The sequence below is a fragment of the Plecotus auritus genome, assembly GCF_963455305.1.
Source record: "Plecotus auritus genome assembly, chromosome: 7".
In the NCBI taxonomy this organism is placed as follows: domain Eukaryota; kingdom Metazoa; phylum Chordata; class Mammalia; order Chiroptera; family Vespertilionidae; genus Plecotus; species Plecotus auritus.
The window spans coordinates 56,970,893-57,042,981 of NC_137774.1; the positions used below are offsets into that span (position 1 = coordinate 56,970,893).

The 72,089-nt window shown below is 44.0% G+C and overlaps 2 pseudogenes across 2 annotated transcripts; both read right to left on the reverse strand.

Moving 5' to 3' along the window:
• Positions 1-3,665: 3,665 nt before the first annotated feature.
• LOC308252634 (protein SPT2 homolog) lies at positions 3,666-4,219 on the reverse strand (annotated as a pseudogene). The gene has a single exon. The product of its transcript is annotated as a protein SPT2 homolog (transcript).
• Positions 4,220-4,309: 90 nt separating this feature from the next.
• Positions 4,310-13,861, reverse strand: LOC308252635 (protein SPT2 homolog; annotated as a pseudogene). The gene is made up of 2 exons: positions 13,344-13,861; positions 4,310-5,087 (listed from the first exon to the last, which is right to left on the reverse strand). The product of its transcript is annotated as a protein SPT2 homolog (transcript).
• Between the last annotated feature and the right edge of the window lie 58,228 nt (positions 13,862-72,089).

The window sequence follows — 72,089 nt, forward strand, 5'->3', positions numbered from 1 at the left end:
GCAGCAAAATCTCAGACATATGCCAAAAGAACTTTTTCACTGATACTGCCCCTAGGGCAATGGAAGCCAAAGAGAAAATAAACAAATGGGACTACATCAAAATAAAAAGCTTTTACACAGCAAAAGAAACCATCAACAAAACAACAAGAAAGCCCACTGTATGGGAGAACATATTTGCAAATGTTATCACTGATAAAGGTTTAATCTCCAACATCTACAGGCAGCTTATACAACTTAATAAAAGGAAGATAAATGATCCAATAAAAAAATGGGAAACGGACCTAAATAGAATCTTTTCGAAAGAAGACAGAAGGAAGACCAAGAGACACAAGAAAACATGCTCAAAGTCACTAATTATCCGAGAGATGCAAATCAAAACGACAATGCGACACCATCTCACACCTGTCAAAATGGCTATCATCAACAAATCAACAAATGACAAGTGTTGGCAAGGATGCGCAGAAAAAGGAACCCTCGTGCACTGCTGGTGGGAATGCAGACTGGTGCCACCACTGTGGAGAACAGTATGGAGTTTCCTGGAAAAACTGAAAATGGAACTCCCATTTGACCCAGTGATCCCACTCCTAGGAATATATACTAAGAAACTAGAAACACCAATCAGAAAGGATATATGCACCCCTATGTTCATAGCAGCACAATGTACAATAGCTAAGATTGGGAAACAGCCTAGGTGCCCATCAGCAGATGACTGGATCAGAAAACTATGGTACATCTACACAATAGAATACTATGCTGCCATAAAAAAAAAGGAATTACTACCATTTGTAGGCACCTGGATGGAATTAGAGAACATTATGCTAAGTGAAATAAGCCAGTCAATGAAAGAAAAATACCACATGATCTCACTCATTTGGGGATAATGAAAAACATTATAAACTGATGAACAAAAAGATCGATACAGAGGCAGTAAAGCATCAAACAGACTGTCAAATTACAGCGGTAAGGTTAAGGAGAGGTGGGGGAAATAAGAGATCAACTGAAGGACTTATATGCATTCATATAAGAGTAACCAACCGATGCAAAACATTGGGAGGTGAGGGCATGTATGGGAGTGGGGTGGGGCGGGCAATGGTAAGATATGTACACATATAATACCTTAATAAAAAAAGGTTAAAAAAATAAATAAAATACTGTGGTACATCTACACAATGGAATACTACACTGCTGTGAAAAGGAAGGATCTCCTACCACTCGCAACAGCATGGATGGTCCTGGAGAGAAAGATAAATATCACATGTTCTCACTCATTTGTGAAATATAATAAACAACATAAACTGATGAACAAAAAATAGATCCAGAGCCTTAGAAGCATCGAACAGACCATCCAACCTCAGAGGGAAGGCAGGGAGGGTGGGAGGGTGAGGTAAGAGAACAATCAAAGGACTTGTATGTATGCATATAAGCATAACCAATGAACACAGACAATAGGGAGTGAGGGCATGTGCTGGGGGGTGGGAGCAGTCAGGGAGAGGCCAATTGGGGAAATGGAGACAAATGTAATACTTTAAACAATAAAAATTTTATAAAATTAAAAAAAACTCCTGGTAAAGTTCTCTTCTTACACCAGTTTTTTTTCCAACTAAATCTTTTAGAAAGGAATGTTATTTCTTAACAATGAGCTTAAAATCAGTACGTCCAATGCAAAATTTTGGTACTCTTTGAAACTTTATTTATTTATTTATTATTTATTTTCTCTTGATACACATGAATTTAGTTTTGTGGGTTTTTTTTGCCATTAATTGCTAAGGAATTTTAAGATAAAAATACAAAGTCATTAACATCAAGAGACACAAAGGCACTTTGGATTCCAAAATATCTTTATAATGGGGGAGTAAGGGGAGCCTCACGTGTCACTTGCTTATTTTTTAAACTATTACTCTTTCAATTCTAATCTTTGAATAAAATATTTTTTCTACAATATAAAATGACTTTTTAGAGCAAAACAAGCACAGTAACATTGTCTATTTTACAATAAATCTGAAAGGAAAATTTGGAAAAGAATATTCTTACACCATATAGCATAACTTGTTTTTTAACTTGAATTTTTTTGTTAATTGCCTAATCACCTAAATTAGTGAATAAGAATGCTCAGCATCCAATCCATGAATATAGAATACAATATAATTTATTCTACTTTTTACTTCAAAGTCACAGAGATGACATCCATATAATTATAAAGCCTACTCTACATTTTCAAGTTCTCAATCCAAATATATAGATTAGAACAGATCACTTTATTGCTGACAATATTCATGGAAGGGTCAGATTCCTTATAAAAAGACAAAATAAGTTTGATTGGGAGCCGGCCATTGCCCTACTCACCCATCAACAGAATTATGGAAGTCAAGAGGCAATATTTTTTCCTTTTTAAAATAGCAAAGGAACAAAAGAAGATTGGCTGGCTGTTGAGTGGGCCCCACATTAGAGTGCATAGCTCATCAGGATTGAGGCTGGCATCTGTGAGCAGTTAACTTCCTAAGAGCACTCACTGGGCATTATGTCATCTGCACTACAGCTCTCACCCTAGAAATTATTTGAAAATACTTTATGCTCAAAATATACACTGAGTGTGCCGAAACCGGTTTGGCTCAGTGGATAGAGCGTCGGCCTGTGGACTGAAGGGTCCCGGGTTCGATTCGGGTCAGGGGCATGTATCTTGGCTGCGGGCACATCCCCAGTTGGGGGTGTGCAGGAGGCAGCTGATCAATGTTTCTCTCTCATCGATGTTTCCAGCTTTCTATCCCTCTCCCTTCCTCTCTGTAAAAAATATCAATAAAATATATTAAAAAATATATATATACACTGAGTGGCCAGATTATTATGATCTCTGAATGCATCATAATCGGGCCACTCAGTGTATATACTATATAATAAAAAGCTAATATGCAAATTGTTCCCTCGACCAGCAGGCAGGCCGGCCAACCGCCCATGTCCCCTCCCCCTGGCCAGGCTGGCTGGAGAGTATTATGCATTCAGAGATCATAATAATCTGGCCACTCAGTGTATAGTATCCATTCCTTGTCCTTGAGGATCCAAGTATCTATACTAATAAAAGCCTAAGTGGCCCTCGCACGTGACGTTGCCACAAGATGGCTGCCACAAGATGGCCACCACAAGATGGCCAAGTGCACAGAGGAGGTGGGGCGCAGCAGCCACTTCGTGTGGTGAGGCCTGGGGGTCGAGCATCTCCTTCGCCTCACGCAGAGGAGGTGGGTCCCGGCGGAGAAGGCAAGTTGCGGCAGGGGAGGGCAGTTGGGGGCGATCAGGCCACCAGGGGAGCAGTTAGGTGTCAATCAGGCCAGCAGGGGAGTGGTTAGGGGGTGATCAGGCTGGCAGGCAGAAACAGTTAGGGGCAATCAGGCAGGCAGGCAGGCAGGCAAGCGGTTATGAGCCAGCAGTCCTGGATTGTGAGAGGGATGTCCAACTGCCAGCATAGGCCCGATCCCGCACATCCCCCAAGGGGTCCCAGATTGGAGAGAGTGCAGGCCGGGCTGAGGGACACCCTCCCCCCACCCCTATGCATGAGTTTCGTGCACTGGGCCACTAGTAAATCTAAAATTATAATGGGCTTCTTCAGTCCAAAGGCAGGACTTCTTTGCAGTAGAGTGTCTCCAGTGTTTCACAAAAATAAATAAAAGCAGCAGCTAACGTCTTTTCAGCTTCTTGACCTCTCCGAATTTTGTTGCTTCTTCCTCCGATCTCATTTCCTCCAAGTCCTCTTGCATACCTGGTCTTAAACTCTTTGCTTCTTTATCTTTGTATTTTTTTCGGTCATAGCCAAAGAATGTGCTTAGATATTTCTTCCTGAGATTCTCCTTCATCTTTGATAAAAATCTTCCATTTTGGAGTCATAGTTCTCATCTTCCTCCTCTACATATTCTCACTGTCTTTTGTAACCACCAGGGAAGGGAAACCCTTGAGAACGTTGGGTAGATCTATAGCCAGCTAAAGAAGGCTTCACTCCATTCATCTGTCCATTGGTGGGCTGGGTAATGATATTCTTAGAAGATATTGTTTCTGAGACAAAAGTGCATTTGGGCTTATGGGGGGATCTAAGCTACTAACTATTCACCCAGGTCCCAAGCTGCTCACTGGTCTTCTAGGGCCTGAACTGCTGACAGTCTGTCTAGCTGAAACTGCCACTTACTGATCACCCAGAGCCACTGACTAACCGCCTGGGGGGCACTGAGCCACTCATTGGTCGTCAGTTATGTGGATTGTGCACAGGCCACCCAGAGTCACCAGAACTGACCACTGACTTCCTAGAACCACCTGGGCCACTGATAGGTCATCCAGAGCCACCTATACTGCTGACTGTCCTTCCAGGAGGATTTAAGTCACTGGCTGGCCTCTTGGTCCCACTGATTTATCGAGTGCTCAGGTCCTGAGCTAGAGCTGCCATTCTGGTGCCTGGGCATGGAGCCAGAACTAACCATAGGCCAAAGACTCCCTGTGATGGGCTGCCCAGGAACTGGGCTGGAGCTGCTGCCTGACTGCCTGACACCTGGACTCTTAGCCTTATTTGGGGAGACCACAGGTCCAGGTCTGGAATGGCTGGGATGGAGAGGAGATTTTTTTGGCTGTGTGCTAAGTAACAGATTTCTGAGTCCCTTTAGCAGGAGTCTTTGGAACACTTGGTGAAAAGGTGCTCAAGTGGGTCTTTCCAGCCCCATTGTAAACAGGCCTGTCATGGTCCTTCCGAAGTGAGGCTTGGGAGCAGTTGCTAGATCCTACTTTGGTTCTCTCTCCTGGCATGGATTTGGATGAAAACAAACCTAAATGTTTCTTATCTGTGCTGGGTCTGGATTTCTTCTCAGCATGAGGAAGGGGAGTACCTTTGGGAGAAGGATGCTTGTCCCTGGAAACTCTGCAAGTTTTTGTGCCCATACTTTCTGTATGAGAAGGCACCATTTTGGTCAGAGGTAGTCCTGCATCTGCTTCAGGCTTCTTTTTCATATGTCTTCATTCAAGAAGTTTTCACTCTCTAAGTTCTTGTGCAATCATAGGTCACTTTTCTGTGTGTGTGTGTGTGTGTTTTTCACTACCTTGATTTCCACTGGTTCATACTGTTGGAAGCTAGCTATTGTCTTCCCTATCAGAAAAGTGTAAACAAGGAACGCAGAAGGATCATGAACCTTGAGCTCTGGCAAGGGCTAAAGCTATGCACTGATTGTTTAGTCGAGACAATGGTGGCTCAAGCAATTTCCTGGCCAAATGGTCTCAAAGTAAAGTTTTACTAATATTTACTGACCTTTAAGATAGTCTTTCTGTTACCAGAATTGCCTGCCTGACTAAGGGCAATATGTGTATCTAAAATTGAATGAAAGCCTGGCAGGGCCTGGGCACCAGTTCAGTCCTTGCCCTTGCATTGGACTCTCCACCTGGCCCCCCATTATTATTTCTTGTCTTGTCTCATCATTTGACCACGGCCCTTCTCCAGATCCCGAACCCCGAGCGATGTGGGACGTGGACTCTCACATCTGGCACCTCGAATGATGGATATCTGGAGAAGAAGATTTGCCTGGAGCAGAAAAACAAAGTTTCACCAGCAAGGTGGGGAAAAAGAATTCACCGGATAGGTGGGGAAATTCTCAGCGTGCAAAGCCCACAGCCAGCTGCAGAAGTTGAGATCTGTAAGTAAAGTGGGAACGTCTTTTTTTTTAGCCAGGCTAATGGGGCAGAATTTGTCAAAAGGGGAGAAACTTTATTGTAGACTTTTGGTTTGCATGCTTAAGGATAAAGGAATTAAAGTGTCAGAAGGTATTCTCTTACAGTTTTTGCATGTTATTATAGAACATAATCTCTGGTTTCCTGAAGAAGGTACATTAGATGTTGAATGTTGGGAAAGAGTTAGTCATAACTTGAAAAAACCTCAGCAGCAGGGGAAAAATTTGCCTCCAAATTGTCTCTCCTTGTGGAACATGGTATTGCATTTGCTAGAGCCTTTTAGATAAACAAAAGAGGATAAACCTCCTCCCCTTGCACCTTCTGCTCCTAAAGAGGAGCAAAAAGAAAAATTGGAGGAATCGCCTTCATGGCCCCCTCCATCTCCATGTCCTAATCCTGAAACATTTAATTCACCATTAATAGAATCACCTATGCAAAGAGCAATCCGAGAAGGATTAAAGCACATGACGGTGGAGGATCAACTTGCTTTTCCTATTATACAAGTAGCTGACCTACAGCTCCCGAATCATATAATAAGACATCATGAAAAATTTGACTTTAAAATGATAAAGTCCTTGCATGTAAGCATAGTCCAGAATGGTCCTATAGCTCTTTTACCAGAGAAATTATGACTAATATTTCTGAAGCATTCTTAGCTCCTTATGATTGGTATTCTCTGGCTCACGCAACTCTGGATGGAGGAGATTATTTACTATGGAAGGGAGAAATTTTGGAGAAATGTCAGGAGCAAGCCCATGCAAACTGTGGGCTGAATGCTCAAATAACTTATGAAATACTGACAGGACTGGGACAATATTATGGCATACAAAATCAGCTAAATTATGTGCAACAGGCATATGAGCAAATTAGACTTTGTGGAAGAAGAGCTTGGTGGGCTTTACCATCAAAAGGGGATCCTGGCCGAAACCGGTTTGGCTCAGTGGATAGAGCGTCAGCCTGCGGACTGAAAGCAGTCCCATGTTCGATTCCGGTCAAGGGCATGTACCTTGGTTGTGGGCACGTCCCCAGTAGGGGGTGTGCAGGAGGCAGCTGATTGATGTTTCTCTTTCATCGATGTTTCTAACTCTCTATTCCCCTCCCTTCCTCTCTGTAAAAAATCAATAAAATATTTTTTTTTTTTAAAAATCACATTTAAAAAAATAAAGGGGGGGGACCCTGAGGGAGCTTTTAGTAAATGTATGCAGGGCCTACAGAGTCATTTTCTGACTTTGTGGCTTGCCTCACTCAAGCAGTGAGATGCCAGATTCAACATGAAACAGCAGGAGACATGTTAATTCAGCAATTAACTTATGAAAATGCCAATGCTGATTGTAAGAAATGCCTGACGCCTCTGAGAAAAAAATAGTACCATTACAGAAATGCTTCGAGCATGTCAGAATGTGGGGTCAGGCACTTTTCAAGCAAACTTACTTGCTGCCGCTGTAACAGTGGGGAATAAAAGGTGTTATAATTGTGGAAGAACAGGACATTTTAAAAAGAAAGTAAGCAACCAAGAAGGACACAAGGTGGCGATCTAGGGAAAGGCGTGAGCATTCTGCCTCCCAATTCAGTCAACACAGATTAAACCTCTCTGTGTCCTAGAAGTCAGAAGGGAAACCATTGGGTTGGTTAATGTAGATAGAAATTTCATAAAAATGGGCAGCCATTAGATCAAGACATAGGGAATGGCCAACCACAGGGAAACGGCCCCCCAGCCCCGTCATCAATAGGGGAAATTTGCCCTGCAAGGCCCACAGTGGACTCCCTCAGCTGAGCCATTCCAGGGAGCCCAGGCCTAGTTCTTAACAGTACTATAGCGGTCACTTTGACCCCCAATATGGCTCAGCAAGCTGTTCCTACAGGAATCTGGGGACCTGTGCCACCAAGAACTTTAGGATTAATCTTAGGGAGAAGTGGAAAAACTCTGAAAGGACTAACTGTTCTGCCTGGAGTCATAGATTCAGACTATGAGGGAGAAATTAAGGTAATATTAGAATGTAATCATATTATGCAAATTACTTCAGGACAAAGAATTGCTCAGATACTACTTCTACCTTTTATTCAGCAAGGCGAAGCTATAAATAGGAAAAGAGAAACACAAGGATTTGGAAGCTCAGATATCTATTGGATACATGAAATTAGCAAAACCCATCCTATGATTAATTTAAGAATAGAGAGAAAACGATTTAAAGGTTTAGTAGGCACTAGAGCGATGTCAGCATTATCAGCAAAGAATTCTGGCCTCTAAGTTGGTCCATGGTAGAAGCTATAAGCTCTATCATGGGGATCAGAGTTCCTGATAATACACAACACAGTGCTGCAGTGTTAAGTTGGCAAGATGAAGGACAGGCAGGATGGTTTCAGCCTTACATAGTCTCTGGGATTGCAGTCAACTTATGGGGCCGGATGTTTTAGAAGGTTTACAAGCTTTTATTATTACCGGCAAATGACAGCAGTTAATAAATCAGATGGGATATCAGACTGGTCAAAGCTTAGGAAAAAATAATCAGGGAATTAAAGAGCCCATCCAAGCCAAAGGAAACCCAGGAAGACAAGGATTAGGATATCAACATTTTTTAAAAATATATTTTATTGATATTTTACAGAGAGGAAGGGAGAGGGATAGAGAGCCAGAAACACCGACGAGAGAGAAACATCGATCAGCTGCCTCCTGCACACCTCCCACCGGGGATGTGCCCACAACCAAGGCACGTGTCCCTGACCGGAATCGAACCTGGGACCCTTCAGTCCACAGGCCTATGCTCTATCCACTGAGCCAAACCGGTTTCGGCAGGATATCAACCTTTTGAGGAGTGGTCACTGCTCAATCTCCTCACTCTCATGCAGATCCTATACAATGGAAAGATGATAGACCTATATGGGTGGATCAGTGGCCATTAACCAAGGAGAAATTAGGTCATATTCATGAATTAATACAGGAACAAATAGAGGCTGGCCACATAGAGCCTTCCAATAGTCCGTGGAATACACCCTATATTTACTATACCTAAGGAGGCGGCAGGAAAATGGCAATTGTTACATGATCTTAGAGCGGTTAACACTACTATGCATACCATGGAAGCTTTACAGCCTGGACTCCCAGCGCCTTCGCAAATCCCTCTAGATTGGTCTCTTATAGTAGTAGATCTTAAGGATTGTTTCTTCACCATTCCCTTGGCACCTCAAGATAAACAGAGATTTGCATTTTCAGTGCCAGCTATTAATAATATAGAACCCATGAAAAGATATCAATGGAAAGTTTTGCCTCAAGGAATGGCCAATGGCCCCACCTAGTGTCAAAAATATGTAGCTCAAGCTGTTCAGCCTTTAAGGCACAAATATTCCCGATGTTACATTATTCATTACATGGATGACTTGCTCTTAGCAAGTCCATGGGAAGAGCAGACTTTGGCAATGTAAAAATTGCTCCAGAAAAGGTACAGAAAGAAATGCCTTTCAAATATCTGGGAACCATAATTGAAAACCAATGTAGTAGGCCTCAAAAGGTGGAAATAAGATCGCCTTAAAACTTTAAATGACTTCCAAAAATTATTAGGGTACATTAATCGTAATGTAAATATCTGTGTTTTCTGATGGTCTTAGGTGACCCTGCTAGCGGTTCTCAACCTGTGGGTCGTGACCCACAGGTTGAGAACTGCTGCTGTAGAGCCTACGACCATTGGAAAACACAGATATTTACATTGTGATTCACTAACAGTAGCAAAATTACAGTTAAGAAGTAGCAACAAAAATAATTTTATGGTTGGGGTCACCACAACATGAGGAACTATATTAAAGGGTCACGGCATTAGGAAGGTTGAGAACCACTGACTAGGGCATCAATCCTCTAAAACTGCGGTTACATATATAGAACTTATGGCTCAGTTGATATCTCAACTTAGAAAGCACTGCAGGCAGCTTAGAGAAGAACCCCAATGCATTTACCTTCCCCTCACTGGGAAGCAATTAGAAATATTATTTCAAACTGATTTGAATTGGCAAATTGGACTAAGTGGATATTCAGGGGAACTTAGTTGTCACCTATTAAAAGACAAATTACTACAGTTTTTATATTATACGCCCTTATTATACCAAAAAAATACTAGGCAGGAACCTATTCCTGGAGCATTAACTGTTTTTACTGATGGATCATCGAATGGTAAAGCTGCCTATCATACAATGAACTCAGACCGACTCAGACTGATCAGTCATACTTCTGTACAAAGAATTGAATTAGAGGCTATTAAGGCTACATTGCAGGATTTCCAAGAGCTTCTTAATATTATCTCTGGCTCTTCTTATGCTGTGGGCCTAGTGAATGGAATTGAAACTGCTCTGTTAAAATGGCTCAGTGACCAAAGTTTATTTTTTACTATTTAAACAAGTTCAGCAGATTGTACAACAGAGACAATATCCTTTTTATATCACTCACATCAGAGCTCACAGTGTATTACCTGGCCGGCTAACAAAAGGAAATGCACATGCCGATCAATTGGTTGCTTTATTAAAATAGGCCTCAGAATCTCATCAGCTTTTACATCAGCCTGCCAAAATGTTGTTCAAACAATTCTGGATCACTCAACAGCAGGCAAAACAGATTATCAGAGAATGTCCCACTTGCATGTTACATCTGCCTCAAGGGCCTAATACAGGAATTAACCCTCGAGGGTTGATAAGGGAACATATCTGACAAATGGATGTAACACATTATACTCCTTTTGGACACCTTGGGGCATTGCATGTCTCTGTATATACCTTTTCAAAGGGCCTATGGGCTACTGCATCTACAGGGGAAATGGCAAAACAGGTTATTAATCATTGCCTAGCTGCTTTTGCCATCACGGCAATTCCAAAAATTATTAAAACTGACAATGGACCTGCTTACACAAGCTGTCACTTCCAGCAATTTTGTAAAAAGTGAAAAATTCAGCACATTACAGGAATACCATATAATTCGCAGGGACAGGCAATTATAGAACACCAGCATCATAGGCTAAAATTCCAACTTGAAAAACAGAAAAGGGGGAATATGGAGAAATCGCCTGTAGGTAGACTACACTAAGCCTTAAATACTTTAAATTTTTTCACTTGTGATGCCAATGGCACGACACCCATGGAAATAAACTGGTGTCAGAATAAGCCAAAGGAAAATGGTCTGGTTAAAGGGAAAGATCCCGAGTCTGGTTTATGGAAGGGCCCCAATCCCCTGTTAACATTTGGTCAAGGGTACGCTTGTATATTTCCAGAAAATTTCTCGAAGCCCATGTGGATTCCCACAAGAAATATTACATGGATCCGAGGGAGGAACTGGCCAGGTTAATGAGGACCTTGCACCTGGAGCCACGCCTTACAGCTGCAGACAATTGACTGCCCCAGCCCAGATAGCAGCAGCCCCAAGCAACCCACTGAAGATAAGGAGTGGGAAGAGGATGAGACAAATAGCCCAGAGGTCACCTGGGGGATGGTGAAGAAGATGGTCCAGAAAGCTGAGTGAATTTGTGAGGAGACCAGAACCCCAAGAACGCCTGAGAATGTCTTTCTGCCCTGCGGGCAGTCATCAGCTGTGCGGTAATGCTACCGGGGCAAATGGGGAAGTATTTTGGACTTATGTTCCTGACCCTCCATAGGTAAGACCCCTTATGTGGGCTGATCCCCTGCCTAATGTAGTCACCAATAACACCAAACACTTTGGTCACCCAGGAGGACCACGGGTGGGGCAAGGAAGTATATGGACAAAGTATAATTACATGGGTGTCGCCACCTAGCTTCCCTTTTGTATGACACAGAACCAAACCACAGCTCCTTTGTGTGTAAAATTAAAAAGAGGCTTCTGGCTAACATGGACACCAAAGGAGGGGGAAGCAAAAGCCCAAATACATCTACTATCACTACTTGCTCTGGGGAGAGGTGCAGAAAATGTAACTTTACTAAGACACGCCCCCCCCCCACTAAGCCGTTATGTAAGAAGTCTTATGAATGGCACCCCACCGAGGAAGAAATTAATTGGCAAGACTGTTATAGTGACCACCCCACCAGCAGCAAACTTAATAACAGCCTTTCCTTTGTGGACTGGAGCCCCTATGGGTTTGCATATAGTAACAATCGCACCCTAAAATGGAAGGAGAACACATCCTATCTATATGTTAAAGCTAATCACTCCATTTCATGGCATGGAGGAGGATTTGTTGGATCTCAATTTCAACATGACAACTGGCCCCTACAAAATACGCAATGGAAATTAGCTGCTGCACTTGCACCTATTAAATAGTATAGTTTTAACTATAGCTCAGATAATTCCATTCGTACCTTATGGGGAACTCCCAATAAGACAGTATTTGCCACTGCCTGTGTATTTGATCCGTTTGTACTCCTCTCAGGCCCCATCCAGATGCACCTTAATATTACAAGCCAGACTGCACACTATCCCATTGTATTAATTTTACATTCCAAAAGGATTCCCTCATGATTTTAAAACAACCGGCTTTCGCTTAGTTTCCTACTAACCTAACCCAGCCTTGGGAATCTCATCAAACCTACTGTTACATGATCTGGTAAAAATCTTAAAAAGACAAAAAAGATTTCCTGGAATGTTAATTGCAGAACTCTTTGCCCTCGTAATGTTACTTACTTCTGTGGGCATTGCTGCTTCATCCATGGTACAAACTGTTCAAACTTCTCAGTTTGCACAACCATTTAAGAAAAATGTAACTAAGACCTATCTATACAAAAAAGAATTGATAGCCAGTTTGAGATAGAATATCAGCATTAAAGTCTACAGTCTTGTGGATGGGTGATAAAATCCACAGCTTAGAGCAAAGAATATCTTTGTAGTGTCATTATAATTTTTCCCCAGATTTGTGTTATACCCCCCCCCCACCCCTGTTCCCTATTGGGAATCAATAAAAAATCACTTTCTTGGTGCTTGGGGTAAAGGTAACACAACCCTTGATATTTTAGAATTACAACAGCATATTGTACAACTATCCCAGGCAAACTTACAAATGAATACCTTAGATGCCTGGCAGCAATTTAAAAAAGACATGAAAGAATTTAATCTCTTCCACTGGATCTCCTTACATTTGCCTCTCAGCATAACCACTATTGCTTGTCTCATTTTTATTCTTATGTTTATTTCTAGTCTGCAGATGTGGAATGAAGAGTCTTAAAAGGACTTGAACCCTTCAGGTAGCATTCAGTTTTCAACATTTATTAAGAAGAAGAGAAGGGGGAGATGTTGAAAGCTACCCATTGCCTTCCCTATCAGAAAAGTGTAAACAAGGAACGCAGAAGGCTCATGAACCTTGAGCTCTGGCAAGGGCCAAAGCTATGCACTGATTGTTTATTCGAGACAATGGTGGCCCAAGCAATTTCCTGACCAAATAGTCTCAAAGTAAATCTTTACTAATATTTACTGACCTTTAAGATAGTCTGTCCGTTACCAGAATTGCCTGCCTAAGGGCAATATGTGTATCTAAAATTGAATAAAAGGCTAGCAGGGCCTGGGTACCAGTGAAGTCCTTGCCCTTGCATTGGACTCTCCGCCTGGCCCCCATTATTTCCACATTATTATTTCTTGTCTTGTCTCATCATTTGTCCACAGCCCTTCTCCAGATCCCAAACCCAGAACCATACGGGACATGGACTCTCACATCATACTGCTTTTTCTCAGCCAGCCTGAGTAGGTCAGTGAAGCTCATGATGGTGGGGCACTTTAAGGGGGACCTTTAGTTTACTTTCAACTTTGGGAGGAGGTTCTTGCTCTGATGCTGCTTGATTTTATTCTAAGAATGCTTCCTCTTCTTCTATTTCATACTCTTGGTCTGTTCCCTGACTAGTGGCTTTCCATTGCTTGTCTTTTCTTTGACTTTTCCTCAACAGGAATCCCATTTAACCATGGAAATTGTCCTTTGTCCTCTTGGCCATAGCTCTTGCTTTCTTCTCATGTTTTAGCTCAATTCACCTTTTCACTACTTCTTCTTTTCTCCTTTTTTTCTCTAAGGCTTTTTGTCCGAGCTCCTCCACTTTTCTTCTGAGAAAAGCTTGTATGCTGCTGATTGGACACCTTAACTTTGGGGTCTTTTTTGGGAGGACCCACTGCCAAACTATACCTTTTTGGTATGCTGTTGGTTCCTTGTCCTTTAGAAGCTATCATGAGAATTTCCCTGAAATCCATGTTGACCGAACTGGATAAAATGGGCCAGCTCTCGGAGAGGAATGAAAGCGCATCTTACCCAGTGGCCAGCTGCAGCCAAATGAACTGGCTGGCTGCCTCTTTCCTACCTCTACTCAGCATGACCAATTCCGGCGCTGTCCATGGCGGTCTGCCTGCCCCCTTCCTCAAGCAGCCTATATCCTTACAAGTCCAATGCTGCGCTCCCACCTTTGAAACTTTAAATAAAAGTTTTACATCCACAAGATAAATTAGTAGATTGTTCCACATTCATTGACATAATCATTCAGTTGAGAATAAGTTACTTTAGTTTAATTGTTAAATCTCATTTCAGCCTGGCTGGTGTGGCTCAGTGGATTGAGTATTCTCTCAGGCACCAAGAGGTTGCTGGTTTGATTCCTGGTCAGGGCACATGCCAGGGTTGTGGGTTCAATCCCCAGAAGGGGGCATGCAGGAGGCTGCCGATTGAAGTGATATCTCTATCTCATCAATGTTTCAGTCTCTCTCTCCCTTTCCCTTCCTCTCTCTCTGAAAATCAGTATTACCATATATTTTTTAAAATCAGAAATGGTGATAGACATGTACTCCCAAAATGTCTGAATACTTGCTTATATGGTGAAGAAACAAAAGTTCATATTGATTTTTTTTACTAACTATCATTAATCTTACTCACTTAATATCTTTTTTATTTATTTCAGAGAGGAAGAGAGAGATAACATGCATATAAATACATATCCTTTAAAACAGTACATGAAATATATAATTGAAGAAAATGTACAATGGCAACAAAACATAAGATGCCTAGGAATGATCTTAACAAAAATGTGCACAATGTATATAAATAAAATTTTTAAATGCTACCCAATAACTGACACTTGAACAACTGGACAGTAACATCGTATTCTTGGGTAAAAAAATAAAATAAAGCCATAATGATGTCAATCTCCCAATGTTGATTATAAATTTATTATGATTTGATTAAAATATCAGCAAGATTTTTAAGACCAAAACAAGCTCATTTAAGTTCACATGTTAAAATGAAAAATGTAAAAGAAAATTCTGGCCTGGACAGCATGGCTCAGTGGTTGACCCATGAATAAGGAGGTTAAAGTTTGATTCCTGGTTAGGTCACATGTCCTGATTGCAGGCTTGATCTCCCTAGTGGGGAGCATGCAGGAGACAGCTGATCGAGGATTCTCTCTCATCACTGATGTTTCTCTGTCTCCCTCTCCTTTCCTCTCTGAAATTAATAAAAATATTTTTTAAATAAAATTCTGAAAAAAATGAATGAATAAAAGCTACCCAAACAAATAGAATAATGTATCTACACTAATAAAAGAGTAAGATGCAAATTGACCATACCTTTGTGACGCCCACCAGCCAATTAGGAGTGAGTATGCAAATTAAGAAAGATGGGTTAATTTGCATACGCAGGCGCCGAGCAGCCGGGGGCGGGGTGGGACACTTGCATCATTGCCATGGCAATGATGCAGGCATTCTGCACTGCCCCAGCCACTCCGGGCCTCTGGGCAGTATGGGAAGGTGGAAAGGCGGCTCCAGGCCAGAGCAAAAAGGTGGCTCCAGAGCAAAGGCAGTGCTGGCAGCCAGGGTAAGGAAGGCCCATTCTTGCATGAATATTCATGCATCAGGCCTCTAGTTGTGTTATAAAGCTACAGTAATTAAAAAACTTGGATAATGTCCTGTGAATAGATAAACTGATGGAACAGAAAACAAAGTCCAGTAATAGACTCAAATAAATATGGAAATTTGGTAAAATAAAAATATCTCCTTAGGTCAGTGGGAAAATATGCATTATATAATGAAGAGTGTTGGAACAACTGAATGGGAAAAATATTGAACCAAAAATTAACTCACTTTACTCATAACTAATATAAAAACTGAAAGCTACCAAAAACCTAAGGGTACAAAGATATCAAAAGTGAAAGAATACAAAAAAATATATTAAGCAAACATAAACAAAATAAAAAGTATATGATAACACAGGAGACTTGAAGGCAAGAAGCATTACTATAAATAAAGAGCACTTCATATCAATAATTTCATTTTACCAGAAATATCCAAATTCACAAGCACTTCATAACATGAAATCAAAGTACATAGAAGAGAGCTGCAAGGGAAACTAGATACATCTATAATCGTAATAAATTTAACACACCTCTCTCATTCAGAGACAGAGCATACCTCTTTCAGAACGAATAGTCTCACACCAAGACTTCAGTAAGCATGTAAAACACTTCAACAACCTGAGCAGCAAACTGCATTCAACAATCAGGTAACTCACTGCACCCAACAACCTTTCCTGCTGAAAAATAATAAAGGTAATATTCCCAAGTTGCACATGCATACAAGTCTTTGGTTGATCTCTCCCCTTCCCCCCACCTTCCCCTGCCTTCCCTCTGAGGTTGGACGGTCTATTTGATGCTTCTAAGTCTCTGGATTTATTTTTGTTCATCAGTTTATTTTGTTCATTATATTCCACAAATAAGTGACATCATGTGATATTTATCTTTCTCTGACTGGCTTATTTCGCTCAGCATAATGCTCTCCAGGTCCATCCATGCTATTGTGAATGGTAAGAGTTCTTTCTTTTTTACAGCTACATAGTATTCCATTTTGTAAATGTACCATAGTTTTCTAATCCACTCATCTGTTGATGGGCTCTTAGGCTGTTTCCAAATCTTAGCTATTGTAAATTGTGCTGTTGTGAACATAGGGGTACATATAATTTTTCTGATTTCTTGGGATATAGTCCTAGAAGTGGGATTACTGGGTCAAATGGGAGTTTCATATTTAAATTTTTTAGGAAATTCCATACTGTTTTCCACAGTGGCTGCACAGTCTGCATTCCCACCAGCAGTGCACGAGGGTTCCTTTTTCTCCACATCCTTGCCAGCACTTGTCACTTGTTGATGATAGGAAAGTTCTTAGTTTTAAAAGTTCTGAAATACACTCCTAAATAGCATTTCATTCAGCACTTAGAGATGCTCCACTATAGCCACACCCTTGTCCTGCTGACCTGCACTGAGGTGCTACTCCCAAGATGCACACGAGATGGCAGTGGAGGAGCATTTCAATTATTTTTCAAGTGAACCTGCTGGACTATGAAGCAGGTTTCAACTAACTTCAAAGAATTGAAATTATATACAATATGTTTCTTGTTGTCATTGTAGTTAATCCAGAAATCAGGAACTGAAGTACCTAGAAACTCCTTATATTTAAAAGTTGTGAAATCCACTTCTAACCCCAAAAATACATCACAATTCAAGTTAGAAAATAAGTTGAACTAAATGATAATACCACATACCAAAACTTATGAAAAAATGTGCACTCATAAATGCACATATTAGGAATAAAAGTTGAAAATTTACATGTTTTGCATCCATATTAAGAACCTAAAATAGTAAATTATACAGAGATAAAACAGAAGAAAGGAAATGTGTGCATGTAGAGATGTCTGAAGGGAGATATACTTAAAATGATAGCAGTTTTCTTAACTCTTGGGGTAGAATTTTGAATTAACTCTATATTTTATTGCTTAAGTAAACTGCACACAGAAAGCCATTTTCATTTTAGGAAAAATGTTCTAGAGGAAAACATAGGATAATCCTAGATAATAAAGAGGTAATATGCAAATTGACCATCACACCCTCACACAAGATGGCCATCCTCATGTAATCATAAGATGGCTGCCCCATGTGGTCACAAGTTGGCCACGCCCATGTCATCACAAGATGGCCATCTCCATGTGGTCACAAGATGGCCTCACCCATGTGGTCACAAGATGGCCGCCCCCATGTGGTAACAAGATGGCCACACCCATGTCATCACAAGATGGCCACCACAAGATGGCCAGCAGGGGAGGGCAGTTATGGGGGACCAGGCCTGCAGGGGAGGGCAGTTGGGGGCGATCAGGCTGGAAGGGGAGGGCAGTTGGGGGCGACCTGGCTGGCAGGGGAGGGCAGTTGGGGGCGACCTGGCCAGCAGGGGAGGGCAATTGGGGGTGATTGGGCTGGCAAGGGAGCAGTTAGGCATCAATCAGGCTGGCAGGGGAGTGGTTAGGGGGTGATCAGGCTGGCAGGCAGAAGTAGTTAGGGGCAATCAAGCAGGCAGGCAGGTGAGCAGTTGGGAGCCAGCAGTCCTGGATTGTGAGAGGGATGTCCCAGATTAGAGAGGGTGCAGGCTGGGCTGAGGGACACCCCCTCCCCCCCTAGTGCACGAATTTCATGTACCGGCCCCCTAGTCCTATATTATAAAAGGCTAATATGAAAATCAACTGAATGGCAGAACGGCTGGTCGCTATGGTGCGCACTGACCACCGGGGGGCAGATGCTCAACGCAAGAGCTGCCCCCTGGTGGTCAGTGTGCTCCCACAGTGGGAGAGCTGCTCAGCCAGTAGCTGGGCTCACCGCTGGCCAGTGCAGCAGTGCTGGCAGGAGCCTCTCCTGCCTCCATAGCAGTGCTAAGGATGTCCAACTGACAGCTTAGGTCCCTCAGTCGGACATCCCCCAAGGGCTCTGGACTGCGAGAGGGAGCACACTGGGCTGAGGGAACCTCCCCCCCCCCCACTGCATGAATTTCATGCACTGGGCCTCTAGTTTATAAATAATAAGCTAGACTGTTGTGGTGGCAATACAAGTTTTTCCTTTGCTCACCAAGCCTGGTCTCTTAGACTAAAGAGAATAAAAATCCTTCCTAATTTTTTAGCCCAAAGTGGCTCCTTTCATAATCTGCACCTCTTTCTGTGCAATCCCAGCACTTCTGAGAAAGAAAAACCCTAAATCTTGGGGTCCCTGGAATCTACCTGAGCCTGGTTCTACGATTTACAAGCGATGTTCTTTTTAACACGGAACAGATTTCTCAGGGTTTTCATTTTGTAATTTGGAAAAAAAACCCTTTTTTTTGGTTAATTCTCAACCTGAGGATATTTTATCCATTGATCTTTTAGAGAGTGGAAGGGAGGGAGGGAGCAGGAAAAAGAGAGAAAAATCAATGTGAGGGAGACACATCAATTGGTTGCCTCCTATACTCTTGGGGTATCAAACCTGCAACCCAGGTACATGCCCTTGACTGGGAATCAAACCTGCAACTCTTCCCAGTTTGGGATGACTCTCTAACCACTGAGCAACACCGGCCAGGCCAAATTCTCCTGTTTTATAGTGTAGCTCATTCATTGCTGACAGTCCAAGCCTCAGCACCTTGGCTCTGCCTCCAGAGAGACTGTAAGATGGGACCACGTAGCTCAGGTAAGCAGTGCACTCCAGAATTCTGGTGTTCAGCCTGCAGGACATGCTCTTGAAAAGTGGTCCCACAGGAAATGCTCACTAATGTCCACCCCCTCTCTCAAATCAGAAAAAAAATCCTGCTGGTTGTTCTGTATCTGTGACCTGCTGTTTGCCCCGTGTCCCAACACCATTTATTTTATAAGGCACATTTTCACAACTGATCTAAGGAGACATCTTTATCTTACAAAATTTACTGACGGATTTCGGTAACTTACTAAACCTTGTATTCTGTTCAATTAATTCACATGCAAATGAATGTGAAAAACCATGAGGAGCCGAAACCGGTTTGGCTCAGTGGATAGAGTATCGGCCTGCGGACTGAAGGGTCCCGGGTTCGATTCCGGTCAAGGGCATGTACCTTGGTTGCGGGCACATCCCCAGTGGGAGGTGTGCAGGAGGCAGCTGATCGATGTTTCTCTCTCATCGATGTTTCTGGCTCTCTATCCCTCTCCCTTCCTCTCTGTAAAATATCAATAAAATATATTAAAAAAAAAAAAAAAGAAAAACCATGAGGAAACATTTGGTATATAAAACGCTTTGGGAAATGGTAGAGTGAAGCATAATAGTAATTCCTCCTTTGGAAAACCTGCTATTTGAAATTCTCTGCTATTTTTAGATAGTCCCTTGCTCTGCAAGTGAACGCTGTCATTTTTAGACGGTCTCTTATTCTGTAAAATAACTTTGTTTTTAGCTTAAATAATCGGAAAGATAAACTTAACTGCCTGACCTTGCAAGCTAGCCATCCAACGTAAGGGGCTGATACACTGATACTGATATGTACTCCCATACCAGGTTTCTGTATAGATATGATATGTACTCAAGGTTACAAGTTGTCTGTATAGATATGACAGGTGTTTGTTAGATATGATATATACTCAAGGTTACAAGCTGTCTGCAACAAAAACGTACACAAAGACCTAGAATGATATAAAAAGAGAATACTCCTTCCTGTGTTTGTTCAGAATTTGACAGAGGTATTCTGCTCTGAACCTGCACAAAATAAAGATGACTCTTAACTAATTGACCCATTAAGGCCTCTTGTGTAGCTCGCTGATTTACAATACAAGAGCAGGTGATATTTAGGAAAAGCGCAGCACACTTGGCAGGTTATGTTTATAAGACAACCCCAAAGCAACAGGACATGCACGGGTGGGGGTGGTCAACAGGCTCCTGCTTGGAGCCTTAAGGTCTAAAGCTGAGGCAATTAGGCTAATGTTCCCTCCTGAAACCAGGTATTTCCATGGAAATCTCTTAGGAAGAAATGGGGGGAACTATAGGTTCTTTCTTAACTTACCTAACAGTTTAAAATCAACATGCACAATGCAAAGCTGTGGTCATATTTATTATTCCCACCTTTGGAACGGTAAATAAAAGCTTTACATCCAGAAGCTAAACTAGTAGATTGTTCCAAATTTCATTGATAAAATCATCCAGTCCCAAAAATGTTACTTTAGATAACTTGATAAATCTTAGTTCAGGACAGGGTGAAGTAGATGTACTTCCAAAGTTTACATTCTATAAAATATCTGGTTACTTGCTTATGTGGGAGAGAAACAAACTTCCCTCTAAACTCAAGGCTTTCTTCTGGTCTAATAATCAAATAGATATGACACAGATTAGCAACAGAAATAACCATCTGTAAGACATACGTATGGATGGGCCACTCACATACACGAGCAAGTCAGAGACCCTGCCTGCAGGAGAGGCTGAAACAGAAAGAAAACGTGGGTACATACACAAGGCATTCGGAGCTTGGGGCCTTCAAGTCCTTGCAAAATGACATGAGCAGATGCTTTAGTAGAGAGATGCTATTCCTAATATGTACACTAGGGGGCAGCAGAGATGAGCATTTCCTTGGGCAGGAAAAGGGGCGGTGCCACAGGTTCTGTCTGAGTCCTGCTCCTTGATAAACAGCTTAAGATAAAGATTCCAAAAAGCGGCATCAAGGTGGCAGAATGGTGATCCCTTCATAAGGAATGTAAATTGTCTGTGACACCAGTATTCTTTAGATTGGTAAATGTATGAACAAATTCCTTTCTAGAAATATACTTCCTCATGGTATAATTTTTTAATGTTCCACAGGACATGTTTGCTAACAGTCCCAATGTCTTCAGTTCCTCTATAAGATGAAGCAAAGCATGAATAAATCTATGTTCAGTAACCCCACTCCTCATCAAAACTCTCACTATATTACAACACACAATAAACTAAAACACACACCGTTTCCCACACCAGCTATCCCCTGCTGGTCCTCTGTAGGCGGACACTCTTTCTGCCTCATCTTTCCTCAGGTTTTGTGGAGATGCCTCCAGTCCTATGGAAATGCCCCTAAATGTCTGCTGAGGTACATGGACCGGCCTCAGCGACATGGTGCCACCTGAGGCAGAGAGAAGTGTCTCGGGCTCGCTTCCTGGCAGGGCTGAGCTGCCTGCGCATTCACTGGACGCCAGCACCACAGGCTGATGGCACAAGCGCCATGTAGGTCAGAGAGGAAACTCAGGTGCTCCCTGCAAAGAACATGACCCCCTGGGAGACAGAATTCCACGAGGAACCACTGCAGGCATCTGGATATGGTTGCTTTTCTTCTCAATGCTCATACGTCACTCTCTAAGGACTGTTCTGTACTGTAAATAAGAATCAATGATCTTGACCTTTTAGTTTCCAGAATTCACCATCAAGTTTCCCTCTTTGAAACTAACATTTGTCATATTGTGACTTTCTCACATTACCTACAGGGGACACAATTTCATTTACATAAACTTCTGATTTCTAGAACACCATGCGTCCAGACCCTGACCTCATTTTAAATGCAAAGAAAGTTGTTCCTACTTGATTGAATCATTAAAAAACTTAAAACTAAGAAAAAGAATTTTTCTACCTCCTCACATTATATTTCTTCATGTTTTTTCCAAGCTTAAACTGCCTACATATGTGTGGCAGTTTTTTTGCATTTAATCATCACTAATTAGAGAGAGAGAGGGACAGGGTGGACACAAACAGAGAAACATCCATGTGACAGAGAAACATGGATTGGTTGCTGGGATCCCAGCCTCACCCTTTGTTGTGCACAGGAGGACAGTCCAGCCGCCGGCAGCTCTACACAGGTTTCTACGTGGCTAACACACAGCATCATTGTTCTTGTAAAGCTGGGGAGAGGGAAACAAAAAGCAGCTTAGCACAGAAGAAGGAACAGGAGAGAGCCAGGAGGGGTACATTGGCTTTCTAGATAGGAGCTTCGGGGCGCTGTGGCTCCTGGAGAAATAAAACTCCAAGTGACAAAAGTGAGCAGAGAAAGCTGGCCTCACTTGTGGCCTAGCTCTCATCCTGACCACAGCCCCATAGCCAGCCCCCACTGCCCTCAGTTCATCCCCTGCTCCCCTATCCCCTCAGCTCCTCCCACTGCTCCCTCTCTCCTCAGTTCATCCCCCTGCTCCCCTCTCCCCTCAGCTCTTCCCCCTGCTCCCCTTTTCCCTCAGCTCCTCCCTCTCACCTCTCCCCTCAGCTCCTCCCCCTGTTCCCCTCTCCCCTCAGCTCCTTTCCTGCACCCCTCTCCCCTCACCTCCTTCCTCTCCCCTCTCCCCTCAGGTCCCAGCCATGCTGCTTCCTTCTCTTCCTTCTTCAGGCAGTCTGCACTTTGGGAATGTGAGGGAATTGTACAGTTCTTCTAAGTTGTCAAGTCTGTTGTTAGGAAACTGTTTATGTCACTTACTTCAAACCTAAATTGGTAATTTGTGTTTTCTCTTTTTCTTCCTGATTAGTCTAGTCAGGGTTGGATATCATTTGTTGATCTTCCCCCAATAAATAATATTTGGTTTCAGTACATTTGTATAGTGTTTATTTACTCTTTCACAAGTTCAACACTTTCAGCTATATACCTTGGACCTAGTTTGCTCATTTTTCTAGCTTAAGGTGGCAGTTAGGGCTACTGACTATGCTTTTCTTTGTGTCTAATATAAGCACTTATGACTTGAAGTTTTTCTTAATTAGTTATTTAATTTTATTCCACAAATTTTAATGGGTTGTGTTTATGTTCAGTTCCAAATATAGTCTAATTTTCTTTGTGATTTTCTTCTTTGACCCTTTTCTACCAAGGGCCATTTGGATATTTTTAACATACAAAGTTATGAACTGCTATATTTTGTCACACATTTAATTAACCCTCCCCTAATGCCATGGCAGGGCCAGACCCAATGATTTCTCGGGCCTTATAAAGGCCCGCAGGCCAGACCTTCCCCAACCCTGATGTAGAAGATTGTAGTTTTATTCCCAGCAATTTTTGTGACTGAATTCTAAACTAATTATTTTGTATGAAAGAACGTACACTATATATTTCAATTCTTTTCCAGTGAGACATTTTTGTGGCCTAGAATGTAGTCTATCTTGGTGAATATTCCCAATACATTTGGGTGGAAAATGCTCTCTACTGTTGTTGGATAGAGGTTTCTATAAATGACAATGAACTTAAATCAAGTAATAAACCATAACTCTCAGGTGCAGATATTCTTGTTGGTTTCCCCCCCTAATTTGTTCTATCAATTACTGAGAGAAGAGTGTTAAAATCTCAAGGTTTTCTGGAATTGTCTATTGCTTCTTTCAATTTTGTCAGTTTTGTGTATTTTGAAGTTATATTATTTAATCATACATATTTAGGAGTATCTTCTGTTGAAATGATCTTTTCATTATTATGGAATAGCCCTTTTTAACACTGATGATTTTCATTGTTCTAAAATTTCTTTAATGTTAATTAATATAACCACTTTACTTTTCTTATAATATTAATGTAGCCACCGCAGCTTTCTTATAAAAATTTTAGGTAATTTTAAAGAAATCATTTTACTTGCAAACCTTTTGGTCCCTTTATAACTTTACAATTAAAATGTGGGGAGCAGGGGGCAGCTGGTGTGGCTTGGTGATTGAGCGTTGACCTATGACCCAGGAGGTCCCAGGTTTGATTCCCAGTCGGGGCACAAGTCTGGGTTTCGGGCTCGATACCCAGTGTGGGGTGTGCAGGAGGCAGCCAACTGATGATTCTCTCTCATCATTGATGTTTCTATCTCTCTCTCCCTCTCCCTTCCTCTCTGAAATCAATAAAAATATATTTTAAAAAATGAGGTGGGGAGAAGGGGGACAGACATCTGTAAGAATCTCAACAATAAAGATTAAAGAAAGAAAAGGGGGGGACTATTTATGAAGAATTAATCCACTTATGTAAATAAATTCAGAACTATCCTTTAAAAAACTAAAATAAAATTAGTTTTTTTGTGTGTGTAGTAAGCATCTCAATGAGTCTTTTAATCCAGTCATACATTGTCTGCCCTTTTTATTTGATGATTTAGTCCACTTCTTATTTCATTTCTTTTGTTTATTTAATATCCTCACTCGAGGATATGTTTACTGATTTTTTTATTTTATTTTTTATTTTTTTGCAAGAGAGGGAGAAAGAGAGACACAGAAACATTGATGTGAGAGAGAAACATGAAAATATCAAAATAACAGCCTAGGTATGTGCCCTGACCTGGAATCACACACTCAACCTTTTGGTGTATCAGATGATGTTCCATCCAACTGAGCCAACTGGCCAGGGTTAGCCCATTTATTTATTTTTATTATTATTATTATTATTATTATTATTATTTTAATATATTTTATTGATTTGTTACAGAGAGGAAGGAAGAGGGATAGAGAGTTAGAAACATCGATGGGAGAGAAACATCGATCAGCTGCCTCTTGCACACCTCCTACTGGGGATGTGCCCACAACCAAGGTACATGCCCTTGACCGGAATCGAACCTGGGACCCTTCAGTCCACAGGCCGACGCTCTATCCACTGAGCCAAACCAGTCAGGGCAGCCCATTTATTTTTGATGAAATATTTGCCCATCTTAGGTTTAATTCTACCATCATTTTAGAATTTGTTTTTATTGGCTCACTCATTTAATTTTTTTCTCTCTCAAACTTTTTCCTTTAGGCTTATGGATTATCTTTGAGCTCCATTTTATGTCCTCTGCTGACCTATTAGCAATGGCTTTTTGGTAGTATTATTGTTTTTATGACTGTTAATTGTTTCAGTCATTGGTCTAAGATTATTTAACTTATCGAAGTCTAGCTTCATATAATTGTATACCACTTCCACACACTATTAAAAACTTAGAGTACTGACTTTGTTTTCTCTTGCATGATCCTTTTATTTTAAATTTACTCAGCTGATTTGCATTTAAAAGTAATAATTTTTAGTTTCCACATTTTACTATTCTAAAGATTCACAATTTAGTGGGGAGAGAGCCACAGTTTTGATTCCCCCTTTTCTTTATGTCTAAACTCAGAGCACAGGAGTCTTCAATTGCAGGTACACACCCAGGCAGTGGCTCAGCGTGGGAGGCACTGACTGAGGAGCCTGAGAAGAGGCAGGGAGGGAAGCAGGGCAAGGAGACCTGGAAAGCAGGAGCCAGAAGTCCTGCAATGGGTCGTTCATAGGCTCCCAAACCAAACGGCCAGTTTCCCTGGGAGGAGCTACCTGCTCCCAATACCCAGAGAGCAGGTAAAGGGGACACCCCCCCCATACAGCCTGCCACACCTGCACTTTGAGGTTCACTGAGAAACAAAGGCAGAGGCCAAGCTTGCAGGTCTGAACAGTCTCAAGGAGCCTCAGTGACCAGATTGGAAGATGGCTATTATATTGTAAATCAGCGAGCTAAACAGAGGACGCCTTAGGAAGCCAAATTAATTTGGAGTCTTTATAACACTAGCGGTCTCAGAGGAATTGTTTCCAGAGTCTGAGCAAAATAACATAGAGGAAGCCCTCCCTTTATACACTCCCAGACTCTGTCTTTCAAATATGGAATGGGGCTTCCGGACTTCACACAGGCTTTGCAAAAAACAAACAAACAAACAAACAAACAAACAAACAAACAAACAAAAACCCTATGTGCTGGGATGGGGCAGTGAGACTGTATCTCAAGGCCTGGCTTGATGGGGGCTGTATGGTTTATGGCCTTTCCAAAATGGGAGCAGTGCTTAAGTAAACAGGCCTTGCAGGACCAGGTAAGTGAACTCATTTCCCCTATTATGCGTGTTTACAGAAGCCAAGAATAGCAAAGTTAACTCACAGAACAAAGGACCATTTTAGTAGAAAATTTCAAACAGCAGTTTTTACAACATAGAGGTTACTGGAACAAGATGGCCTATGCTTCAGGGCCATCTGCCCACGATTCTAGGAACCAGACTGATAAAAACTCCAGGGTCCCAGATGACCCCATCGGTCTCCATACAAGGATCTCTGACCAACCAAGGCCAGAGTCATATTTTGGGCCACTGGCGGAGGAGTAGCTCTGACACAGGAAACACACCCATCATATTCCCTGAAATTGAAACAGCACCAACCCCTCCTAAAGCCGAGTCAGAAACAGGCCCTTGAGTGATTAAGATTGACAGCTGGCAGACAGGCAACGAGGGCAGATGGGAGACGGACACAGGCAGTGGACCTGTGGATCCTGGGAGCTCCAAGCAGGTGCTAGAAGCCAAAGACAGTGCCTGGCAGTGGCCAGCACCTAGGTCCTCACAGGAAGCCCAGCATCTGCAGACAGAACAGAAGAGTGAGGTCCTGAACCAGCTCCAAGGGGCAGTAAAACATGGCTGAAGCAAACACTTAACTTCATTTATTTTATTTTATCCCCATTATATTTTGCAACTTTTTCTTCCTCTCTTCTCTTTTTTTCCTCCCATTTTTCTTCTCCTTTCACCTTTTTGGTTTTTCTATTTCCTTTACTTTTCCCCCTTTAAAAATTGAACTTCCTTATTTATCTATCTGTTTTATTGATTCGTTATTATTCTATCTCTGTTATTTTGTTCATAATTAACTTTTTTCCTTTGGTTGATCTCTTACCCCCCCACCCCATCCCACCCTCTCTTGCCTTCCCCCTGAGGTTTGACAGTCTCTTCAATGCTTCTAAGTCTATGGATCTATTTTTGTTCATCAGTTTATGTTGTTGATTATATTCCACAAATGAGTGAGATCATGTGATATTTATCTTTCTCCAACTGGTTTATTTCACTTAGCATGATGCTCTCCATGTCCATCCATGCTGTTGTGAATGGTAAGAGCTCTTTCTTTTTTATAACAGCACTAGAGGCCCAGCACACGAAATTCGTGTGTGGGTACGGTCCCTAGGCCTGGCCTGTGATCAGGGCCATCTCCCCGGGCTGCCAGCAGCCACTGCCACCCACCCCCGATTCCCCATTCGCCATCGAGGGATCGGAGCCTGCCAGCCAGGGGGAGGGACCGAGAAGTGGTCAGTGAGCCTCATAGCGACTGGTCAAGTGGTCATTCTGGTTGTTCTGCCATTCGGTAGATTTGCATATTACTTTTATATATATATAGATGTACTCCAATCCTTCCACTTCCAGGGAAAGGGGCAAAGGAGGGTTGCTGAAAGTGATAAGGGAGGCAGCAGGGTGAACTTTCTTTTTTGGGGGGGGGCACTGGAAAGTTTCCTCCTAATGAGGGGCTTCAAAGGACAGCAGCCTACTTCTGCTACCCTCTGTCTCCAGAGACACATTTCTGATTGGCATCTGGCAGGACAGAGCAGTTGCAGGTTCAGGACGGGAGCACCTTTCTGCATGCAGCTCCCTGGAGAGTCTCTTTCAGCCAAGGTAAGCTTTGTTCTAATCATTTATTCTGGAAACAGGGCTGCTGCGTGGTGTGGGGCAGGAGGGCAGAATGGAGGTGGGCAGGGCAAGAAGAAGTATGGGATAGAAGACTGGGGGGTGGGGAGAGAGAGGATGAAACCTGTGTGTGGAGGGAGGAGGAAGGCTGGTGCAGAAGGAGAGTTGGGGTCAGCATAGGAAGGTTTGGAGGTACTGGGGGCATAAGAGGGACCAGCAGATGCCAGAATAGGGGAAAGGGTCTACGGAATCAGGTGGGGGTCCATGAGGGTGACTATAGACTAAGTCCCTTTCTCAGACCCTGCCATCCCAGGTGCCTAGTGGGAGGACCGCTTCTGGCTGTCCAACTGGCCAGTCCCGCTGATGATGTAACCAGGTCCAGACAGCATTCGGACCCAAGCGCACTTGGCTCACGTGACCAACTACCGCCTGGCACCTGGCCCCTCCCCCTGATGACGTAAACAGGTCTGGCGGCACACCGGACCCCACAACCCCTGACTCACATGACCACATCCGGGTATGCCAGAGGCCATGGCTCACGTGACCAATTTCAGGATGGCACAGGGCCCCTCCCAATGATGACATAAACAGGTCTGGCTGCCCACCAGACACCCACCACCACCACCCAGGGATCACAGGACACTTCCGGGTATTTCCCAGGCCCTGGCACCCCTGACCAACATCCAGCTGGCCACCTGGTACCTCTCCCTTGTTTTTGAGACACTGCCCCTTGTTTGCCTTAGCACTGAGCCACACTGCCCGGGTCCAGCTGGCCACCTGACCCCCATACCACCGCCCTGGGACACCGGACCACTTCCGGAGGGGGGACTTCCCAAATCGCTGGAAGTTGGGTTAACAGTTTAAAACCCACAGCCCCAGATCCCCTTCTCCTCATAGCCTGCCTCCGATCCCATGGGGAGGGAGGCAAGCAAGGGGCCACCAGCCCTCCTTCAAAATAGCCATGAGGGTCCATCTGCCTGGGGACTCTGCATCGCCCCACCATGGGGGCATCTCACCCTGGAGTGGCCTTCGACTCAGACAAAACTGCCTGAGGCTTTGAATTCTAGGCTAGAATTGTGTTAAAACCCAGAAAACTGTTTCCCTTCTGGCAGCCAACTTCAGGCCCCTCCAGTGTCACTAACGGGTGGCGGCCACTGAGAGGTAGCTTTTGGCCACACTCACAGCAAATGCCCTTCCTTCAGGACAAGGACCTTGTTGGTGCCATCCAGTGTCCAGAGCACAGGGAAGTGGGGCTTTGGCGACCCCTTGTGACCCTCCTCCACCTAGAGATGTTGACTAGGCCCCAAGCGTTAGCTCACCTGACCACTTCCAGGAGTTCACCTGGGCGAGTCCACCCTGGCGGTTATGTCACCGTTTCTGGCTGTCCAACTGGCCTCTCCCCACTGAAGAGGTAACCAGGTCCAGCGGGCCACCGTACCCCAGCGCCCCTGACTCACGTGACCAAACATCCAGCTTGTACCAGGCCCCTCCCCCTGATGACGTAACCAGGTACAGCTGGCCACCGGACTCCACGGCCCCTGGCTTACGTGACCACATCCAGGTATGCCCGAGGCCCTGAATCACATGACAAACTTCCGGCTACACCTGGCCCCTCTCCCTGATGATATCACAAGGTCCAGCTGGCCACCGATCTCCCCCCCGGCCCCGACTCCCCCCCACCCCGGCCACTGATCACAGTACACTTTTGGGTTTTTCTCAGGCCCTGGCACCCCTGACCAGCATCCAGCAGGCCTCCTGGGCCCTCCTCCTTGTTTTTGAGACATCGCCCCTTGTTCGCCCGAGCAATGATCCACAGTGGCTGGGCTTCTTGGCTCCTTAGGCTGAGGTTGAACTTCCCAAATCACTGGAAGTTTGGTTAAAGGCATAAAACCCACAGACCCAGATCAATATTTCCTCATAGCCTGCCTCCGATCACGTGGGGAGGGTGGCAAGCAAAGGGCCGCCAGCCTTCCTTCAAAAAAGCCATGAGGGTCCATCTGCCTCGGGATTCCAAATTGTCCTCACCATGGGGGCATCGCAAACTGGAGTCTCCTTCTACCCAGACAAAACTGCCTGCAAGCTTTGAAATCTAGGCCAGAATTGTGTTAAGCCCCAGAAAACAGTTTCCCTTCTGGCAGCCAACTCCAGGCCCCTCCAGTGTCACTAACAGCGGTGGGGCCTGAGGGCTAGCTTTCAGCCACACTCACAGCAAATGCCCTTCCTTGAGGACATGGACCTTCTTGGTGCCATCCAGTGTCCGGACCACAGGGAAGTGGGGCTTTGGCGACCCCTTGTGACCCTCCTCCACATTAGGTGGCCCCACCAGCCTATCCACTACCAGGGGTGGGCAAACTTTTTGACTCGAGGGCCACAATGGGTTCTTAAACTGGACCAGAGGGCCTGAACAAAAGCATGGATGGAGTGTTTGTGTGAACTAATATAAATTCAAAGTAAAGGAGCGGAGGGGAGAGCAAGAGAACCGGATAGAACAGCCGGATCCGGCCCGCGGGCCGTAGTTTGCCCACGGCTGCACTAGACCCATGGTCGGCAAACTGCAGCTCACGAGCCACATGTGGCTCTTTGGCCCCTTGAGTGTGGCTCTTCCACAAAATACCACGGCCTGGGTGAGTCTATTTTGAAGAAGTGGCGTTAGAAGAAGTTTAAATTTAAAAAATTTGGCTCTCAGAAGAAATTTCAATCGTTGTACTGTTGATATTTGGCTCTGTTGACTAATGAATTTGCTGACCACTGCACTAGACCACCTAGAGCTGTTGACCGGGCCGCAAGCGCTAGCTCACCTGACCACTTCCGGGTGTTCCCCTGGGCGAGCTAAACTCGGCGGTTATGTCACCGTTTCCGGCTCTCCACCTGATCCCACCCATGAAGAGGTAACCAATTCCAGCTGGCCACCGTACGCCAGCGCCCCTGACTCATGTGACCAACATCCAGCTGGCACCTGGACCCTCCCCCTGATGACATCACCAGGTCCATCTGGCCACGGCACCCCCCCCCCACCACTGCCCAGGGATCACAGGACACTTCTGGGTATTTCCAAGGCCCTGGCACCACTGACCAACATCCAACTGGCCACCTGGACCCTCTCCCTTGTTTTTGAGACACCGCCTCTTGTTCGCCTGAGCACTGAACCATGATGGCCGCCCTTCTTGACTCCAGAGGCGGAGGGTGGACTTCACAAATCGCTGGAAGTTGGGTTAAAGTCCTAAACCCCACAGGCCAAGATCACCTTCTCCTCATAGCCTGCCTCCCATAACGTGGGGAGTGTGGCAAGTAAGGGGCCGCAGCCCTACTTCAAAAAAGCCATGAGGGTCCATCTGCCTCGGGACTCCGGATCGTCCCCAACATGGGGGCATCTTACCTTTGAATGGCCTTCGACCCAGACAAAACTGACTGTGGACTTTGAAATCTGGGCTAGAATTTTGTTAAGCCCCAGAAAACCCTTTCCCTTCTAGCAGCCAACTCCAGGCCCCTCCAGTGTCACCAGCGGGTGGCAGGCCCTGAGGGACAGCTTTCGGCCTCACTCATGGTAAACGCCCTTCCTTGAGGACATGGACCTTCTGGGTGCCATCCAGGGTCCAGACCACAGGGAAGTGGGGCTTTGGAGACCCCTTGTTACCCTCCTCCGCATTAGGTGGCCCCACCCTATACAGTAGAACACTGCCAGCTGTTGACCGGGCCTCAAGTGCCTGCTCAACTGACCACTTCCGTATGTTCACCTGGGCAAGGCCGCCCCGGCCATTACATCACCGCTTCTGGCTGTCCACCTGGCCCGTCCCATGATGAGATAACCAGGTTCAGCCGGAGTTCGGACCCAGCGCCCTTGGCTCACGTGATCAACTTCCAGCTGGCACCTGGCCCCTACCCCGAATGACATAAACAGTTCTGGTGGCCCACCAGAACCCACCTCCCCTGGCTCACGTGACCAACTTCAGGCTGGCACCTGGACCATCCCCCTGATGACGTAAATAGGTCTGGCTGCCCACCGGACCCTCCCCACCATTCAGGAACCACAGGACACTTCCGGTTATTTCCCAGGTCCTGGCACCCTGGACCAACATCTAGCCACCTGGGTCCTCCCCCTTGTTTTTGAGACCCTGCTCCTTGTTCACCTGAGCACTGAGCCACACACTGCCTGGGCTTCTTGTCTCCTCAGGCGGAGAGTGGACTTCCCAAATTGCTGGAAGTTTAGTTAAAGGCCTAAAACCCACAGCCCCAGATCACCTTCTCCTCATAGGCTGCCTCCGATTCCATCGAGCGGGTGGCAAGCAGGGGACTGCCAGCCTGCCGTCAAGAAAGCCATGAGGGCCCTAACCGGTTTGGCTCAGTGGATAGAGCGTCGGCCTGCGGACTGAAGGGTCCCAGGTTCGATTCCGGTCAAGGGCATGTGCCTTGGTTGCGGGCACATCTCCAGTGGGAGGTGTGCAGGAGGCAGCTGATCGATGTCTCTCTCTCATCAATGTTTCTAACTCTCTATCCCTCTCCTTTCCTCTCTGTAAAAAATCAATAAAATATATTTAAAAAAAAAAAAAGAAAAAAAAAGAAAGCCATGAGGGTCCATCTGCCACGGGACTCCGCATCATCCTCAACATGGGGGCATCTCACACTTGAATGTCCTTCAACCCAGACAAAACTGACTGCGGGCTTGGCAATCTGGGCCAGAGTTGTGTTAAGCCCCAGAAAACCGTTTCCCTTCTGACAGCCAACTCCAGGCCCCTCCAGTGTCACTAACGGGTGGCGGGCCCTGAGGGCCAGCTTTCGGCCTCACTCACGGTAAACGTCCTTCCTTGAGGACATGGACCTTGGTGCCATCCAGGGTCCGGACCACAAGGAAGTGGGGCTTTGGCGACCCCTTTTGACCCTCCTCTGCATTAGGTGGCCCCACCAGCCTATCCACTACACCAGTGGTCAGCAAACTCATTAGTCAACAGTGCCAAATATCAACAGTACAATGATTGAAATTTCTCTTGAGAGCCGAAAACTGACTTCGGCGCATGGCCCACGAAGTTTCAATCACACTGTACGTGTGTGCCCACACGTGGTATTTTGTGGAAGAGCCACAATCACAGGGCCAAAGAGCCGCATGTGGCTCGCGAGCCTCAGTTTGCCAACCACTGCACTAGACCACTTCCAGCTGTTGACCGGGCCTCAAGCGATGGCTCACCTGACCAATTCCGTGTGTTCACCTGGGCAAGTCCGCCCCGGCTGTTACGTCACCGCTTCTGGCTGTCCAACTGACCCGTCCCACTGATGACGTAACCAGGTCCAGCCGGCATTCGGACCCCAGTGCCTTTGGTTCATGCGACCAAGTACCAGTTGGCACCTTGACCCTCCCCCTAATGAGGTAACCAGGTCCAGCTGGCCCACAACCCCCTCCCCCACTGCCCAGTGATCACAGGACACTTCCAGGTATTTCCCAGGCCCAGGAACACTGACCAACATCCAGCTGGCCACCTGGTGCTCCGACTTGTTTTTGAGACACCGCTCCTTGTTCGCCTGAGCACTGACCTACACTGCCCGGGCTTCTTGGCTCCTCAGGCGGAGGGTGGACTTCCCAAATTGCTGGAAGTTTGGTTAAAGTCCTAAAATCCACAGCCCCAGATCACCTTCTCATCATAGGCTGACTCAACACAGCACTTATGTCATAACATCCCCCAGTTGCCACTAAGAAGTGTCAAGCCTTCTCTGAGGTCATCTTGCATATTCATCATGTGGAAAAAAAATCACAGGGTTCTCTATGTACCATCTATTGTACAAGTATATAAAACCTGAATCTCCAGAGTGTTAATGAAGGACCACAGAGGTGAGCAACAAGCACTGGCTCAGATCAACATGGCATGTAATAGTATTCAATGAAAGAATATTACAAATAATAATTGAAGGAGGGTCTTACAAGAACAGCCTATGGTCCATATAAGTAAAGACCATTAGCTGGCACAGGCAGTCACAAGAAAACTTTAGGTTGAGGAAGGGGGCAGAAGTGGAAGGCATGGATGAGGACATAGTAAACCTCCCAGGAAATGGAAGAGCAAGGTGCCTATGGCAACCTAACTTGCCCAATAGGACTGACAGGGCCCGGGGTATCCCAACCCGGCTCCTCAGAGGACTGCCGTCTCCCTCCAGTAGCCCCAGGTAAACCTGACAGTGGAGGGCAAGGAAATTAATTTCCTCCCCGATGCTGAAGCCACCTTCTCTGTACTCCTCCCAAGCCCTGGTAAATCATCCTCAGAGGCTGTAGCTGTTATAGGCATGTCTGGGAAGCCAAGAAAGAGATCTTTTTCTCAGCCTTTAGCTCATAGCTGGGGTAAGCTGTTCCATTCCCAAGCCTTTCTGATCCTGTAAAAAGCCTCATATTCACATCAGAAACAATGTCCTCTCAACCCTGAGGCTCTAGAAGGACTCAATATTCTAATAAGTCATCTGTTTTAGAAGCCCAAGGTTTATTGAAACCTTGTCATAGTCCTTACAATACCCCCATCTTAGGGGTACAAGAGCCTAATAGAGGCGGAGGACTAGTTCAGGACTTATATCTAGTAAATAAGGCAGTGATTCCTATCCAGCCAATTGTCCCTAACCCTTATGATTTACTTGCCCAAATTCTGGAAAACACAAAGTGGTTTAGAGTACTAAATCTCAAGGATGCCTTTTTCAATATATACTCCTGTCTCTTAACTCTCAGTCCCTGTTTGCCTTTCAGAGATCCCAATAATCAAAGCCATCAGCTAACATGGACAGTATTGCCCCAGAGCTTTCGGGAATAACCCTCATTTATTTGGGCAGGCCTTTAAACAACGCAAAAAGCCCTTTTACAGGCACCGTCTTTAAGTCTCCCAACAGGTCGGCAGCATCGACTCCTAGATCCATCTGTCTCCAGTGAGCCTTGAACGCCAGCAAAGGAGGAGGACATGTTACAGAATTTACCAGGTGACCAAAAAATACACAGGAGCACTTGGAGGTCCAGGAAATCCCTATTTATTTTCAGATGTTTCACATGTACTAGTACAGTGACTCAGGGGGTCAGTTCTCCAAATCCTGAGTAAGCCAATATGGAGGAAGCTTTCTCTTTATACCCTTCGGTTTCTTTGTTTTCTATCTGTTTCCTAACTACCAGGCTTTTGTGGTGGGCTTCCATAGCCCCTCCTGAGGCAGTTAGAAGGGGAAGTTAGATTGTATCTAAATGCCTGGTCTGGGTGGTGTCAGTGACCTCCCCTGTAGCTAAGCTGTTACATTCTTTGTTTATGGCCCCTTTGTAAATTGGGAGTAATTAGGAAAACAGGTCTTGGGAGACCAGATTGTGGAGAAAGGGGCAGTGACTTAATTATAGGCTATCAAGAATGTACATTAGGATACTGGCACAGATTCAGATTGCTAGCCCCCCAAAAATATCTTATTTTCCCCATCAGACAAAGCTGCATTGCCATCAACTAGATCACCAAATTGCTACTCATGTGAGCCTCTGAAGGACCTGAAACTTCTCCTTCAAAGGGATCCTGGGATATCAATGAGTGGCAGATTAGTAACATACTCTGGTATTTCTAGATAAACAATGTTTTCATTTTTTAAATAATTCTTATTCTGTCTTTTTATAAGTGACATCTAAACCCTAGGCTGGTTCCTGGAGGAGACCTTCTCTGCCCTTGCTGGGACCCCATAAGATGCTCCCACTTATAGCTCCTTTTTTGTATCCCTATGAAGCATAGTTGTCCCTCCTTTGGAAAAACTGCTGTTTGAAACTACTATTTGAACTACTCTGTTATTCTTAGTCTCGTATTCTGTAGGTCAACTCTGTTATTTTTAGACTGTAAAATAACTTTGTTTTTTGCTTGAATAGAAAAGATAAACTTTATTGTCTGACCTTGCAAGCTAGCCATGGAACTGATATGCTGATATTGATGCCAGGTGCCTGTATAGATATGATATGATATGATATGATATGATATGATATGATATGATATGATATGATACTCAAGGTTACAAGTTGTCTGTATAGATATGACAGGTGTTTGCTAGATATGAAATGTACTCAAGGTTACAAGCTGTCTACAAAAATAACTTATACAAAGAACTAGAAGGATATAAAAAGGAAATACTCCCTCCTATGTTTGTTCAGAATTTGACAGAGGTAATCTGCTCTGAACCTGCGGGCAATAAGGATGACTCCTAACTAATTGGCTCATTAAGACATGTTTTCCAGCTCACTGATTCGTCATACAACACCTAATGTAGCAAATTTTTTAGCCATACTCGCTCCCCAAATCCCTAAGTACTAAGTATATTATAAGCAGCCCAATTCAGGGTTGAATAATCTCAATTAGATGTATATCTCCCAGTCTTTCAGAGTAAAATGTATTAAATCTTAGTCTATAGGACAACTTATACTGCCACTACCACCAACCAGGCCAGAACCACTTCTCAAGCCACTACAGATTTTTATTCACAGAGAAGCCCTTGATTTAGCAGGGCAAAGTTCTTTGCCATGAACAGCACTTCTTGCTGCAATCAGCTTAGCTAAAAAACGCCTCATAGGAATCCACAGGCAGCAAAATCTCAGACATATGCCGCGAAGCAATTTCTTCACTGATACTGCTTCTAGGGCAATGGAAACTAAAGAGAAAATAAACAAACAGGACTACATCAAAATAAAAAGCTTTTGCACAGCAAAGGAAACCATCAACAAAACAAGAAGAAAGCACACTGCATGGGAGAACATATTTGCCAATATTATCACCGATAAGGGTTTAATCTCCAACATTTACAGGGATCTCATGCAACTTAACAAAAGGAAGATAAACAATCCAATAAAAAAAAATGGGCAGTGGACCTAAATAGATACTTTTCGAAAGAAGACAGAAGGAAGGCCAAGAGACATATGAAAACATGCTCAAAATCACTAATTATCCAAGAGATGCAAATCAAAATGACAATGCAGTATCATCTCACACCTGTCAGAATGGCTATCATCAACAAATCAACAAACGACAAGTGTTGGCGAGGATGCGCAGAAAAAGTAACTGCTGGTGGGAATACAGACTGGTGCAGCCACTCTGGAGAATAGTATGGAGTTTCCTCAAAAAACTAAAAATGGAACTCCCATTTGACCCTGCAATCCCACTTCTAGTTATACCGATTTTTGGACTGGAACCCGGATTCTTTGTCCGCCTGAATCGAAAAATGAATTCACGGACAGAAAAGTGATATAGCAAAGATGGAGATTATAAGTACAGGCTCCCACGTGGGGAGAGGGAAGAGTCCCACAGAATGGACTCCCAAGTAGGGAAGGGGAAAAGTCCCTGAACTGACTCCCACAAGGAGAGGGGGAAGAGTCCCACTGGTTCTTTGTCCCCAAGGCTTATATAGGCTGCAGAACTTGGTGCCTTGATATCCCTCTGATTGGTCACTATTCCCTTAGACTGGTTACTATAGCAACTCCTGGGCTCAAAGGTTGAACCTCACATGGGACATGTGAAGTTCTCCCCGCCTCCTTCCTTATTGTTCTCTTATTCCCTTTGGGCTTTCTTCTCCTTCTGAATGAAGGGCTTCCTTCTCTTTATTTTGTAAATATGACCTTTCTTGGCTACTTCCAGTTTCTTTGTCTTATGGAAATGTAACTGCACCTGGCTTCCTTGTGTTATGGAAATGTACCTTCTCCCAGTCTGCAGCCCTGTGCTTTTTCCCATGGACCCCAATTCTAAAAAAATCCCTAAGCCTACCTATGTTCCCCTAAAATTCCTGCTTCACTAGGAATATATCCCAAGAAGCTAGAAACACCAGTCAGAAAGGATATATGCACCCCTATGTTCATAGCAGCACAATTTACAATAGCTAAGATTTGGAAACAGCCTAAGTGCCATCAGCAGATGAGTGGATTAGAATACTATGGTACATCTACACAATGGAATACTATGCTGTGTTAAAAAAGTAGGAATTCTTACCATTTGCAACAGCATGGTTGGAACTGGAGAGCATTATGCTAAGTGAAATAAACCAGTCAGAGAAAGATAAATATCACATGATCTCACTCATTTATGGAATATAATGAACAACATAAACTGACGAACAGGGACAGATGCAGAGACAGAGAAGCATCGATCAGACTGAAGCATCCATCTTATATAAAAACTGCTGTTTGAAAATTTAACCCTGCTATTTGGCTTCTGTAAATTCTTGCTTGCTAAGACTACTCCCACTTCAGAGAGGCCATTAAACCTTCCCCAGACAAGGTTATCAGTGCTGGCGCCAGGCCAGGCCTCTGATTGAGGTCTCAAGGCCCCAGTACATACGGGCTCTTTAAGAACTTGCAAAAGGGGCTGGAAACACCCCATATTTGGGAGACAAAGAAGGTAAAAACATATAAATAGGGAAAATTCCTGCATGTTGGGGCCCAGAATTTGAGAGACATTTTCCTCTGGACCTATGTGTAAGAAAAGTAACTCCATCTCTCTAAGTATTGCTTTGTTCTTCTCCGGTTTTCTGTAACATTATTGGTTCCCTGACCGAGAACAACTGTGCTTGGCCTTTTTGGCCTCCGGTGAATGGGCCGGGTTTGGGGCCCGGGGAGCCGGATAGGCCTCCGGGAGGTGCCACTCTGCTGATTTAGAAGAATTGAACCAGGGGACTCCGGGTGCTCCCGGACCTCAGCCCAGGACCCAGCCAGCATCTGGAGAGAGTGGACGGACACTTCTGGACCTGTCGACAGAATCTGTAAGGTAGGGGCCCCGTCAGTTCAGCCCACTCCAAGTGAGTGGAAGGGGGAGCTTGATCACCTCCCCGGAAGCCATACGGCTTCCTCAGGCAAATTAATCAGGAGTCAGGAATCAGGTGACTGTTTAAACTCTGGGTAAATATCTGGTAGAAGTCAAAAACTCAGACTAGCTAGTATATAAATGTGGGACTCTGGAGGTGAATGAATTCAGATTCCATTAAGGAATTATGAGTTCACTCTGCTGTTTGTTTGTGTGGGACTAGCCAATTTGCTACCAAGAAGGGGAACTGGACGCAGTCTTAACTCCTCCGGTAGGTTCTCACCAAGACGCTGGTTGAGAATTCTGTTCTGGGGCATGGGTGCCGGGAGTGCCCCCATGCCCATCTGGGGAGTTGGGCATTGTTTCGTTTATCTGCTCAGCTCCAGTTTGGGCTAGTCTACTGAGAGAGTGTGAGTATAGATGTTTGTCTGTCTTGGCATAATTATCTGCTCATTAACTGGTCTGTGTGAAGCGAAAGCTACTTTGATTTATTCTGCATTTCTGTTGATTCATCTGGCTAAAATGTTTTATTTATTAAAGGCTGAACCTGTAATGGTCTACAAATGTCTTAAGCAGCGCTGCTGAGTTATTTTTCTCAGAGATGTTTGCTCTCTATCACAGTGGGAGGGAACCAGCCCACTTAGCTAATAAAAATTTCTCTCTAATTTTGTATAAGTAAGGGTTTCAGTTTGCTCTGATTTGTGAATTTGCTGTATTAAATTGAAATTTTAAAGTCCTAGGGTCAATTTAAAGGTATAAATTTATGACATTTCAAAGAACAAAGAACTTTTATTTATGGCTTTCTTATCTCTTTTGGTGATCGGAGACTTCCAGGGGCAGGGCTTACAGCTCCGCAGGGCGGAGAGATTTACAGGCCCTGTCCCTGCCTGTGACATCATAATCCAACATGATGAGGACAAAGGCTGAAGTTATTATTAACTATCTATGGACCCCCGATTCTAATAGCATCTGTAACTGGATTAAAGATCTTTTCTTTCAGGAGGCCTTCCAGGCTTTCAGTTCCCAAGAAATCTCCCTACACACCCTTATCTTCCTCCTCCCTATCTTTCCAGGCTGACTAAGAGTCATTTTTCTCCACAGGTCGGACCTCAGCCTTCAAAAGGGAGGACAACTACAGCGGTAGTCTGTAGTTTTCTCTGAAGCTCCCACTGTTTCTATTTCTCCCCTCTGTAGGAATTGTCTTCCTCTGACTCACAATCGGGAAAAGAGACAAGCAACTGGACTGGGGGATGGGACGGAGGAGGGGGGGTTGTCGGCAGTTAATTATGAAGCAGGGAGAGATAGGTTTTTGTTGATTTTACTGGCTGCAGACCGTTCTGCTGGCGTAGGGGTATGGTCCAGGTGTCTTACCAGAACTTCACTAGATTCAAGGTCGCAAGTTTTCTGCAAGCATAATTAATCTAGCTGCCCTGGTGATTTAAAACTGGTTGCTAGGTAGACTCAACCCCCGAGAGCCAGGTGAAAGAAGGGGGTGAGGGGGGCTGGATGCCCGAGCTGCTTACAGTGGCCCTGGAAGAAGCCTCAGCAGCGAGAAAAGCGGGGGACAGCAGACATTTACCTGACACTAGAGCTGCCCCGCTGCTGCCCAGTAAGTAATGAGCATTTTACAACAAGCAATACAAGGCTTAGGCCTTTGGCTCGTTGGCTGCAGCAGTTAAACCAGAAGCCAGTGACTGCTACTAGCCTTCCTGCAGCCCCAGGAATAGAGCAGCAGGAATAAAGCAGCAAATAGAGGTAGTGAAAGCTCCCTGTTTGCAAATGTACTGAAAGGGTTCAGTACCTGTTGCTGCTGGAAGAGGAGGGGCTGAGATCCCCTTCCAGTGCACTCCCTTGGGAGAGGCCTGGTCCCTGCTCTGCCACAAAGGGGACTGGCGGGAAGACAAGGGGCCTAAAACCCAAGCCACTGCCACAGAAGCGCTTTGCAGTATGCAAAGCTGTTTCTAACTGCAACTCTGGCTGTTTTGGACTGGCAGCTTAAAGTCAAAGAGCAAAGGAAAGGCACTCTCCCTGGACCGGGGAGCCTTCAGGACTTTGAGATTCTCCAAGAGAGGAGGAGTCTGACTGAGGGATGGCAGAGACCCTGTTGGGTTAGAAGGACCTAAGGCCACATGTTAAACTTATAAATTACGGCTTTCTAGGCAGATGTCCAAGCCCAGATATGTAGGGGTGAAGCTGCCTATTTACAGCAAAACAACTTTCTCCCGTGCCAGAATAAAATTTAGGGAAATTAGACAGGCTGTGTTTGTGGCTAGAAAGAACTGGCCACCATGCACAGCCCTGACAGTGACCTGCAGAAAGCTGTATAATAGATTTAAATGATACCTGCGACTTCATGGACATGACTCCAGAAAGACAAGGACAATTTTGCTTTGTGTAGGAAGGTCAAGAATAGACTTTAGTCACCACCCTAAGATATTTGTATAGCCCTACCATATGTCATATATGGTAGCAGAAGATTTGGCTACCTAAGGTGGCCACAGTGCCAATGTTACTGTCTTTCAGGCCTGTGTGACCATGCCCAAGTCAGGGGTGGCACAAACCTCAACTTTAGGAAACTGGGGAAGGCCTGTTTGGAACAGAGGGAAGTAGTGAGTACCAGCCCCTTGTTACAGGAATTACAGACCCCGTGAGGTCCTGTGACATATGAGACCCTGTAAAGCAATAAAGCTCCCTTAGTCCTTTCTCAGAGGGCATGTCACCCCTCCCAGAGACCATATGAAATTTTAAGGACAAGTTAAGTAGGGGGAACCCTACTACAAGGACAGTTATAATTGTCTACTTGAATATAGACACATTTTGAATTTCTCCTTGTCATTTGAAGACAGTTATATTACTCTGAAGAATCCATAGAAAGGACTAACAAGGAAAATCAGAAGATCTTAAAGCAGGTCAGTATATTTTTCTCCTTATATAATGCCTCTAAAATTTGGCAATGCTTAATAAATCATGCCAATACATTTCTCTGCATAAATTCAATAAGACTGGTTTCTAATAGTGGTTTTATTGACCGGAAACTTTGACTGGAGTGTCATGTTTTAAAGAGCCCCGTCTGAACTCTGAAGACTTAAAGCCAATAAGAGTGCCAAGGAAAAGCCTGGTATCCTGCTTGGGAGCCCTGAAAATGGCTGGCGCTGGAGCGTCAGGCCCATGCCCTACCATCACTGGTGGTTGGTTAGAGTAGAGGGGAGCAATAAGGACGACTCTGCGTCCCTGTGGAACCACACATACTCTAGGCCGTGACGAGTAGGAGGGCTACTGAGATGGGCCTTAAAACCTAGGGCGTGGGCCCAGGTGGAGCCGCTGCAGGTGAAGGATTCACCTAACTCAGCAGATACTACAGGAAGGCCTGACAGCAGCTGGATGGCTTGACTTCCTGGCCCTACTAAGATTCAATCATGAAATTCCAGCAAAGGTAGTCAGTTACCATTCTTGTTGTGTTTATGCAAACAATTAGGCCAGATTAAATACAATAGGTAAATTAGTCTTTTTTTTTTTTTTAATATATTTTATTGATATTTCACAGAGAGGAAGGGAGAGGGATAGAGAGCTAGAAACATCGATGAGAGAGAAACATCGATCAGCTGCCTCCTGCACACTCCCCACTGGGGATGTGCCCGCAACCAAGGTACATGCCCTTGACCGGAATCGAACCTGGGACCTTTCAGTCCGCAGGCCGACGCTTTATCCACTGAGCCAAACCGGTTTTGGCGGTAAATTAGTCTTTATCTGGCTCTTTAGATAAACATAGAGGTAATTTTGAGGAGAAAAATTCTATTTCAATAGAGGTCATTAAAACTGAAATGTTTTCTTTCCCTTCCACTGGACCATTTGTTACAGTTTGTCTCTGCCAGGTCACAAGCCCACCTCCTTCTGGGCCCAGGCCTCATCGTCCCTGTGACGGACAGCAAGGATCTCTTGGCTCTGAGAGAAAACTCCGTCCCTCCTCAGCACAAAGCAGCTACAGAAGAAATTCAACGTCCATTTTCCCTAAAAGAATTCAGAGCCAGGATCCTTGAGGTAATATATTAGGCAGTTAGACAGACATGAGCAGAGCAGGGACGATGGGCCAACTAGCGCTACAGGATGTAACGAAGTCTTTCCACCTCTATGTATGTGAGACAAGGGGCATAGGCAAAGAGGTACTCACCAAAGTCTCAGCCCCTAGAAAAGGCTGGTAGCCTATTTGCCCAAAACACTTGACCCCTTTGCATTTGAGTGACCTGCTTGCCTCTGGGCGGTAGCAGCCACAGCTATGCTTATTGAAAAAGCAAATAAGTTAACCCTAGGGCAGTAACTAATCCTAACTGCCCCACATGAGGTCGAGGTTTTACTCCAGAACACACTAGAGCACTGGATGTCAAACACTTGAGTCACCCAGTTTCAGGCTCTCTGGTAGACAAAAGAAAAATCAGTAACAATTTATACTGATAGCAGGTACGCATTTACAACAAGGTAAGGGTTCTCCACAGAAGCAATAGGGAACCGGGCCATAGATGAAGCTACCCGGGAGGCTGCTCTAAAACCAGTGGGGCCTCTACAGATTCTAGTGACTCTTCCAGATCCTGACCTACCCAATCTAGAAAAGCTAAAATCCATAACCAGTCTTTATTCAAGTTCTTACAGGCTTTACAGTCTACCCAGGAAGCAATCCAGAAGTACATCTGAGACTCTCTGCCTGTACCAACTTCTGGTCTGGTTCATCCCTTCCACCCTGGTGACTCTGTTTGGGTAAAGAAATTTGCCACCCAAGGACTGACTCCTACCTGGAAAGGACCACCTCCACGGCAGTCAAGGTCAACGGAATCCCAACGTGCCTTCATCACACCCGGCTTAAGACAGCCCAGGAAAAATTGAGAGTCCAGGACTCTTCAGACTCTCTAAAGATTACTCCTGACCCTCATTCCAGGCCCTTATCTTATAAGCAGGCCCACTAACTTTATTAGGCAGAAAATTAAGATTATAGTCCTCAGGGGTAAATATAACTGCAATGACTAAGAGTCAATGATTTGACTCATGCACATAAAACCAGTGGGGAATGAAGCATCCATCTTATATAAAAACTGCTGTTTGAAAGTTTAACCCTGCTATTTGGCTTCTGTAAATTCTTGCTTGCTAAGACTACTCCCACTTCAGAGAGGCCATTAAACCTTCCCCAGACAAGGTTATCAGTGCTGGCGCCAGGCCAGGCCTCTGGTTGAGGTCTCAAGGCCCCAGTACATACGGGCTCTTTAAGAACTTGCAAAAGGGGCTGGAAACACCCCATATTTGGGAGACAAAGAAGGTAAAAACATATAAATAGAGAAAATTCCTGCATGTTGGGGCCCAGAATTTGAGAGACATTTTCCTCTGGACCTGTGTGTAAGAAAAGTAACTCCATCTCTCTAAGTATTGCTTTGTTCTTCTTCGGTTTTCTGTAACAACACTGTCAAACCTCAGAGGGAAGGTAGGGGAGGGTGGGGCTAAGGGGGAGAGATCAACCAAAGTACTTTTGTGCATGCATTTAAGCCTAACCAATGGACACGGACATCGGGGGGGGGGTGAGGGCATGAGTGGGGGGGGGACTGGGGGGTTCATGGGGGGGATGAGGACACATATGTAATACCTTAATCAATAAAAAAATTAAAAAAAATGTTTCTAGCCTCTTTCCCTGAAGTCTGGGAACCAACTAAAGATATATTAGCAAACTCCCTTTCCCAGACCTTGGTTTACATTGTGTTTTTATTACTCATCTTTTTTTTTTTTTAATATATTTTATTGATTTTTTACAGAGCGGAAGGGAGAGGAGGGATAGAGAGTTAGAAACATCGATGAGAGAGAAACATCGATCAGCTGCCTCTTGCACGCCCGCTACTGGGGATGTGCCCGCAACCAAGGTACATGCCCTTGACCGGAATCGAACCTGGGACCCTTGAGTCCGCAGGCCGACGCTCTATCCACTGAGCCAAACCGGTTTTGGCTTTATTACTCATCTTTAACCATTGCCTGTTTAACCTTTGGTATGAAAGCCCAGAAGGAATAGGAGCACAATGAGGCAGGAGGGCCTTGGGAGTCACTATAGTAACCAATTCTAACCATATCCTCCCATTTAGATGTCCTAAAGCTACTCCTGATCCTCCGCATGGAACAGCAAATGGAGGCTGCTACGTCCATCTTCCGTGGCCCCTTAGACCACCCACTTCTGATGGCACCCTGACTGCTGCCCCAAATTATGATCCCTTTGCCAGCAGGAAGCAGCCAGAAAGATGTGGCACTGCCTAACCCCAACGGCAGTTGGAGTTTCCTAATCAGAGGGGGGACTGAAACAGGAATTTTAGGGGAACATTGGCAGGTTTAGGGAATTTTTAGAATTGGGGTCCATGAAAAAAACACAGGGCTACAGACAGGGAGAAGGTACATTTCCATAACACAAGGAAGCCAGGTACAGATACATTTCCATAAGACAAGGGAGCAGCAACAGGTGTATTTCCATAAGACAAGGGAACTGGAAGTAGCCAAGAAAGGTCTATATTTACAAAGTAAAGACGAGGAAAGCCCAGAAGGAATAGGAGCACAATGAGGCAGGAGGGCCTTGGGAGTCACTATAGTAACCAATTCTAAAGGGAATATTGACCAATCAGAGGAGATATCAGGACACAGGAACTACAGCCTTTATAAACCATGGAAACAAGAAGTTGGTGGGAACCTTTCCCCCTCCCCATGTGGGAGTCCATTCTGTGGAACTGTTTCCCTCTCCCCACGTGGGAGTCTGTACTTGTTCTTCAGTAAATCTCCACCTTTGCTATACTACCCTCTGTCCATGGATTCATTCTTCGACTCCAGCGGACAAAGAATCTGGGTTCCAGTCCAAAAATTCCGTATCAGAATCATAATTGAAAATCCATGTATTAGGCCTCAAAAGATAGAAATACAAAAGAATTGCCTTCAGACCTTAAATGACTTTTAGAAATTATTAGAGGACATTAATTAGTTAAGACCTTATCTAAAAATTTATTCAATATACTTAGGGAATCCTAAGAAAGCTTTTATTAAGTGTATGCAAAGACCTACCAAATAATTTTCTAATTCTGTGGCTCGCCTCACTCAAGCAGTGAGATGGCAAATACAGCATGTAACAGCAGTTTGCAACCATCTAAAAAATATAAATGCCAAGCAGTTTGGGACTATCTAGTAAATGCTATCTTCCCTAAACCAAGGACACTTAAGAGTAAATAATTTGCATTTTGCCTCCCTAAACAAAGCTTATGTCAATATACTAAAAAAAGACTGATAGCAGAAATCCAATTAGTGTCATTTATTGTCCACACCCAAGGACAAATGAAGTTAGAAAATAAACCTTATTTCAGACTAATTTAAATTGGCAAATTAAAATAAGTGGATATTCAAGGAAACTTAGTTGTCACCTACTATAAAAACAGTTACTACAATTTTTATATTGCACCCCTATTACTATCTGTTATAATAATGTAACCCCTCTAATGTATGAAATAATTATTGTGTGAAATGTTTGCTGTATGGAAACCCCCAATACTCCGTAACTTCCAAAATTAATGAACACCCCACTATCTTTTTTTTTTCTTTTCTAAAAATACATTTTTTATTGATATTTTACAGAGAGGAAGGGAGAGGGATAGAGAGCTAGAAACATCGATGAGAGAGAAACATCGATCAGCTGCCTCCTGCACACCTCCCACTGGGGATGTGCCCGCAACCAAGGTACATGCCCCCGACCGGAATCGAACCCGGAACCCCTCAGTCCGCAGGCCGACGCTCTATCCACTGAGCCAAACCGGTTTCGGCAACACCCCACTATCTTGATGTAAAAGCTCTGAGCCCTTAAAGTGTAAACGCCCTGCTCCCAGCATAAGGCACACCATCTGGCCCACACTGATAAGGACACAAGTTGTTTACCACGGTCTATATAACCCTGAGACTGTCTTCAGTTGAGGTCTCCTGCCCGATAAGAGGAGGACTCCATGTCGCTCTGAGTGACAAGCCCCTGATTGCTCTGCTGTGTGAGCCTGAACCAACTGCGGCCGCCTGCCTGTCTCTGTTTTCGTCGTCTGTCCTTCAGTGTGCATCGCCGGGTGGCCTTTGCTGGAGCCTAGGACCCACTAGGAATAGGTAAATAAACCCCGTGTGATTGCATACTAATTCTGTCTTGTGTGTCATGTGTTCTGGTTCGGCTCAGCTGTCTAGACGTTGAAGTACCAGGGGATAGGCCGTTATTGCTGACTCCTGGTCACCTGTGTTTGTCCCACTAAGTCTAGACAGATAATCAATTAATTGGGGCATAATTGGGACACTATCTATATATATAAAAGGTATTATGCAAAGTGTCCCCTTGGGAGTTCGACCGGGAGTTCGATTGCTCACGATGACATGCGCTGACCACCAGGGGGTGGTGCAGAATGAAGAAAGGCCCTGGCTGGCAGCCAGCAGCTGAGGAAGGGAGGGCCCGGCTGGCAGCCAGGGAAGGGAGGCCCCAGCTGGCAGCTGGCAGCTGAGGAAGGGAGGCCCTGTCCCTGGCCAACAGCCGGCAGCTGGCAACTGGAAGCTGGGGAAGGAAGGCCCCGGCCGGCAGCCACAAGGCCCCAGTCAGCCCTGATCATCGGCCAGGCCTACGGACCCTACCCATGCACGAATTTCGTGCACCGGGCCTCTAGTATCAAATAATACTAGACAGGAACCGATTCCTCGAGCATTAACTGTTTTTACTGATGGTTCATCTAATGGTAAAACTGCTTATTGTGCAATAGATTCAGAACGAGTCATCCAGACTAGTCATACTTCTGTGCCAAGAATTGAATTAGAAGCTATTAAGGCTGCACTGCAGAATTTCCAAGAGCTTCTTAATATTATTTCTGATTCTACCTATTCTGCTGGCCTGGTAAACAGAATTGAGACTGCTCGATTAAAATAGCTCAGTGACCAAAGTTTATTTATACTATTTAAACAGGTACAGCAAATTGTACAATAAAGACAATATTCCTTTTATATTACTCATATTAGGGCTCATACCACCCTGCCTGGTCCTTTAACAAAAGGAAATGGATATGCCAATCAATTGATTGCTTTATTAAAACAGGGCACAGAATTTCATCAGCTTTTACATCAGCCTGCCAAAATGTTTTCTAAACAATTCTCAATCACTCGACAGCAGGCAAAACAGATTATCAAGGAATGTCCTACTTGCATGTTACATCTGTCTCAAGGGCCTAATACAGGAATTAACCCTCAAGAATTGATAAGGGACCATATCTGGCAAGTGGATGTAACACATTATACTCCTTTTCGTCACCTTGGGGCATTGCATGTCTCTGTAGATACCTTTTCAAAGGTCCTATGGCCCACTGTATCTACAGGAGAAATGGTGAAACAGGTCATTAATCATTGCCTAGCTGCTTTTGCCATCATGTGAATTCCAAAAATTATTAAAACTGATAATGGACCTGCATACATACACAAGCTGTCATTTCCAGCATTTTTTGTACAGAATGGAAAATTCAACACATTACGGGAATACCATACAATTTCCAAGGACAGGCAATTATAGAATGCCAACATCAGCAGCTCAAATCCCAACTTGAAAAAGAAAAAGGGGGAATAGTGATGCTGGAAAAATCTCCTATAGGTAGACTACACCAAACCTTAATTATCTAAATTTTTTCACTTGTAATGCTGATGGCAAGACACCAATAAAATTATACTGGTGTCATAATAACCCCAAATAAAAAAGGCTTGATCAAATGGAAGGATCCCGAGTCTGGCTTATGGAAAGGTCCCAACCCTTTATTAAGCTTTGGTCGAGAATATGCTTATGTATTTCCAGAAAACTCCTTCAAGCCTGGGTGGATTCCTGCAAGGAACATCAAACTCCAATATAGAGCTGCGGAAGAAGGTGACCAAACTAATGAGGACCTTACACTTGAAGCCTCATCCTGTATCTGTGGCTGCAGACAGATGACTACTCTGGCCCCAAATAGCAGAAGCCCCAAGCACACTTATGGACTAATTCCTTAGATGCCTGACAACAATTTTAAAAGGACATGAAAGAACTCAATCCTTTTCACTGGATCTCCTTACATCTGCCTCTTAGCATAACCCCTATTGTCTGTCTCATTCTTATATATTTCTAGTATGCACATGTGGAATAAAGTGTCTTAAAAGGACTCAAGCCCTATAGATGGCAGACACTTTTCAAGATTTATTAAGAAGAGTTTGCAGAAAATCCGAGTCCTGACTCCAATCCTCAGAAATCCAGTTCTTTACCACAGGGGAGAGTGGCTATTATCGGAAGCCTATACATCCCGGGACTCCACAACCACAACAGCCAGGGAACAGCTGCGAACCCAGGACACCACATCACAAGCAGCACAAATACGTGGACTCGAATGAGCTCTGCACCTTCTCACAGAAATAAACAGATGGGACTACCTCAAAATAAAAAGCTTCTGCACAGCAAAAGAAACCATCAACAAAACAACAAGAAAGCCCACTGCATGGGAGAACATATTTGCCAATGTTATCTCCGATAAGGGTTTAATCTCCAACATTTACAGGGAACTCATACAACTTAACAAAAGGAAGATAAACAATCCAATCAAAAAAATGGGCAAAGGACCTAAATAGACACTTTTCGAAAGAGGACTCTCAGAAAGCCAAGAGACACATGAAAACATGCTCAAAGTCACTAACCATCCGAGAGATGCAAATCAAAACGACAATGAGGTACCTCCTCACTCCTGTCAGATTGGCTATCATCAACAAATCAACAAATGAAAAGTGCTGGAGAGGATGCGGAGAAAAAGGAACCCTTCTTCCCTGCTGGTAGGAATGCAGACTGGTGCAGCCATTGTGGAATTTCCACAAAAATTTTAAAATGGAACTGCCATTTGACCCAGTAATACCACTTCTAGGAATATATTGCAAGAAGCTAGAAACACCAATCGGAAAGGATATATGCCCCTCTATATTCATAGCAGCACAATTTACAATAGCTAAGATTTGGAAACAGCCTAAATGCCCATCAGCAGATGAGTGGATTAGAAAACTATGGTACATCTACACAATGGAATACTACGCTGCTATAAAAAAGAAGGAATTCTTACCATTTGCAGCAGCATAGATGGAACTGGAGAGCATTATGCTAAGTGAAATAAGCCAGTCAGTGAAAGAAAAATACCACATGATCTCACTCATTTATGGATAATAAAGAACATTATAACCTAACTAGAGGCCCGGTGCATGAAATTCGTGCACTGGGGGTGTGTCCCTCAGCCCAGCCTGCACCCTCTCCAATCTGGGACCCCTCAAGGGATGTCCGACTGCCCATTTAGGCCCGATCCTGGTAGGATTGGGCTTAAATGGGCAGTCAGACATCCCTCTTATAATCCAGGACTGCTGGCTCCCAACTGCTCGCCTGCCTGCCTTCCTGATTGCCCCTAACCGCTTCTGCCTGCCAGCCTGATCACCCCCTATCCACTCCCCTGCCAGCCTGATTGATGCCTAACTGCTCCCCTGCCAGCCTGATCGCCCCCAACTGCCCTCCCTTGCAGGCCTGGTCCCTCCCAACTGCCCTCCCGTCCTGGCCATCTTGTGGCGGCCATCTTGTGTCCACATGGGGGCAGCCATCTTTGAGCACATGGGGGTAGCCATCTTGTGTGTTGGAGTGATGGTCAATTTGCATATTATTCTTTTATTAGATAGGATGAACAAAAAGATAGATACAGAGGCACAGAAGCATCGAACAGACTGTCAGCTTACAGCGGGAAGGCTGTGGATGGGTGGGAGGGGAGAGGTAAGAGATCAACCAAAGGACTTGTATGCATGCATATAAGCATAACCAATGGACTCAAGACCCTGGGGGGGGTGGGGTGAGGGCACGTGCCGGGGGGGCAGGGGAGGCTGGGGGAAGGTCAATGGGGAAAATAAAGGAGACATATGTACTACTATTTGTAATACTTTAAACAATAAAATAAAATAAAAAATAATTTTTTTAAAGAAAACCAAAAGGGAGATATGCGGGAAGCCACTACTTGCCATACTGTCAGCCACTACTTGCCATGCTGTCACTAGAGTGCACCAAGGAACACAGACGGCTGAAGCATCTAGAGTGTTAACAGGGCTGATGCTAAGCACTGATTGTTCATGTTGAGATAGTGGTGGCTCAAGGCAATGCCATAACCTGATAATCCTCTTACTGTTTTCCAAACTTTACCTTCGATATGCCTGTATGCATTGCTAAAGGGCAAGTGTGTATTCAAGTAAATAAATAGCAGACCAGGCCAGAAGTCGATGTGTCTCTTCAAGAAAGAGGCTACACCTGTCCCTCAATGCCTTCTAAATTCATAGTTCTTGTTTAGTATCCTCATTTGTGCATTGGCCCTCCATCAGATCGTGAACCCTGCTGCGAAGGTTGCGGCAATCTGCTCCCACAAATGTGCCTTACTTGGGTGGGTGTCATCTAGTGCATTGAAATGTCCTGGTTCAATTCCAGGTCAGTGCACAGTCCCGCCTGGTTCCTTAGTAGAGTGTGTGCAGGAGGGAGTTGATGGACGTTTCTCTCTCTCCCTCCTCCTGCCTTCCTCTCTTCCTAAAAAAATAAATAAAAGTATTTTAAAAATATATTTAAAAAGAACAAATTCTGTGATTTATGTACTCACAACTATAAGTCTACTTTTGCCACACCTTGTTTATGAGTGACAGATAAGATTATTAGATATATGACAGTTTCACAGCTTTATCTCTGTGTCAAGGCTCAACAATAGTACACATTAGAAAAGTGCACATTCTTGCATGTCAGTTCTCATTTCCTGGGAGGAAAGCATTGCCTCAGTGGCAGCAAATATTGACAAGCAGTGAAGATTAATGCCATCAGAAACAACAGGAATTCTGACTGGTTACAAAAGACACATCCTGGGACTGATTACAGTATTATCCTTCCCATAGGCTTCAGTTCCCACATATTGAGAAATGACCTTGTGGTGAGCACTGTATAGAGACCACGGGAATCCACACAACCATTAAATTATTTTCTCTGCCAATGACTTCAGCTACAGGAAAAAGTTTTGGAGGACTGAGAATGTCTGTACACAAAGGTCACACAAGCCACAGACCCAGGAACATTTCTGCATTTACGTTCAGAAGAGGCACTTTCCATTTAATTTACTGCAATCTCTCCTATCACTATGAATACAGTGTTTCTGTCTCAATAGTAGGTTAACCTCAGAGTCTTACAAAAAATGTCACAAGACTATGAAATTTCTACTTCATAGCACACAGCTCCTTTGCAGTATGTGGGGAGGAATTCCCCTAAACATTGCTGAGAATTATGTAATGCATACTATGAATGGAGAACATAATTCATAGTGTTCACAGAAGGAAAGAAAAGGACTCCTCTTCTGGGTGACCATTGACCTCACCAGTAATCAAGGTGCCAGGATATAAATTAAAACCACAAAGTCATGCAGTCTTTCTTTCAAGGCCTTTGGCAACAATGCAAAATAAGCTGGTTTTGGACAAAGAGTGATTTTTCTGCCATCATGCTCTCCCTTCCGATGGACTGAAGGTTTGATGTCCCCACAATCTCTGTTCACATCTACATGCTGACAGATCACAACAGTGCTTTCAAATCATCGCAAGAAGTGAATAGAACCAACGCTATTAAAGGTACAACAGAAAAAAAGCTTCCTTACCAAAATATCATAACCCAGAGCCAGTGGTTTTCAGACAGGTGAAACAGAACCTAAGCCAATCTTCCAGCATAATGTGAGAGCCACAAACCTCTGAAAGTGGTACCATTTATTTGCTGAGGATGGGTGTTCTGGACAAACCCTGGGTCACGCCAATACTGTAGTCAGAGAGAAAGAAATGAAGAACCCGCCAAGAGTTCAGAGTATTTAGAATTTTCTCAAGCACAAGAGAGCATGCAGGGTTTTAGAATGATTCACACTGTTCAGGTAAGTCAGGTGGTAGAGGTGAAATCACTTCAGCCACAAACCCTCACAGTGACATCAATCGGGTAGTAGGCCTGGGCAAACACACAAGTGCAAGCAGCTCCTTAAAGCCTCACTTGTACCTGAAACTTATGAGGAATTTGGCAGAGTGTATGAACTCGTAAAAAGGGATTATATTAAGGCAAATGTGTATCACAGAGTCTGTCTCACTGTTGTTATTCTGAGTAAGAAAAATGAAACATTCCCTACACATTTAAGGATTTTCTCCAGTGTGAAATCTCAGATGTCTTAGAAGGTTATATTTTTGTCTAAACAATTTCCCAAACTCTGTACACTCATAAGGCTTTTCCCCATGTGAACTCTCTTGAAGGAAAGGAGCTGACTACTGAACCCAAAAGACTTCCCATATTCACTACACTCATAAGGTTTTTGCCCAGTGTGAACTCTGATGTTCTGTGAGGGTACAACTTTCACTGAAGGACTTGCCACAATCAGTGCACTCATATGGCTTCTCTCCAGTGTGAACTCTGAGGTGTGCAGTGAGGTGACTCCTTTGACGAAAGGACATCCCACATTCTCTACACTCATGCAGCTTTTCTCCAGTGTGAACTCTCTTATGTCAAATGAGGCTAAAGATTCGTCTAAAAATTTTCCTACATTTGTTACACTCATAAATCAGTTCTGCAGAACAGACACCCTGAGATTCAACAACTTTCTGGTGGCTGGCAGCATTTTCACATTCACCCCACTGGTGATGACTTTTTCCACTGAGAAATTCCACAGCAATCTCACTGCCACAGTGTGGCTCCTCAGTGCTATGAGTAGCCTGGTGCTGGAGAAGCTCTGAGGGAGCTTGGATGGCTTCCCCAACCTCCCTAGTGTTTGAAGGCACCTCTGATAGGTAGAAGCTGCACCTGGTCACAAATGAGGCCTTGTCCATAGCTTCTTTGAAGGACATCTCTCCACCAGCATTCTTCTGTTGCTGGTGAGGATTTGCACTGAAACAGATGCCTCTCACACATGCATCACTGAAGAAGCCTTTGTGCTCAAAGTATGCTGCTTGTAACTCAGTCAGGTGCAAAATATCTTTTAACACTGAGAAACACCGCTTATACGAATGGTTCTTCTGGGTTGATGAAGCTATCCTAGGAAACCTGACCTGTGACTCTCTCTCTACAGATACACTCTGATCAGAGCAGGCCTCATCGTCATCCTTCTTATGCCAACAACCAGAAAACAGAAAAAAGATGAGGAAATTAATGCTGACTATGGTGACGGGGGGTAGTTTCATTACAAAAGTGTGTTGACCATGACACCGTGGCTCTAGGCAATTTTCTGAAAAGAAGACATGTGCAGGAAGGATTACTGAGAGGCTTCTGTGAAGTTCTGGGTCTCTGAAGATCAGAAAAGAAGGAAGACCACAGCAGGAATATGACAAAAAGATGGCAAGCACCACATGGCACAGAAGTAAGACTTTGTGCCCTTCCTTAGGCCAACAGTGTTCAGTAGGGCTTGTCTGCAGGTGACATAGCAGCTCTGCAGAACTTTGCTTATGTCTTATTCAAAGAAAAAATCAGTAAATGAGTAGCTGTTGTTCTAGGACTACTTAAGCATGTATGTGCACCTCATAACACATGTGCAGGTCAATGTTAAAGAATACTGCAGAGGCAGCAGTGCAGAGGAACAGGTGATGTAAAAATGCCACAAGGGTGAACATAGCCAAATGCTACAAAGTCCTAGGTGAAATAACATATCAGAAAGTGTAATGCAGGTCAAATTAAAGGTAAAAATGAGGTGTAGGCAGTGGCACCTCATCTGAACACTGATGGAATTGAGCTGGTTCCTGGTATAATTTAAACACAGCCCTTGTGTCATACATTATGATAGTTTCCACTCTGCTGGGCCAGGCCTCCTCTGAGACCATCCTGCATATTCACCCTGTGAAATAAACCAGGGTTCTCCCTGCACCAACTTCTCTACAAATACATAAAACATAAATATTCCAAGTATTAATGAAAGATGACAGGGTGACCAACCAGCCCTGGTCCAGAGCAATTCCACTTGCAATAGTATTCAGGGAATGTAATAATACAAACACCAACTGAAGGAGGGTCTTACAAGAACAGCCCATGGTTCATGTAAGTAAAGACCGTAACCTGTCACAGGTACTCCCTGAGGACCTTTATCCAGAGGAAGGGTGCAAAAATGGAAGCCATGGATCTGGATATAGTCACCCTCCCAGGGAGAGAACAGCAGGTGGGACCTATTAAGCTGTATGTAAGACTCCTGACTCCCAGGCACAACACGTATAGTTTGAGGAAAATAGTATTAAAGCAGTTTGTGGAGTCTATTCCTCAGGGCTCTTCACACAGCTCAGCACTAGCATCCATAGCACATTTGACGTGACAGTGAGGGAAATTTGCAGAGCTCATGGTCTGGCTGTAAAAGAGAGAAAGCTACAGGTGGATAATAAAGAAGAGAGGGCATCACCTCAGACTGTTAGGAGAGATGTGAAGGTCTAACCTACAGATTATACAAGTGCAAATACTTCCAGCATCACTTCGCAGTACAGAAGTCTCTGAGCCTCAACAAGGATCCCCCACTCCTCCGGAGAGAAGGAAATGGCCATGTCCTCAAAGTTCATATCCTGCCATAATGGGGACAGTTTAGTCCTTTATCAGCTTCTCTCCTAGGATTTTACATTGATCATACACCTCAACTTCCATATCCATCTGCTCCCTCAACTTCTGACTACAGAGAAGATATCAGGCCTTTGTTTCATCAAAGACACTCACTCCTTATATTCCTACTGATGCTGTGTCTTCCCACAACAATAAGGGCAATGAGCAACAATAGATCATACCTGTGTTCTAGAACTCACATGTAGGCAACACTGTGCCTTTTCAATACAGTGGGTGTCATGAACATAGGGTACAGAGAGATGTTGTCCATAATGAGAGTGTGAGTGATTGACACTGTTCTTGTCAGGCAATAAAGAGCAATTAAAACAAGATGAGACTGCAGCTGTTGCATATTAACTTGTGAATCACACACCAGGATTGTGATTCCCTAGATTCTCATTTCAAGACCCTGAAATTTTTGGCATCACACTTCACCCTTTCAACACCAATCCTAGGGTGCTGAGGCCATCACTTTACACTGCCTGCTGCACATAAGTCTTTGCACCACACTTCTCTCACACAGCTTCATTCCCAGAGGCATAATGCCAAAGGTATCACAAATATGTCATGACTTGGACAGTTTTTCTTAATCATCTTCATTTCCAATACTCCAGTTCACCACTTCAGTAATGTATTTCTCTCTTACCCTTCACCCTTCCCAAAGCCAGCTGAGATGACACTGATGTATGCTATCTCTTTCCTATTGATCACTGTAACTGCCTTTCACAACAAAAGGCAGGTGTGCACACATATTTCACCTAATCTCTGGACCAAGAATGTACCACCATAATAGATCCTCTTTTCAGGAATTAATCTGAAATTCACCATATCACATTATCCAGATATCACCAGAAATGAATTCCGCCTTCATTCCCTCTTATATGTCAATGTCAGGGCCCCTGCAGCCATGAATGCACATGCCCTCTCCAAGTACACATCACTCTTTCTAACATAACTCTCTCAAACCTACACTCCCACAGTCCCAGCCCCCATAATCATCTCCCTGACTTCCTACTCATTACTCAGCATGTGTGGTTTTGTGAATGTCTGGAAAAAATTCAAACAGAATTAACTTCTATACCAACTCTCATAGTCCACATTCATTGAGGAAGCCTTGAGTCCTTCTATGATGGCCTCCCTCCCTGATTGTTTTTTTCTTCAACCTCACCTACTGAGAAGCACATCAAATCAGAGATACCCGGAGCCCAGCTCTTCCGTTGCTGCACTTGATGTCCCTTTCACCAGTCACAGCCTTCAGCACTCAAGTCCCATGGCCTATGGCCCTCTATCCCAGGTCCAGTGTGTCTCACATATGAAAACTCATGCCCGTATGTAAATCAATCAGACTACTGACCATACCACAGGCCACACCAAGGCTCTCAACACAATCCTGGTGTGTGATTCACAAGTAAATATGCAACAGCTGCAGTCTCATCTTGTTTTAATTGCTCTTTGGTCTCCAATTAAACAGAAAAAATTTTTTAAAAAAAAGATGATCTACAACTCTACCCTGGTCACTACACTCCCAACTACCTTTCAAAGAAATTTTCAACCTGAACTGCTCCTCAGAGTTCCAGATGCTCATGAACTGCTCTCTGAAATATCACACACCATAACAGATAAAAGATAAAAGTTTGCTATCCCCAATGAACATTACATTTCTACTATGAATATCTGCATCTCAGTTGATGGTGCTTCCATACCTCCAGCTGCCAAATACAAACCTTCAAGTCATCCCTGGCTCTTACCTCTCTCTCAAACTCAAAATTAGAAAATCCAGTTGGCCACACCTAAAACACCGATTCAGAATGCAACTGCTTATTTCAACTCCACAGTCACCATCATGGGCCACTTACCATCACGCTCACCAAAACTATCACAGCAGCTTCCATCCTGGTTTTTCTACCACTTCCATCACACCCATATGGTTTGTTATGCTTCAGCCATAGGGAGTCTAATGAGATCTGGGTCAGATCACCTGCCCCTATTGCTCCAAATCTTCCATTGTTTCCTTCACCTGCAGAACAGACTCCAAAGGTATCACAAAGCTCCTCTAGATCTGACTCCTGTCCCATTGTTACCAGTTTCTATTTTTAAAAAATGGACATAAGCCCCAGCTGGTATGGCTCAGTGGATAGCGCACCGGCCTGTGAACTAAAGGGTCCCAGGTTTGGTTCCGGTCAGGGGCACATGCCAGGGTTGTGGGCTCCATCCCCAGTGGGGGGGGGAGGGGGTGTAGGAGTCAGCCTATCAATGATTCTTTCTGATCATTGATTTTTCTCTCTCTCTCCTTCTCCCTTCCTCTCTGGAAGCAATAAAAAGATATTTTTTTTTAGAAAAAGGACACCAGTTGGTTCCTAAATGAGCTCAGTCTTCACTCTAAGCCTTTGCACATATAGGAACCTATGCCTGGAAGGACCTTTCACTTCCAATTCCACTGTTGGCCAAAAATAGGGATCACTTCATACAACCCAAACATGTACTTAGAATTCTGGGCTTGGTGTCTCATCAAGATCCCCAGGTACAAGAGCTAGAGGAGAGGCAGGACAATCCCAGGATACCACTATCTCAGAAGTCATGAGTGTGAGGCCCTGATATCAGTTCCACAAAACAGCACCCTTAAACCACTCTGCATTTGCAGGAATCTGTGTTAAGAGAACGATCTGTTAAGACCCTGGCCACCACCCCCAGGATCCATGGGCTCAGACTGCTCAGTACCGTTTCCCAGCCAATGGGGCCACATGTCCTGGAAATGACCGCATTACCTCAAGGCTCAGTCCTCAGTGCACACTCTTGCCAGTTATCTTACCTTTTACAGGACTTCTGCCTCCTGTCCCTAACTGCTATCATCTCTCTTCTGGTCTGTTCTTCTTCTGAGCTGCTTTGGGAAAAACTACCTCACACAAGGACCCTCTTTTGTTCAGGACCATCCGTGTCCCCAGTTTCCTGAGAATGAAAGTAAAAACTCCTCGTGCAAAACACGGCCTCATCTTCTTTGTCGCCTTTAGACAGAAAACAAGTCCTGGGTTTCCCACATCACACCTTTTGTCACACATGAGCTACTCACTGTTCCGGGCACTGCGACCTGGACTGCAGGACCCCAGAGGTGCCCGCACCCCGAAGGCTGGAGGGTTAAATCCCATGAGGCTGCGTCGAACTCTGTAAGCAGAGAGGAGTCCAGGAGTCACAAAGACCCCAATTCTGGTGTGTTGGGGCTCAGGAAACCTCAGTCACACCACTGGGGAGATACTGCCTCTGATGCCTTGTCCTACTGGAGACATGGATCTGGCAATGGGAAGCCTCAGTCTCTGTGAACAGACCAAAGAAATCAACATGATCATCAGGTAGACGCAGGAAGTCCCACCCTCACCCACATACACCTGGATAATATGCCTCTCCTGGGCTTTCATTGGCTAAACCCAGCCATCATTAGGGACATAGCCCTTTGCGTAGTATACCTTTTCAGGCCTCCCAGGTGTAAATAGGATCCCAGTCACAGACTGACCATTGAGAATATTGGCGTTTGGGAGCCAGGGTGGTGCTGGGAAATGACAACATTAGGATCGTGTGGCTGGTGGTAGTTTCTGGTGTTTGTTGTCTCCATCTGATTTTTTGTTTGGCGATATTATTTCATATTCCACGAATCTCAGAATGCTCCTTGAGGTGACAAGTATCCTTTTAATGATTCCTTTATTTGATTTTTGAGAGAGAGGATGGGACAGGAAAGAGAGAAACATGGGTCAGCTGCCTCCTGTCGACCCCTCATCCTCCCACTGGGAATCCAGCTGGAACACCAGGCTTGTGCCTCATGAAGAATTGTATCAGAAATTTTTCCGTGCATAGGAAGATGCTCAAACATCTGAGCTATCCCAGCTGTCAGATTTTTTTTAATTTTTAATATAAAAATATCACATTATTGCCCTAACCCTTCGGTCGGCAAACTGCAGCTCGCGAGCCACATGCGGCTCTTTGGCCCCTTGAGTGTGGCTCTTCCACAAAATACCACGGCCTGGGCGAGTCTATTTTGAAGAAGTGGCGTTAGAAGAAGTTTAAGTTTAAAAAATGTGGCTCTCAAAAGAAATTTCAATCGTTGTACTGTTGATATTTGGCTCTGTTGACTAATGAGTTTGCCGACTACTGCCCTAACCGGTTTGGCTCAGTGGATAAAGCATCAGTCTGCAGACTGAAGGGTCCCAGGTTTGGTTCCCGTAAAGGGCATGTACCTTGGTTGGGGGCACATCACCAGTAGGGGGTGTGCAGGAGGCAGCTGATCGATGTTTCTAACTCTCTATCCCTCTCCCTTCCTCTCTGTAAAAAATCAATAAATATATTTTAAAAATGAAATAAAATAAAAAATATCACATTATTAAGAGACAAATCAGGCTATTAGAGAATATATATAATCCAATTTTATTTGTTTAAAAACAAAATTTGAAATGCTACATAGAACAAAAAGTTGACATTGCATACATTGTTAGAATGTTGGTAGTCAATACATATTGTGAAGCTATGGAGCTAATAGCTACCGAATGTTTTCTACAGGTGCCAGGCCTTGAATTCAGTGCTTTACATGCATTATTATGTCATTTAGTCTTTCTGCAACCTGAGAGTTTATGAAGAGGAAATTGAGGCTCATAGGCTTAATGTAAATTGCCTAATTGTAGAGTTAAATAAAGGCAGGACTGGAAGGCAAACACATGTGTTTCTAATAACAGAGCTCTGACTTCTAATGTTAGGCTCTGCTGCCTCCTGGAGAGCAGAATTGTTAATGCACACCCATTACAACAGGCTAGATGTAATAGTACCAAATAGCCCCAAAGCTTTAGTGGCTTATAGTAAAGAAGGTGTCTTTCTTATTCATGCCACATGCCCTCCCTGGTTCTCCAGGGACCAGGATAAAGGTGCAGTTACCATGTAGGTACCTGCTAGGTATTAGTAGCAATGAACAGAGAGAATGCCAGTCTCTGGTTCCAGACTCTTGTGTTAGTAGTGACAGACTTCACTCCCAACACATTTCATTGGTCAAAGCACATCACGGGGCTGCAGCCAAATTCAGGGGGTCAGAAGGGGAACCTGATATACTTGGTGGGCCCTATGAAGGACACCACATGGTGCCAATCAATCTGGGGGACTTTTCAGGGGTGAAGGAGAGGAATGGGCATTGGTAGGAAATAACCGCAGGAGTCAGTCAGCATGGACTGCTTTCTCTTCATCCATGTGCACTTTGTCCCTGAGCCATCACGGGCAAGATTCAAAGGAGTGAACTTCAAAAAAAAAAAGGAGTTTGGTCAGTGTTCACTGGCAGTAAACTCAGAACCACTTCTGAGTGTAACGTTGTTTAAATCTCTGGCTGCCTCAGTTTACACACTGTGGTGATTGGGAAGGACACAGGACTGCAAGCATTCCAGCGTCCATGTTCTTTTACATTAACCTCAGTCACTACCCTGCCTCTAAGTCTCGTTATCATTTCAATTGCCCTGGTCTGCACTTCCATTAGAGATCACGATAAAATATGCTGACATTTACACCAATGGTGATCCTGTGGTTTCCACTCATTTAGCATGAACATGTGATAAATGTGGTTTCTCCACAGTTCTCCTCATCCCCATTGGAGAGAGCACTGGGGCTACTTCCTCCGGCTGGTCACAGTGCTCCCGGATGGCCGTGCACTCCCACTATATTACCAGGATACAGAAAGTTGGGAGTGATGCTCTGAGCATCCCTAGGTAGCTTCCTCTATTACAGTGGTTCTCAACCTTCCTAATGCCGCGACCCTTTAATACAGTTCCTCATGTTGTGGTGACCCACAACCATAAAGTTATTTTCGTTGCTACTTCATAACTGTAATTTTGCTACTGTTATGAATCGTAATGTAAATATCTGATATGCAGGATGTCTTAGGCGACCCCTGTGAAAGGGTGTTTGACCCCCAAAGGGGTCGTGACCCACAGGTTGAGAACCGCTGCTCTATTATGTGTCAGCCTAGCTTTCACAAGGGCAAGGTTGTGACCTGTTATCCAGGGACCAGGAGTCTCACAGGACTGTCCCTGCCCTCTCCAGCAATATACAGTTTCTTATTCCTAGGGGATAATTATGGGCCTAAGAGTTGTTCCCTTCAGCGTTGTCCCATATACATCCATATGCATCAGAAAGTGAATCAGGCTGCATGGAGGGCAGCTGTCTCAGGCAGGCACAGCTATGACCTGTAAGGACCGAGGCTGTGGACACTGTTGACTCTTCCAGACTTGGGAAGTATCAATAGAATCAAGACCACAGATCTCAGAATAATCTCACATAATTTGTGTCATAGTCATGATCCCCTCACTGCTTTTTAAGTACAAAAATCCCCAATGCTTTTTGCATAAAATAATCTGTTTATTTTTTTTAACTTAGATTAGTCTTTGAGTGATAAAAATTAACTTACCCGTGAGAGAAGGTGATTCTGAGGGATTGCAACATAGCTTTGGAAACTGGAGAGTGTAGAGCTCATGGTGAACTAGGAACTGCTTTCTCTAGAGAAACCCAAGTTTCTAATGTCTAAAACCACTAAGTAGGAAGCACAAGTCGGTCAACGTGTAGTCTTTCTTTTTCTTTTTTTTTTCCCTCACCCTACGATTCTTTTTCCATTTACTTCTAGAGAGAGTGGAATGGTGGGAGGACGTAGAGAGAAAGAGAAAGAGAGAGAGAGAGAAAGAGAAAGAGGGAGAGAGGGAGAGAGAGAGAGAGAGAGAGAGAGAGAGAGAGAGAGAGAGAGAGAGAGAGGAAGAGAGAGGAAGAGAGAAAGAGAGAGAGAGAAACATCCACAAGAGAGAGACACATCTATGGGTTGCTTCCTTTATGTGCCCGGACATAGCCTTAGGATTAAACCTGCAACTGAGGTCTTTGCCCTTGACCATAATGGAACCAGAGACCATTCACTCCTGGAGCCAAAGCTCTAACCACTGAGTTAACTGGCCAGTACAGTCTTTCTTAAAACACGGGAATCCAATGGAGACCTCTATAGGCTGATGTTGGCTTTCTAAAGATGATTTATTGAGCTAGATTTATTGTAAATGTCATTATCGCAAATATTATTTCTTTTATTCCATATCCTGTCCCATTGTTGTGAATTTTGGCCAGATATTCTGAAATTCTGTGGATGCTTATCATCAATACTGCCTCAGTGTATGTCATTTTTCTCTGGAGTACTATCCTTGGGGTGTGTATACTAAAGTACCTTACATGGGAAACCATAAACATCCTACAAGACGCCATAGGCAGCAAAAGAGCAGACATATGTCCTAGCAATATCTTTACAGACACAGCCCCTAGGGCAAAGGAGACGAAGGAGAAAATAAACAAATGGGACTACATCAAAATAAAAAGCTTCTGCACAGCAAAAGAAACCATCAACAAAACAACAAGAAACCCCACTGCACGGGAGAACATATTTGCCAATGATACTTCCGATAAGGTTTTAATCTCCAAAATTTACAGAGAACTCATACAACTTAACAAAAGGAAGATAAACGATCCAATCAAAAAAATGGTCAAAGGATCTAAATAGACACTTTTCGAAAGAGGACATACAGAAGGCCCAGAGACATATGAAAACATGCTCAAAGTCACTAATCATCCAAGAGATGCAAATCAAAACAACAATGAGATACCTTCTCACACCTGTCAGAATGGCTATCATCAACAAATCAACAAATGGCAAGTGCTGGAAAGGATGTGGAGAAAAAGGAACCCTCCTGCACTGCTGGTGGGAATGCAGACTGGTGCAGCCACTCTGGAGAACAGTATGGAGTTTCCGGAAAAAGTCAAAAATGGAACTCCCATTTGACCCAGTAATCCCACTTCTAGGACTATATCCCAAGAAAACAGAAACACCAAACACAAAGGATATATGCACCCCTATGTTCATAGCAGCACAATTTACAATAGCTAAGATTTGGAAACAGCCTAAGTGCCCATCAGCAGATGAGTGGATTAAAAAACTTTGGTACATCTACACAATGGAATACTATGCCGCTATTAAAAAGAAGGAACTTTTGCCAAAACCGGTTTGGCTCAGTGGATAGAGCGTCAGCCTGCGGACTGAAAGGTCCCAGGTTCGATTCCGGTCAAGGGCATGTAACTTGGTTGCGGGCACATCCCCAGTGGGAGGTGTGCGGGAGGCAGCTGATCAATGTTTCTCTCTCATCGATGTTTCTGACTGCCTATCCCTCTTCCTTCCTCTCTGTAAAAAATCAATAAAATATATTTAAAAAAAAAAAAAAAAGAAGGAACTTTTACCATTTGCAACAGCATGGATGGAACTGGAGAACATTAGGCTAAGAGAAATAAGCCAATCAGAGAAAGATTAATATCACATGATCTCACTCATTTGTGGGATATAATGATCAACATAATTTGATGAACAAGAACAGATTGATCTAGAGACAAATGGTAGGGGAGGGGAGGTTAGAGAGCAACCAAAGGACTTACATGCATGCATATTAGCATAACCAATGGACACAGACTCTGGGGCTGTGGGGGCTTGCCAGGGCTGGGAATGGATGGGGGAGGGGGTCAATTGGGGGAAAAAGAGACATATGTAAAATTTTAGACAATAAGAAAATAAAATAAAGTACCTTACAGATACACTTTTAAGCAAAAGTGTCAGCCACTGGACTTTTTATTTGCATTCAGTTCTGGAAAGTTCCCTCTGGTACAGAGGTACCAATTGGAAGGCAGCCCGAGGCTCAAGGCAAACTGTGAGGCCTCCTGCAGAGAAGGTCAACTCTGTCCACAGGGCCCACAGTTCAGCCATGAACCCACTTTCTGATCCTGGTTGTCCAAACCAACCACAGTGACTATCTTCAGCTTCCTGGTCAAAGAACATGCTAAACTGTGGGTTCCACCCCAGTAGGTGGCCTGTAGGAGACAGTTTATCAATGATTCTCTCTCATCATTGATGTTTCTATCTCTCTCCCTCTCTCTAACCTTTCTGAAATCAATAAAAACATTCTGAAATATATTTTTAAAATCAATAATATGTAAACAAAACTTTAAAGATATATTTAAAACTTGCCATTTCCCAATTATTTTACTAGTAGAGGCCCAGTACACGGCATTCGTGCACTTGTGGGGAGAGAGGTCCTTCAGCCTGGCCTGCGCCATCTCTAGTCTGGGACCCCTCAGGGGATGCCCTCTTAGCGCTGCTGCGGAGGCAGGAGAGGCTCCCACCACCACCCCTGCACTCGTCAGCAGTGAGCCCAGCTTCTGGTGGAGCAGCACTCCCCGTGTGGAAGAGCACTGACCACCAAGGGGCAGCTCCTGCGTTGAGCGTCTGTCCCCTGGTGGTCAGTGCACATCATAGTGACCGGTCGTTCAGCTGTTTGGTAGATTTGCATATTAGGGTTTTATTATATAGGATTTTATTATAAACTAGAGGTCTGGTGCACAAAATGCATGCATGGGTAGGGTCCCTAGACCTGGCCAGCGATAAGGGCTGATCAGGGCCTTCCAGCTACCAGCAGGGGCCTCCCTTCATTCCATGCCGCCCCCCGGTGGTCGGTGGTCAGCGCATTTCATAGCAAGCGATCAGTCTCCCAGTCAAACTCCCGTGGGGACAATTTGCATATTACGCTCATATATATATATATATATATATATATATATATATATATATATGTTCTTGAGGATACTGATTGCTACCTAATTAATATGTTGGAAATAAAATATGATGATTTGCTACTGAAATATCTTATCATATCCTTGTTCAGTGCCATCATTTTGACAGTTTGAAACTAACCACAATGAGGGTATTTACATGAGGAAGTTAACAAAGATTGCAAACCTAGACATCACTTTATGTATTATTGAATGCTTAGACTTAGAAAAGAGTGGTGGAGAATGTTAACAATGCATATAAAACCTGTAAGTATATGGTACACGTGGATTTAAATTGTACATAGGTTAAAAATTGAGAAAAACTATTTTCCTTACAGTGTTCAAAACCCATAGTTCCATATAGCAAGAAGTCGTTGAGTTATTGAGGAATGAGTGAAATTCAAATATATATCTTAGATTGTGAACTGTCCTCATATTGGTTAAAATAATAAATTATTTTAAAAATAAGCAAAATTTCTGAGCCAACATCTTAACAAAAACGATAAAGACAATGTAAATAAATGTGTGAAAAATGTTCACCATCAAAAGTATTACAAAATAAAATTAAAACTAAAGCAAGGTCATATATAGACATTCCAGACCTACTATTTAAAAAGATTAACCATTGCATGTCCTTGCAGGGTTGAACAAAAACTAGATTTTTTTATATGCTGGGCATGGGTGGGAAGGCAAAGTGCATGACAATTTTAAATCACAGTTCTGCATATGTTAAAATGTGAAACATTCACCTACACTGCAACCGTTTGATTAGTAAAGTACATATCTATGAAGATAACTGAACACAAATATTCCAAAAAGATTTATTTATAACTAGTAGCCCTGCGCACAAATCCGTGTGCCAGTAGGCCGCTGCCGCCCTCCTGTAGCTCCCCTGACCCCTCCTCCCTCCTCTCTCCACCCCTCATAGCTTGTTTTCCTGCCCCCTTCTGTTGCTCTCTGCCACCCACTTGTAGTTTTGTCCCCCACCCTCCTGCAGATCCGTGATCCAGTCGTTAGGCGAGGTAGGTCGTTATGACTCAGGGCGTAACAGATAATGCGCATATTCCTCTCTTATTATATAGGACTAGAGGCCCGGTGCATGAAATTCATGCATGAGGGGGGGTTCCCTCAACCCAGCCTGCACCCTCTCCAATCCGGGACCCCTCATATTGGGCCTAAACCGGCAATCAAACATCCCTCTCACAATCCAGGATGACTGGCTCCTAACTGCTCATCTGCCTGCCTGCCTGATCGCCCCTAACTTCCCCCCCTGCTGGCCTGGTCACCCCCCTCTGTTGGCCTGATCGCCCCTCACTGCTCCCCCTTGATAGCCTGGTTGCCCCTAACTGCCCCCCCCCCCCCCCGCGGACCTGGTTGACCCACGCAGCCTGCTGCTCAGTCGTTTGGTCGTCCCTCACTAATCCCTCTGTTGGCCTGGTTGCCCCATGCAGCCTGCTGCTAAGTCATTTGGTCATCCCTCACTAACGCCCCCACCAGCCTGGTCACCCCACACAGCCTGCTCGGTCATCCATTCGGTTGTTTTGGATGCAACGGTCGCTTAGCCTTTTATATATATAGATACCCCAAACCTGGAAATAACCAATTTCATAGATCAGTGGATGAAGTTGTTATCCATAGAATGCAATACTACTTAGCAATAAAACAAATTCAATATTCACATAAGCTTTTGTGTTTAATCTCAAAATATCTGTGTAGCCCTGACTGGTTTGGCTCAGTGGATAGAGTGTCGCCCTGCAGACTGAAGGGTCCTGGGTCCAATTCCAGTCAAGGGCTCATGCCCAGGTTGAGGGCTTGATCCGCAGTAGGGGGCATGCACGAGGCAACTGATCAATGATTCTCTCTCATCATTGATGTTTCTATCTCTCCCCCCGACCTCTCTCTCCCTTCCTCTCTGAAAACCAATAAAATATATTTTAAAAATGTATCTGTGTAGCATTATGAAAACCAGTGTTTCTTAAAAAGTACACACCTTATAGCACATATTAAATTATGAAGAATATGAACTAATTTAATGTAAAGGATGGAAAATGAATGATTGCATGGAAGACTGGGAAAGTCAGAAAGAGAGATTACAAAAGGGCAGGCGGAAAATGAAGAATGTGGGAAATGTAGGTTTAGAGTTGTTGGTATGGAAAATAATAACTAACAAATAAAAATACAGGAATAAACTCTGCTTTCACCTTGTGCCTCAGTTGGGTGGGTGTCATCCAGTGAACTAAAAGGTCCCTGGTGAATTCCAGGTCAGTGCACAGACCTGCCTGGGTTCCCAGTAAGAGATGTGCAGGATGGAGCTCATGGATGTTTATCTCTCCTTCCTCTCTTCCTAAGTAAAATAAAATAAAGGTATTTTTAAAAATATTTTTTAAAAAAGAACAAGAGATGTGTTTTGTGTACACACAACTGAAAGCCTACTTTTGCCACACCTTGTATATAGTGACAGATAAGATTATTTCACATGTGATGGCTTCATGGCTTTAGTGCACTTTCTTGCATGTCAGTTCTTATATCCTAGGAGGGACATCATTACCTCAGTGGCAGCAAATATTGGCAAGCAGTGAAGATTGTGCCATAGGAATCAACAGGAATGCTGACCGGTTACAAAAGACACATCCGGGGACTGATTACAGGATTATCCTTCCTCTAGCTTTGAGTTCTTACAAAATGAGAAATGACGTTGAGGTGAACATGCTAGAGAGGCCACGGGAATCCACAAAACCATTAAATTATTTTCCCTGCCAATGACTTCAGCTACAGGAAATAGTTATGGAGGTCCTGAGAATGTCTGTTCACAAAGGTCACACAAGCCAGACACCCTGGAACATTTGTGGATTTACGTTCAGATGAGGCATTTCTTCATCTAATTTACTGCAGTCTCTTCTATCACTATGAAAAGAGTTTCAGTCTCAATAGTAGTTTAACCTCAGAGTCTTACAACAAATGCCAGCAACCCATGTAATTTTGTACTTCATGGCACGTGGCTCCTTTGCAGTATGTGGGGAGGAGTTCCCCTCATCATTGCTGAAACTTATGTAATACATACTGTGAACAGAGAACATAATTCATATTGTTTACAGAAGCACAGTAAAAGGCCTTCCCTTCAGGGTGACCATTGACCTCATAAACAAGGTACCAGGCTCCAAATTAAAACCACAAAGTCATGCAGCCTTTCTTTCAAGGCCTTGGGCAGCAATGAAAAATAAGCCCATTTTGGACAAAGTGTGATTTTCTACCAGCATGCTCTTCCTTCAGAAGCACAGAAAGTTTGATGGCCCCATAATATCTGTTCACATCTACATGCTGACAGATTACAACTCTGCTTGCAAATCATCCCAGGCAGTGAATAGAGCAAACACAATTAAAGTTACAAAAGAAAAAACACCTTTACAAAAATATCATAAACCAGAGCCATGCACAGCAAGCCAATTTCACATTGGTGAACTAGAACCTAAGCCAATCATCACAGCATAATATGAGAACCACAATGTCTCTGAAAGAGGTACCACTTCTTAGCTGACTATAGGTGTTCTGGGCAAACCCTGGGTCAGGCCCATTTTCTAGTCAGAGAGAAAGGAATGAAGATTCTGCCAAGAGTTCAGAATATTCAGAATTTTTTCAAGCACAAGTGAGCATGCAGGGTTTGTGACTGATTCACACTGTTCAGGTGAGCCAGGTGGTGGAGGTGAAATCACTCCAGCCACAAGCACTCACAGTGACATCAATGGCCTGGTCAGGATCGTAAGTGCAAGCACCTCCTTAAAGTCTCACTTGTATCTGAAAGTTATGAGGAATCTAGCAGGGTGTATGTCCTGATAAAAGGGCTTTATATTAAGGTAAATGTGTATCACAGATTCTCCTTCATTGTTGTTATTCTCAGTAAAACAAATAAAATTCCTTGTGCATTTAAGGCTCTTCTCCAGTGTGAACTCTCAGGTGTCTAGTAAGGTTATTTTTGGCTAAAAGATTTCCTACAATCAGTACATTCAAAAGGCTTTATCCCAATGTGCACTCTCTGATGTTGAATGAGTGCATAGATATGACTTTCTATAGCAAGCATGTCAAACTCGCAGCCCACAATGAATATTTTTGTGGCCCAGCCAATATAACGGTATGTAAGAAATGTTTTAATAAAAAATTCATAACTTAATTTTTACAATATTCTGTTATACATAATTATTAATAACGAACTACAATGTTCACGAAGGACTGATGACTATAATTGTGTTACATTCATTTCCCTTATGGGCAGGCACACCATTTCTCTCCATTAATACTAGCAGCGAATATTTTAGCAGCCAATTGCCATGCCATTAGTCATAGAATGATTTGATGGTGTGCACAACAGGAAATATTTCACTTTCAGAGAACAAGAAAAAATAGGTTTATTTGCACTACACTTATTAATTTGTGCAGTTATTCAGTGTCTGTTAAGTTAATGTTCAAGAAAAAATATTAAATTTTTATTAAAATGTTCTATTATTTTATGTTAACAATTACTCATTTATTTCAGCCCTTCGTATTCAGCATGTCTCTATAGAAATAAACCTACGTTTCTATGAAAATTGAAGATTTTGGCTTTTTGGGCCCACACACACTTAAACCTTGTTTATTTGGCCCATCTTAGCCTTTGACTTTGACATGCTTGTTCTATAGTCATTACCCTCATATGGCTTTTCTCCTGTGTGAACTCTTTTGTGTATAAGAAGGTGACTCTTTTGCCTAAAAGAATTCGCACATTCACTACACTCATAACGTTTTTCTCCAGTGTGAACTCTCTGGTGTTATGTGAGGTTACCACTTTGACTGAAGAACTTCCCACAATCACTACACTCATATGGATTTCCTCCAGTGTGAACTCTCTGGTGTTTAATGACAGTTCTGCTTTCACTGAAGAATTTTCCACATTCTGTATATTCACGGGGCTTTTCTCCAGTGTGAACTCACTGGTGTTTAATGAGGTTAGACATGTATCTGAAGGACTTCCCACAATCACTACACTCATATGGATTTTCTCCAGTGTGAACTCTATGGTGCCTAATGAAGTCAGACCTGGGACTGAAGGACTTCCCACAGTCACTACACTCATACCACATTTCTCTAATGTGAACTCTATTATGTTTAATGAGAGCAGCGCTTTAACTGAAGACCTTCCCACAATCAGTACACTCATAGGGCTTTTCTCCAGTGTGAACTCTCCCATGTTGAAGGTGGTTAAAGATTTGTCTAAACACCTTCCCACATTTATTATACTCATAAATCATATCTCCAGAGCAGAGACCTTTCTGATAAACAACTTTCTGTTTCTGGCTGGCAGCTGTTTCACATCCAACCCACTGGTGATGTCTTTTTCCACTGAGAAATTCCTGTGAAATTTCATTGTTACTGTGTGGCTCCTCAGTATTAAGAGTGGCCTGGTACTGGAGAAGCCCTCAGATGGCTGGGGAGTCTTCCCCAACTTCTGTACTAGCTGAAGACACCCCGGATAAGTAGAAGCAACAACTGGTCACAAGTGAGTCACTCTCCATATCTTCGTTCCAGGGGTTCTCACCACTGGCATCCTTCTGTTGCTGGTGAGGGTTTGCACTGAAACACAAGTCTCTCACACATGCATCATTTAAGAACACATTCTTCTCAGTATACCACTTGTAACTCAGTCAGGTGCAAAATATCTTTTACCACAGAGAAACATGGCTTACGCAGATGGGTCCCCTGGGTGACTGGAGCTGTCTTGGAAGCCCTGACCTGAGAATCTCCTACAGATACACTATGCTCAGAATAGGCTTCCACATCATCCATTTTATGCCAACAACCTAAAAACAGAGAAATGATGAGGAAATGAATGTTGACTCTGGTGACAGGGGGAAGTCCCATTATAAAAGTGTGTTGCACATACTACATGGGTTTCATGCAATTGGCTGAAAATGAAAGACCTGAAAGATGGATTAATAAGAGGCCACTGTGAAGTTCTTGACCACTGAAAATCACAAAACAAGGGAGACTTCAACAGAAATAGAGCAAAAACATGGCAAGCGCCACGTGGAAGAGAAGCGGAATGCCCAGCTCATTCTGCGGCTAACAGCATTCAGTAGATATTTTCTGCTGGTGACATGGACAAGCTGTGCGGAAGGTTGGTTACACCTCATTCCAAGTATAATTCAATACACAAGTACCTGGTGTTTGAGGGGTATTTAAGCATGTGTGTGCTCCTCATAACACTTGCATAGGTCCATGTTGTAGTATACTTCAGAAAGAGATGTGCAGAGGAATAGGTGATGTAAAAAGGACACAAAGGCGAAGATAGACAAAGCTAGGAAGTCACCGATAAAATGACGAGTCAGCAAAGTGTCAAGTATGGAAAAGGAAAGGTATAAATGAGGTATGGCCATTGGAACCTACATTGTTAGACAGGAGCAGGTTCCTGGTACAATCTGAACACCATTCTTATGTCAGACCTCCCTCCATTGCCACACCGCACTTCCAGGCATCTTCTGAGACCATCTTGTATGTTCACCCTGGAGAAACCCAGGGTTCTCCCTGCACCTCCTTCTCTAGAAATATGTACAAACTAAATATTCTGAGTATCAATGAAAGACAACAGAGGTGAACAAGCCATCACTTGCCCATAACAATTTAGCTTGCAATAGTATTCAGAGAAGGTTATATTACAAACAATAATTGAAGGAGCCTCTTACAAGAACAGCCCCTGGTTCATGTATAGAAAGATGATACCTGGCACAGGCATTCACCAAGGTCCTTATCTACAGGAAAGGTGCAGAAGGGGAAGCCATGGATCTGGATATAGTCACCCTCCCTGGGAGAGGAAGAGCAGGTGGGACCCATTAAGCTGTCTGTAAGACTGCTGACACCCAGACACTTCCTGCAGTTTCTGATGCAACTGGTGTTAGGAAGGTTTATGTAGTCTATTGTTCAGGACTTTCTGCAGAGCTCAGCACTGGCAGCCACAGCCCATTTGACAAGACAGTGGGGGAAATTAGCAGATCACATGGTCTGGCTTTGAGAGAGAGAGAGTGCTATGTCTAGAGAATAAATAAAGAGTGGGCATCACTTCAGGACACTAGGAGAAATGTGAAGTTCTTAGCTACGAATGATTCAAGTGCAAACACTTTCAGAATCACATCGCAGTACAGACGTCTCTTAGACTCATCAAGGAGCCCCCACTCCTCCATAGAGAAGGCAAT